The sequence below is a fragment of the Phragmites australis genome, chromosome 16 (genome assembly GCF_958298935.1).
Source record: "Phragmites australis chromosome 16, lpPhrAust1.1, whole genome shotgun sequence".
In the NCBI taxonomy this organism is placed as follows: domain Eukaryota; kingdom Viridiplantae; phylum Streptophyta; class Magnoliopsida; order Poales; family Poaceae; genus Phragmites; species Phragmites australis.
The window spans coordinates 9179907-9251995 of NC_084936.1; the positions used below are offsets into that span (position 1 = coordinate 9179907).

The window sequence follows — 72089 nt, forward strand, 5'->3', positions numbered from 1 at the left end:
ATATCTTGGGCCACAGGATGTCGTTTTTGATTAAATCAGGAACCACGTGCGGATCACCTCGTTTGCCAGTCCACAATCTGTAGCTGATGGGCACGTGATCCTTAATAGCTATCCTATGGACTAACTTGTATGGCCCTAGAACTCTTTATGGTGCAGTTGGCTCCCCTGCTGGTGAGACCTCCGTGATCACAAATCGCCCCATAGGCATTTTTGAGGGACCTCGGGCATGATGCCGCTCGTGGGATTGCTCATTGTTGTGACCCTTAGGAGCATCAGACATCTGCGCATAAGAAAAAAATATTAAGAACCTATACGATAATATTTTGAATAGATGCATTCTTCTACTTATGAATTACCTCATCGCTTCCATATGCGTCTGTTTGATCCAGATTGAGGTAATGGCTTAGGCTACCTTCTTCAATGTTTGACATCGGCACTGCAACTCCTTCTCGCACCTGGGCCTGATTGGTGGTTGGTGGTGCCATCCCTTTCTGTAAGTTCTGCATACGATGACGATGAGCGATTGAGTATTCTACATATAGAGAGCTGAGGAAGGAGGGAGATAGAGATAAAACCGACGAGGGAGGGAGAGAGGTTGTCGAAAGAGAGATAACCATGAAGGAATCAATAGATAGAATGCATACGCATACAATCAGTAATTGAGTACATTATAACCATATTTAACAAAAAAAGTCACATCTTACATAGCAAAATAGGCACAAATATGCACAAGAGTACTGACAAGTGACACATTGATCTTACAAGTCACATAATCTTACATAGCAAAATAATGATTACAACAAGAACTAGGATTATGATATCTTTACATGTGAAATCAAATTTCTCCTTATTTTCAAAGGTAGCTAATTTTTAGCTCGGTCTGGATGTCTTGACTGTTGTATGTTGCAACAGCTTCCTGTTTGGACTTGTGTAATGACCATCTTAGTCGAGCTTTGCATTCATATGTATGGTCTCCAATTTCATCATTTGCAAAAAAAAAAACAAATATGAAAACAATGCAATTTTTAATACAACACATAACAGGACCAAAAAAGAAATACGACCTTAGTGTACAACAAGAACTGGATAGTGGGTGTATAAAAGTGCTCTCGGGAAATGAATAACAATTGGCCCCAGGACAATCAAGGTCCTACCTCCTAATTGTTTTATTGAGTACATCAATGACCGGATAATTTACTAAGTATATTTGAACTTGGACAGAATTATCAAAAATCACATAGTATCATCATGGAGAGTGCTGCTGTACCAAATTAGAGAGCACAGGTTCTGAAAAGGACAAGCAATTTCCTGCCGAGACAGAAATAGAGATTGAACAGCAGGATTCAAACAAGTAATGGCAGAACAAAAGGATGAATCAACTTCTTTATCCAGAATATGATATGCTAATCAATCTCTGAACTTATAGTAGCATACCATCCAGTGATCAAATTATAATAGGTAGCCCACTGCAAAGACAACACAAGAAATATATCTTGGTATACAAGTATAGACTAGCAAGAACCATCAACAAGTATCACTAGGGGCTACAACAAATATCAAACAACTAGAGAATCACAGGTCTAAACTATTGTACTCAGTAAATTACCCAATCTTAGTGTATCAATTCATCATCGAGCAAAGGGAATATGTACCAGTTATGTCCAGAACAGAAGAGGGGAAATACTCATAAGCATGATTTGAACACACAAAAGGACCAAGGCAGCATATGTTCTTATCATTTGAACACAAAAAAGGACCGAGGCGGCATATCTGTTCTTATCATTTGAACACACAAAAGGACCACAAGTAACATCTGTTCTTATCATTTGAACACACAAAAGGACCACAAGCAGCATCTGTTCTTATTATTTGAACACACAAAAGGACCGGGGCAGAATAACTGTTCTTATATTTGAACACACAAAAGGACTAGGGCAGCATATCTGTTCTTATCATTTGAACACACAAAAGGACCACAAGCAGCATCTGTTCTTATCATTTGAACACATAAAAGGACCATACGCAAAAGGACCATCACACAAGCATCTGTTCTTATCATTTGAATACACAAGCAGCCAGCTATGAATTAGTATGAACTTGCACTGAAACCGTAGGAATAGGAGGGGAGAAAGAGATGAAGAGGGAGCCGGGAGGCCTACCTCGACGTCAGGGTGGTTGTCCACAGCGATGATGGCAGTGGACGAGGGCGCTGGGTACGGCAGCGCGAGCTCCTCAGCGTTGGGGTGGAGGTGGTGGACTCCTCAATGTTGTCGTGGTGGTCCTCAGCGACGGTGGTGGTAGACGAGGGCACAATGCATGGCAGCACGGGCTCCTCGGCATCGGAGAGGAGGCGACGAGCTCCTCGGCGTCGGGGTGGTGGTCCTCGGTGATGGCGATGGTGGATGATGGTGCAGAGAACAGCAACGCGGGCTCCTCGATGTCAGGAGGCAATTCGGCGAATGGCACAGGCTAGGAAGGGGAAATTTTTCTAAGTGTCAGAGGGTGCAGGCGTCAAGCACTTTTATAGGGGAGAACTTTCATTGCTGACTCAAGATAAAGACCGACAATGAAAGGGGATCTTCACTATCAGCTCAATAGGACAACCGGCAGTGAAACACATTTCATTGCCCGTGAAGGTGCAGGTGTCAAACACTTTTACAGGGGAGGACTTTCACTGCTGACTCAAGATGAAGACCAACAATGAAAGGGGATCTTCACTACCAGCTCAATAGGACAACCGGCAGTGAAACACATTTCACTACCGCCCTAATATGTTCAGGGCAGTGAAACCCCTTTCACTGCATGTCCAGGGTGCAAAAAATTTGTTTTAGCTGAGCGCGTGCCCGTCGAGACTCGAACCAATGACCTGCCCCAAGTAAGACCAAACAATGAACCACAGCACTACTCAAATGTTTTCGAATAAGTTTGTGCTATCTATGTTTATTAATATTCCGTTGACCTAAAATCCTAACACATATTTATTTAAATTTGAACTTGCTATATACGAAAATAAAGTTTTGTATATACTTAAATTTCATGGTTCAATTTTCTAATTCAATAAAAAATTAAAATCAATATGTTCATACCTAAGTTTCTATATTGGTGCTTTGCTATATATCTTAATTTCATCAACAAATATTTTAAATCATTAAAAATTGAAAATAATTATGCTCATAATTATAGCTAATGTCAATCATGTAATATACAAATAGCAATATGCTAGTGTTATTGCTAATTCATTAAAAATAAAAAATAGCAATACATAGCAATAGTGCTTGCGCTATTGCTAATTCATTAAAAATCAAAAATCAATATGCTCAATTATAAAGACATCTTCCACCATAAACTACAAATTAAAGCCCATAACATAAGTGAGGTATAATTGCATCTAAAACAAATTCATACATAGTAATTAATATAATTTAGCTACTTTGTCTTAACGATTCGCCCTTCATTATGATCATGGCGTACATATGGAGGTTCGTCGGTGTCTTCCATGGAACCTAGAACGACGTCCTCTCCGAAAGGAGGTAGCGTATCGAATTAATTATAGTATTCCTCGTCAACGACATTCTCCACTCTGATAATCCTTCTTTTTCCGTGAAAAACCACATGACACTCCTTGTTAGCCGGGTTCGATGAGTTTTTGTTCGTACCATCCCTAGAAATTTTCTTAATTATTCAACCCTTACATGCATGATATATATAGCGACAACTTATCAAAATTAAACAGCACATTCACCCTCGGGATCAACCTCATGATACTCTGCGACGTCGTTCTCTAAAGAGCGATAAAGTGCATCGAAATGAGAATGAATGAAATGTCATAACATGTGATCCAAATGACATGAAATTTGGTAGAGATGTAGTGCATGAGGTTATGAATGCAGTAGAGTAAGAATCACATGAATTGGAGTTCATTTGCCACTTCATTAACCAAATTACATGCTTGCTGTTTTAAATCCAAAATTATACGAGGTAGTTCAAACAAACTCACATGAGGGAAGTACTCAACGTGGCAAAAGGTATTTTTATTGTGTAAGGTATACATAGAGAAGACCTAAAAAATCAGTTTCATATTTTATGATTTTTATTAATTTCTATAGAAATTAATCAAGTTTAAAAGGCTTAATCAAGACTAATAAAGAATTAGTGCTAAACAAGCATTTCATGCTTGCAATGTATTTTTCCTATATATAGCATGACAAAATAAGATTAACAAAGTTGGATTACCAATTTTAGATATTTCAAGATTTAATTATGGATTAACAAGTTACAACATATTTAATGAAATAGAGGTATTTCAGTGGACATTTCATGCATGCATGTATTTTTATCATACTAACAAACTTGGTTTCATATTTTTTTAAGCTCTAGATATTTTTCTACAAATTATAGATTATTTCAGCTGATTTATCAATATAACTAACATTATTTTTGACATTTTCTGGATTTTCTGACTGTGACTGGTTGCCAGCGGTGAACGGCGACGAAGCTTGGCCAGGGAGGGGTACAAAAATGCTCAATGCGCTATGGCAAACTCGTTTGAGGGGTCGACGGTAGCATGTACGGTTTCAATGTACTGTCACAGGGTTTGGCACGATCCGTTTATTTGTACATCTTTCCCCTTGGTATATAAAGGGGTCGAGATCGTGTTTGTAAGGAAAAAAAGGATATTCTATAACAAGTTCACCTATTTCATAAGACAATACACATGACATAGGGCTATTATCCTGCGTGAGGCATGAACCTGGATAAACCTCGATGCTCTTGAGTCTAGGTTGATATACGCGTATAGGAAACATGAATCAACGCACACATCGTCCAGTATACCCCGGATTATTGTCAGGGATCATCCCCCAACATAAGGTCTCTCATTGGATCAGAGAAATTGGAGGGAGATATTTCACTTATGTCGGTCACTGTTCACATGGGGGCCCGCTTGTCATCCCCTTCACCACCCTTGACCTCTCTACTTTGGACAGCCAGCTCTATTGTCGGCCACCGTTTCGGACTAAGGAGGCTGACCACTGAGCTGCTTCATGTCGGCACTGCCTTCGTTGCCCCTAAAGTGAGGCCACTGGCCATATCTCCCCCTTGTTCGACGCTCGCTCTCTCTCTCTCTCTCATTCTCTTGCTTTTCTCGGCCGAGCATAGGTACATATCAGCTGATGCTGCCCAAATCTCGCTCCGCCAAAGATGGATTTTCCCTAGCCGAGCCGCAAGAAGTAAATGGGGAGGTCCTCTAGTCCATTTCCACTAGTTCCCGTGCAAATCCCTTGTTTTTTCCGACAAGATTTGGTGCGCCAGACTGCTCTTCTTTAGTTCTGGCACTAAGCTTAGTGACTCTGCTAGTGACCCTCTACTTTGAGCCATCTTCTTCCCACTCGAGAGCTTCGTGAGCTTCCCCGTACCCTCATGAAGCTTTTTCACACGCGTTTTTAGTTTTGGCCTGTCGCCGGCGCGCCCGTCCGCATGAGTCACCCCACTGCTGCCGTCGCCTCTGTGTTCGCCGCTAGCCATACTCTGGCTCATTTCGCTGGCTCGCACCTACCCAGAGATTTTCCCTTTTGTGTACTGGTTCCATGTGTGTTCTCAGATGGCCGAGTTTTGTCGTCGTTCACTGGTGGTAAGTCGCGTTGCCAGAGCTCCTACGCGCGCCGATAAGGCCATGGCCTCAAGGCCATTTTGACCGGGGTCAGTAGGCCAGCCCCTCTAGCCACCTCTATGGCTATCCGGCTTTGTGTTCAAAAAGTGTTGGAGCCTTTGGTTTTCGGTTAATTTCTAGAAATTGCAAAATGCATTAATCATTGCACTAAAAATCGGCTGAACTCTAGAAAATGCATAGAAATTTGTATATAGCTCCAAAAAACATGGAATCACTTTTTTTAGATTCATACGGTCATACTATATTCATTACAAATTCTAGGAGCCATGAAATATGCACTGAAATTCCTACAATTAATGAAATGTGTTTAATCTTTATTAATTCATAATTAATTGTTTGTGAGACCAAAATTAGTGAACCCAATTTTGTTAATCTTGTTAGTTTATGCTCTGTTTATTAAAAATACCCACCCTCATTTTTTGCAAAATTAATTTTCTATTTAGGATTAAGCTTTTGTTTAAGCTTAATTAATCACGAAAATTGTAAAATAATTAGCAATAACCCAATTTAAGAAATGATCGATGCTGACATGATGCATTGAATCTCCACTATTTTTCATGCATTGTGGAGCATCTCTCATCGCATATCATCCATGCTCATTGTGATGCATCGTTTCGGGGAATCATGTGCTTGAACCTGTAAACTAACGAGTGGAATTCGTAAGTGAAGAACAGGAAGCACCAGGCAAGCATCTATAATATTTCTCTTATATTTTGGTGAATTGTTGGTCAATTTGCTAGATATTGCTATGTGTCGGGTATGCTTGTTCTATTGAGTTGATGTTGGGATTGTGGGTAGATCCTATTTGTTTAATAGTACCTACCTTGACAAAGCTATTAATCCTGATCCTTGTAACCTAGGTATGTTGTGTCATGTTCTAACTTAAAAGTGATGTGGTAATGGCTTAACCCTTGCATAAGTCCTCGGTAGAAGTCGAGCGGTGGATGTCACCGTCGTTTGCGAGCTACCGGGCTTGTTATTGATCACTAAAATAATGAGTTGGGATGATTAATTGGTAAGATTGACGAGATGTGGGTGGTCTTGGTGGCAATTTAGGAGAGGAGACCCGGGTGCAATAGACCATTTGCATCAATTAAGCATCGATTGTTGGTGCCATTAGCTTAAGCATTTTTTCACACTACTACATATCCGAATATGGTAAGGATGAGTTAAGTATCGTATATCACCTTGTTCATTTGACTCATACGCCCAAGGTGTGAGTTGTACTTGTAAGAGACTCCTAGGGATATCCGAGCGTGGACCTAAGTACTCTTCATAGGCTTGGGCATAGGAACAAAGGTTCGGGGTGGGTACGTGAACGGTTGTCATGTGAATCATCACCTACAATCAAAGGGTTGTATGGTCGGTGGTCTCGTGTGTTGTGGGTAAAGAAGTACTCTCCTGTAGTGTGTAAGAACTATTCAAATAACTGCGCTCTAGGTCATGAGCATTCTTAATGTCCATTCGACATCAATCGTAGAATTTCGTTCAATTTGGTGAGATTGAAAGTATGCAGGTTTTTAGGAGATGCATCTGTTGATGCTTATTTGAGTTGAACAAGTTTACATTCTCAGAGGTTTTGATTATTGTCGATCAATATTAGTTATTCATGTTATTACATTGAAGAAAGTGTTTTTCGCTGAATCAACTTAACTTTATGGTCATTCCTTGCTATTCAACTAAATACATTATCCTTAGAGTCAGGAATAGTATATACCTATATTGTATAAGTCTTGCAAGTACCTTCGTACTTAGGGTGCTGCTCTTAAGTTGTTGCAGGTAACGACGAACTCGTGTATGGATATTTCTATCCTACTGATACCGGTGATGGGCAAGAGTAGAAGATGTCTAATCGAGCTAATCTAGGTGGGGCCTTTTGGGCAATGGCACCACTAAAATTTTGTTTGTTAATACTTTAGCTGCATATAAAAACTTTGATCGTAAGTAGAAACTAATAGTTTTACCAAGGCATGTAATATTAAATCTTTGTACTCTGTTCATATATTATGATGAAACTATGTTGTAAACGGTATATGCTATGATCTTGGGTTTTGTTGAGCATATATCAAGACTAACGGAATTGCTCTCATTTTAATCGAATAGTGGCTACGACTGATGTTTTTAGATGAGTGTTAGCACTCGACACGCCAAATGAAGGGTGTGTGCTAGCTCTTATCTTTATAGATAGTCGGCACTGTCGGTTAAGCTGAGTGTGATTTGGACTGTTCTCATGGTAATCTGACATGGTATCTTGGTCAGATGATTCATCGGACTCCATTAAGCGAGGTTTATCCTCCAGAATCTCCTCTATATTGGCTATTAATCAGTAGCAAGAGCAGCCAAAATTTGAGGCCAAAGTCATAGTCGGGTTTTCCGACCTACTAGCCATACAATTTTTGTGAGTGATCATCTTGACCATTGAACCATTGGGCTTGATAGTGAAAATTCACCATCGAAGATCGATATCGGGTATGAAATCATCGTAGAAACCGTCATCAGAGTAGCACCTTGCCAGCGACTTGATACACTTTGTTGATGAAAACATGTCTTGTTGTATCCCCACGGATGACACCAGCTATCAACGATTAGTAAAGTTGATTATGCAAATACTTATTTAAAATAAGAATATCTGGTCATCAACTATGCGTATCTAAGAAAAGGACATAAGATCATGAGATTCTATAAAGGTTCAGACCTTCTTTAGGATAATAGCCGCATGCCCTATTCTGCCTTGATTAATATTAGGAAGCCAATTATAATGAGGATGTGTCTGGATCTAGTCCTAAGAATCTCACCAAGTTCTCTCGTGTTCTAAATCATAAAGCTATTATTAGATGAATCTAATCGTGGCTTGAATCTTCTATAGATCTCAATAGATTATTTCTACTTTTATCCAAATAGCTATAACACCCTAAAATTCAATAACCAGAAAATCAAATAAAAAGAAAAGTTCAAACCTTTCTTTTCTCTCTTGGGCTCGTTTCGGCCCAAAGCCTTTGCTGGCCCATCTCCTTTTCCCTCTTCCTCCGTCACTCTTTTATGTCCAAGGCCGACTCCCTCTCTCTCTGGGCTGATCTCCTCTCCCGCAACCCATATCTCTTCCGGTCCCTTTCCCTCTCTATCGCACTGGCCCTTCTCCCCTCCCTCCGGCCCACCTCCCTCAATCTTTTCACTTGGCCCTGCCTGACCAACGCCTTCGTCTTCCCCCTCATGAACGCACAACACTGCTCCTCCCCCTCCCCTTGTCCTTTTCCTCACAACGGGACACGATGACCGCACCCCAGCCCCTACCTCTCACGCACGAACTTCGAGGGGGCAACGCCGTGCTGCACACCGGCCACTAACAAGCTGCGCCACACACACACGCAAAGCGCTCCAGCGCCTAGCCCCTACTCGAGCTCCTCCCGAACTTGCCGTCCCCCACCTCCACGCCGGTCATCTTTGCCTATAAAAGGGCACCCACCTGAGTCGTGTCACCCCAGCCCGTCGACATCCCAAGCGAGGTAGCCCCCTCCCCCTAACTCACCCTTGTCGCTATCTCTCTCGTTCTCTCTCCCTACCAAGCATCAAGCCTTATCCTCTCCCTCGATCTCCCCTGCCGACCCAAATCCGCCAATACCAAGCCGCCTAGAGACCCCCCTGCCACGTCCTCCACCATCCCCCATGCCTCTCCCCCTTTTCCCTGGCCCCTACCGAGCTCCTCGTGAGCTCGCTGATCCGCATCCATGGCAGCATGCTGCCAGCCTTCCCCTTCCCCTCGCCACTCTGTTCCTCCATGAAACAGAACCCCCACATCACCAGCTCTCTCCCCGTGCCCTCGCCGTCAAAAATGGCGGCCAGACGGTCATTCCGGCAAGCCTCCGGTGAGTCCTTCATCGTGGGCCGTGTCTCAACAAGCGACGCCACCCGATGATGTTTCGAGGACACACTGTCTGCTACCACCGTCCCCCCTCTCTCTTCGTGTAAACCCGTCAAGTGGGCTCAACTGCCGATACCGTCTAGCGCGCCGTCATCCCCTAGGTCGAACTTCGTCGAATCGGCTCACAGGCCAACCCAGCAGCATAGTCGCAGCCCAGCTCCCTAAAGCCAGCCCAAATGCACAGTACCAACCCATAAGCATAGTTCCAAGGCCAACAAAAATTCCAGAAAAAGAAAAAAAAATTCCTTTTCCTTTTTCCAGATTTAATTTTTGGAAGCTCATTTCTCCTCTGTTTCGGCTCCAATTTCAATAATTCTTTCACCAATATTCATCTAAATTCAAGCACTATCCATTCTCATCAGTTTCATATTTTTTTAAGTTTATGTATTTTTGTTTGTTGTGTGCCACACATTTGAGGAGGAGCCGGGAACGCAAGACTTAGAGCAAGACCCTCTCGAGTACTTTAGCGGAGGCAAGTCCTGATCCATTTTCCCTTATTGATCACATTGAATCTGTAGTTTATCACTATAACTCGTAACAACCGTTTTTCACCATATAATTGCATAAAGTATTACTTATCAGCATAATTTAAATTGTTGATCTAGTTATGTGATATTTAGATTAGCTAGTCTGATTGCTTTTGACCTGAATATAACATTGGTAACTCTAGAATTATCGTCTCAGTAATATTGATTACACTAACATGAACCCCTTGCTACAGCATGTTTAGGACTATGTATTACACTGTTATTTCATGATTTACCATAATTAGTTTTGCAAACTGTGTGTAAAATGTGGTGCTTTGTTGATGTGTGGGTTATCAGGATGGGAAGACTTAATGAATAAATAATAACAAAAGAGAACATATTAGAGCTAGGGCAAATCAAGGTTCCCAACAGGAATGTCTTAGGAGTTTAAGTGCTACCTGTGTGGCCGACTTAATGCGGAGATGTTTACCTTAGCTCGATTATGAATTGAGTTGGTGTGACATCTTACCTAGTCTTCACTAGGGGTGAAAAAAGTAACGGAAATTTCCGATTTACCAGGAGCCATTTTCGAAAACTGTCGACTGTATATTTCGAAATCGGTAATTTTTGGAATCGGTATCGGTATCGGTAAAATGTCCCAGAAACAGTAGCGGAATCGGTTTGAGCCACTTCCGACCATTTAGTCAGTTTTCCGATTTTTACCGGAAATTACCAGTATGGGCTTTTGGTATTTACCAAAATATATCAGCCCGTCTGCAGCCCACTTCACATCAGTATTTGGGCCTTTGGTTATTGGATCCGGGCGTCACCTACTCACCCAAACGGTCTGAATCGAATTCACAGGCTCACAGACTCACGGCCAAGGCCCACGGGCGCTCAAGCACTCACCCAGACCGGCCAGACGGCCAGATCCAGACATAGAGACACCCTCTCGGCCTCACATGGACACGCCCAGCTCTGGATCCAGCTTGTGCCGCACCACCGCCAGCCGCCAACTCTCGCCGCTAGCAACGCTACCTCCTCCGCCCGATGCAGCTTCCAGCCGGCGTCTCCTCCGCCCGGCACAACTTCTAGCTAGTATCTCCTCCGCCCGGCGCATCTTCTCCGCCCGTCGCCCGGCTCCTGGATCTAGATTGTGTCGCGCTGCCGCCCGCAGCCAATGGCCGCCACCGCCCGCAGCCAATGGCCGCCACCGCCAATGCTGCCTCAGGCCGGCGCTTGCAGCGACGTCTTCTCCTCCCAGCGTCGCTTCCACCCGCCTCCGACAAGCGCGCAGACCGATGCTCTAACCAGTGAAGCAGATCGGCGCTCCGACCGGCGCAGCAGACCGGCACCTGCACCCTCGACCGGCTTCTCCACCTCAGGCCGCCGCGACTCCCCCTCAGGCCGGTGTCTCTGCAGAATGCAGCCCAGCACGACCCCCCCTTAGGCTGGCGTCTCCGTAGACCGCAGCCCAGCACGCCTCCTCCTCCATGTCTGCGATGAAACCGCCTACGACTTTCAAAGTGTAAGGGAGAGATAAAAATAAGACATTGCCTAGTCCGCTGGCTGGGTCGCCAGGAGAAGTGACTTGCCGACACTACACGGTCATGGATCCACCCCCATCTCGTGATGCTACCTCCACTTCCTCTCAGAACTCGCTTGTAGGTAATAATCAATTACAAGCTCAATTGCAGTTTCATTTTCTAGTTCTGGTGTGATGAGAACAAGCTAAATTACAAAGGGTATTTGACAAATTGTGAAACTAGGCTGATAATAGGTATTTGACAAATTGTGAAATAATTTCATTGAAATACAAAAGTATGAACAACATTACCTATCTCCCATAGCACCAAATGTGATAGCTGTGTGATCACATTCAACGTGTAAAATTTTGTTTTATCAACTCAAATGTTTGATTGTGGTAGGAAAACAACATAGTGCATTTTATAGTTCATTTTCTTTGCTGATTTTCATTTGTCTATCAATGGATGATAGGAACTCTGAACAAAGTGGTGTCAGCTACAAGTGCAAGTGCGAGTACAAGTGCAGTGGGTGCAAGTGCTGATGATATCATTGATGTGGACCATGAGGATGATGGACAACCTCCTTTGAAACAGCAAAAGAAGAGCACATCAGATGTATGGCAGTATTTCACCAAGTACACAATGACAGTGGAGGAGAATGGCAAGCAGGTTGATCAGTTATGGGCACAATGTAAGTTCAAAGGGTGTAATAACAAAACCAGAAAAGGTAGAGCTAAGAGTAATCGAGGAACCACAGGGTTTTGGAGTCATCTAAAGCATTATCGCAATATTGTTAAAGGCCAGCAACAACTCAAATCAGAAACTGATCATGAGAAAGGTATGACAGTTATTGAACCATATAAGTATGATCAAGAAGTTAGTTTGAGGAAGTTATACATTGCAATAATCATGCATGAGTATCCTTTTAACATAGTTGGACATGAATATTTTGTTGAGTTTATAAAATCCCTGCGTCCTAACTTTCCTATCAAGTCTCATATCACTGTTAGAAAGGATATAATGGACCTCTATTTGCAAGAAAAGGATAAGATGTATTCTTATTTTAAAAACCTTCAATGCCGCTTGAGTGCAACTATGGATATGTGGACATCAAATCAGAATAAGGGGTATATGTGTGTGACTGTCCATTGGGTAGATGATGATTGGCGTATTCAGAAGAGGATTATCAATTTCTTCCATGTGTCAGGACGACATACTGGTGAGAATATGTCACATACCTTAAGTTCATGTATGTTGAAATGGAACATCGAGAAGAAAATATTTTCTTTGACTCTAGACAATGCTGCTACAAATGAAGTTGCTATTAAGGATGTCATCTTAGGACTCAAGAACCATTGTCCATTAATCCGTGATCGTCTATTTTTTCATGTGAGATGTGCTAATCACATTCTTAATTTGGTTGCTAAAGATGGTATGAGTGCGATTGCATCTTCAATTCAGAATATTAGAGCATTTGTGGTGGCTTTGAAGGGTTCTCCATTGTAGTGGGAGGAGTTCCTAAGGTGTGCTACTGAGTGTGGATTGGACACAAAGTTGGGCCTCTCACTTGATGTTTCTACTAGGTGGAATTCAACGTATACCATGTTGAGGGATGCTTTATATTACATGGCTGCTTTTGAGAGGCTCATGTCCTGCGAACGTGGCAAGTATGAGAAAATTGCTCCTTCTTCTGCAGAATGGGAAAAGGCAAAATCTCTTTTACCATGCTTGAAAAAATTCTTTGATCTCACTGAGTTATTTTCTGGTACATTATATCGAACTGCAAACTTATTTTTCAAAGGCTTCTGTGAGATTAAGTTCTTGCTAACTGATTGGTGTCATAGTGATGATCCTACTATTAGTAGCATGGTAACTTCTATGAGTTCTAAGTTTGAGAAGTATTGGAAGAAGTCCAGTGTTGCTCTTGCTATTGCAAGTGTTCTTGACCCTAGGTTCAAGAGAAAAATTGTAGAATTTTACTTAAGGAGGGTATACAAAAATTCCTATCAAGATGAACTTAACAAATTTAATTGTGTTATGAGGAACATGTATGAATGCTATGCTGCTAGTAATCATTCATCTTTAAAGAGTAAAGCACCTGCACCTTCATCAAAGGCAGATTTGTTTATGGACACTGTAGATGAGGAACTTGATAGCTACCTATATGACACACATGACCTGGATGATGATGCAAACGACTTGGATAAGTACTTGGCAGAACCACCATTAAAGGTTACCAAAATCAATTATCATACATTTGATATTTTAGCATGGTGGAAGGGTCAGAGGGATGAGTATCTTATTCTATGGCTGCTTGCTCGTGATGTGCTTACCATGCAAGTGTCAACGGTAGCTTCTAAACCGACTTTTAGTGCTGGTGGCCGTGTCGTTGATCCATATCGTTCTCGTCTTGATCCTGAGATGGTACAAGCACTGATTTGCACTAAAGATTGGATAGCTGCAGCCAAAAAAGGTGACAATTTAAACTTCTACTCATGTAAAGTCTTTACATTTTTACTAATGTACATGCCTTGACATTTCAGGTTCTAAGAATGTTCCGTCATTGGTCGTTGATCTTGACGTTCTTGAGGTTGTTGATAATAATCTAATGTTTGAGGTATAAAATATAAATTGTACAACTACTTCTATTTTTTATTCTCATTTGTGCAAAAAGACTTGCTAGAGATTAATTGAATAATTTTCCTACAAAACAACAGGACAAAGACTTGGCAAGTGATGATGATGAGCTGAGGTTGAGCTGTAGGCCGCCAAAAAAGTGAAGAAAGAGAAAATTCAAAAGTGATGAGTTTGTGTTGTGCTTGGTCAAATAATATTTGTATGGACAAAACTTGTATGGAGACTTAGTGCTGTGCTTGTATAGAGACTTTAATCCTTATGACGAGGTTGTGTTGTGCTTGACTGCTTATATGGAAACTTAAATTCTTGTGCTAAACATTTGCACTTGTATGGAGATTTTTATCCTTTTTCTTGTCAATTAACAATTCTCTTATCATATAAGATATATCGATATATCATATACTCATGTCGATTATAGTCATGTCATGTATGACTTCATTAAACTTGTCGTATGTATAACTTGTGAGCTACGTTTTGGTGTTTCCGTTCAGAATTATTGATCCTTGATCGAAATCGACATATTATCGATCCGATAATACCGTTTTTGATTTTCCGATACAACCGATACCGTATTTGTTTTCGGCATTACTGCTCCTGATTCCGTTTCTGAGAAAACAATACAGAAACAAAAACGGTTTTAGCGTATTCCGACCGTTTTCATCCCTAGTCTTCACAGTATAACCACTCAACCCTGTGTGTGGTAGGGCTTAGTCTAAACCCCATTAGTTAGTCTACTAGTCGTCCGGAGGCAGGAGTACAACGGGAGATCAAGGAGCAGGTGCAGGCTTGTCGACCCGGTTGGAGGCCTAGTTGTAGGTCAAGAACCCCTAGATAGCTCCCGTAGGCGACTAGTGGGATTATCCTAAGGTGGGTAATGGCTTTGTTGAGATGCACTGCAACGATAGTGGTATGTTACCAAACTCAGCTTGTGGGTAAAGTGTACAACTCTATAGAGGTAGAATTATTCGAATAGCCATATCCACGATCACAGATGAACTATAGTTCGGTCACAACAACTAGCGTGGGTTGTGTGCATTTCTCTTGGAGTGTGAGTGGGCAAGATGTGCCCGTTTTGGAAATAGATCTGGCAGTATGCCATAGGTTGCTATGGACGGAGTATCCGGTAACATTAAAACTTAGGCCCTGGTGACCTTCCACTACGGCCGAACCCTTACTTCATTTAATAATGATAATATGTTTTTTATAAAACCCATCTTATGAAAATAAACCATTGCATGTGAAAACTTAGCAGTTCCACAAAATTAAACTTATAGTCATACCCTTGTCAATACTGTATGCATGTATTTATACCTCTTGATGCAGGGCAAGGGTTGGGACTTGCTGAGTACGTTTGTACTCACCCTTGCTTATTATTTCAGAGGAAGAGTCGTACTTCACCGACGCTGACGGTGAGGCTGATTAATAAATCTTGGTCAAGTCCGCACCCGAGTTGCTTGAGGAGTGGTATGTCCCCATGCTAATCATGTTATGCCCTCTAGTGATTTGGACTATGTTGCTCGCGAGCCTTTTAGGAAGCAATTTATGTATTATTAGTTTGATGGATTTATTTCACCACTTTATTTATTGTATGACTGTGATATCACATTTTGTAAGACTTGTATTTACCAGCGACTGATTCAGGGACTGGTATAATAAAATTTTAAGCACCGAGGATGACCCGGGGCGCTTCACTAGCCTTGCTTTGTATTGCTTGTCTGGCTTCTGGCTTGTCTTCCTCTTTTGGCCCAATCCATCTCTCCCTCTAGATGTACCCCTTTCCTCCTTATATAGTCGGGTTGAGAAGACATACTATACTAGAAGTCTCTGAGTGTAGTATTTCTGGATTGTATTTCTTTTGAATATCTAGAGGATTCCTTTCTAATTCAAGGATTGCTTTCGTGTAGAACATGATGAACCTCTTGTAATATCGATACATATCTTATTTACCTCATAACGGTTATGAAACATACCCTATCAGACTAAGGACATATGTATAATGGATATCCGTTTATAAATCCTTAAATTATTAATTATCAATCCTCAAAGAAATCCATGCCACCTCAGTCAAAACCATCCTCACCTGATTTTAGCAGGATGTATTGAAAGTATGGGTTAAAAATAACCAGTTTTGATGTAAGGGGCTAAATTGAAACCAATTCGACCCTAGTAGCTCTATTGTTGACTTAGATAGTATTTGGTTAGTTATATAAAGTTAAATAGGATGAGATTATTTTAGATGGATGGGATGATCTTATATAAGATGGTACAAGTAACATGTTTAGTTGGAGGTATGAAATGGTATATGGGAGTGTTTGGTTGAATGTATGAGATGCACATATAAATGCGTTTAGTTTCTAAATAGATAATCATTATATCTATTTATAATTTAATTTCTTTATAATATGGTAATTTTATAATTATAATTATCAATAAATTATTCTAATTAGAAGTAATATGTACTAATTATAGTTAATTATAACTTACCATGTCACTATTTATTGTTAATTACTCATATTAATACTTAATTATGACTAATAATATCTAATTATAATTAATTCATATCTAATTGTTTTTAATTCTCACTAATACTCACTGATCATCATTAAGTACATTTAATTATAGAAGCTGACAGAGCCTATACGAGATCGTTAAGCCAAATTTCCCATATAAAATGGTTCAATATCTTAATAGAATATTCCTAAAATCTATATCAGATTATCTCAATGAGATACTATTTATCCAACAAAACATATCCATACCAACATATCATCACCCACATGTACCATGCTGTATGGACGGGCACTACCTAGTGTGGAGCCTGGGTGGGCCTGATGGGATCTAGATCTCTGACTTCAGGGGATGAAGTCACGAGAAAACAGTAAATTGTGAGTAGATAAACAGTAACAGTGCATCTGATCTATCCATCCATGATCCAATGGTCCACGAAGGTTTGAAGTCACTGACTTCACCTAGGATCCGATTCCGGGCCTGATGCTCGACGGCACCATCGTCGAGTAGCCAAGATGGAGATCGTATAGAATCTAATAAACAACATTAACTAGGATTATTAGGAGCCACGTCATATCGTATCGTGCATTGAGCTGAGATAGCTAGGAACAATCTAGTTAACATGGCCCCAGCTGCACTAGCGACAGGTCGAAAGATCTTCATGTGCATACTAAGCAATATCTTCAACAATCCACGCCGTAATTTGTTTTCACGATGTTGCCAACAATCGTTTTCTCTAAAGATCGATACGTATATGCAAATCGAGCGTAGCTCGGCTGGTTACGACTTCCGGCAAGGAGTCAGACCTATCCGGGCTCAAACTCGGGCATGTAGCACATGCTGGAGCGTGGTCCATATGCGGCACGTCTAGACCGCCACAGTGACATTTGTGGGTCCTTTTTGGCCTCTCCATTGTGAAAAAAAAGATAGATATATATGTACCGAAGAAAACAAGCTGGAGTGGCTTTTTCCAAATAATAAATTATGTATATTGACCATCATATCCCTCTTTAATTCATATACATACACGTCTTTTTCTCTGTCGTGTTTTTTTTCCTTTCTTCCAGCGAGAAATGGTCGTTGTTATGAATGTGATAGACAGCTCAGTCCTCAAAGGCAGTGGGCCTTGCTGTATACATCTGTACATATGTTACACCGATTTAATTTTATTATTAAAAATATTCCTCGTGTTCATGTAGTTTATGCACTCGTCAAACCACAACTTGCATTGTGAGATAAAGATATACTCCTACTTCAGCACCTGTGGGTCTGAACGAACATGCATGGCTTGATTCAGCTGATAACACCTGTATGGGCGCTGAACGAACATGCATGGAGATGGAGGAGATATATACAGGAGCATCATGCTTCAACGCTGTCATTCTGAATGAATACAATAAAGTAAACTTGTGAGAGTTATTTTCCCAATGCATGCTCTCTTTTTTCATAGAAGAAAATGCATGCTCTGCTTTTTAAGAACAAATAAATCTCTATTATATAACACACGAGTCCATTATCACGTCACATTTTTCTCTACTCTCATTTTATCTAATAAAAACCTCTAAAAATTAAATAATTTGTTCACTTTTATCGTCCACCCTCGTCCTCCAGACTCCCCGTCTTTTTACCGGCTACAGATATAAGACTCATTTTACTAATATAAATAAATAAAAAATTAGGAGAGAAATTAGCGGATAGTCTCCTCTCTTTTTTTTTTATCTCATCTGAAATCGAACTATTGTATCGCTCCTGGTGTATTTGTTTGATAGCGCTCCAGTGGCACATCAATATCTCCATACCTTCAGTTTGTAATCGATATTATCGTGTTTAATATTTATATTTTTATTACAATGCATGAACACTTGCTAGTTGATAAATTAGGAGTCAATCATACTTGGTGCCTTTCCAGTCAAGTCATGGAAAGCAAACAACATATCCATGAATTTGCGAGACAAAGATAAGTTTTATGGTATCTTATAGTTTTTTTAACCAAGTTTATATTATTATGTTATCTTTTGGGTAAAAAAATGGAAGATTCTACTGATTACCACTGAATAAGTTGCCTGTTCTACAATATGTTATCAATATGTCAATAACATGTGGATTCAGATCCTATATATCCAATGGATAGCATATCGTAGAACAGTCACTTATTCAGTGGTAAATCATAAATTGTTAAAAAAATTGTATATATCGTGTGTAAATGGCCAAGCCCAAACTCCCAAGTAGGGTTAAGACAGCAGAATCACAGGTGGACCAAAACCAAACTGAACTGGTCCTGTACTTGCAATCCAACCTCCTCTCCTCCAGCTCCAGCAGCTGCCCAAGTCAGTCAATTGATATGTGCACCTGAGTGCGAGGCAATTCACTGCCATTGTTATTAGTGTTGTGTTCTAAAAACCATTCTTTCCAAATTTTTTGAGGAATTACCACTAGGATCCACTGCAAACTTCATAGTTTATCATTTGCGTGACCAAGAACCGACACGTGTCTCACCGGTCCCACAACCGACGTGGTGAGCAATGCAAAATGATCCTCCTACCCCTATGATCGGACCAAGACTGACCCCATGGAGGAGAGAGGGTGGAGGCCATGTCACCCTCACTGCCACCTGAAGTATAGGAGGAGAGAAGATTAGCCAGAGGCGCGTCGCTGCCCATGGTGGAGATCGATTTTGCAGGTTCATCGACGTCCAAGTGTGGCCAGATGTTTGGCCACCGGTGTGCAAAGGAATAGAGCGGCGACGCCCTGCTATTGCCTGCGCCACCACCCGTTAGAGGGCCAGAGAAGAAAAAGACGGGTGAAGCTGCTACTGTTGCCACCTGTGCTTGGTCGGAGGTTCGATCGACGGGGAAGCCTTTGCTTCCGCCCATGGAGATTGGTTGGCCGTCGAGGTATGGTGACCCTTATGTTTCGTCGATCTGTGTTACGAGCTTCGTCGTGGGTGCATGATCCTTTGCCACACTGGTGTTGAGATCGTTTTTGCAGGTGTGTCCATTGTGGGTGCATAGCTGGAGTTGTCGTGCCGGCGTTGAGATTGTTTTTACAGGTGTGAGCTCCGGTCGTGATGCCGTTGTAGCGTCATCCTCTGCATCGCTGTTCAGATGCAGCGGTTCTCTGGTGAACTCCGGCCGGCGCTTGCGCTATGGCCGTCAAGACAAACGTGTACTCTGGCAAGATGGAGACAAACAGTCGAACCGAGCCGACCTTAGCTAAGCATAGGGGCAGAAGGGTCATTTCAAATCCTCGCCACATTGGCTGTGGGCCAGCGACACGTGTCGACTGCTGGTCACACGAGCGACAAACTATGAAATTTGCAGTGGGCTTTAGTGACAATTTCTCAATTTTTTTGGAAAGAATGATATTTAAGAACACACCACCTCGAACGGTGACAAATAGTTAATGTCCCTCCTGAGTGCTCACCCACCCCTCCCTCCCTCCCCTCAGCTGCGAGTGCAACAGCGAAGCCACCTTCCTCCTCGAGCCCTCTCCCTCCCTCGGCTTTGACAACATCCATCGAGTTATTTTCTGCAATACATTAAGGCAGCCACCACCCACGTCATAACCAAGCAATCCCCTCCCTTCCTTCCTCAGCGCCTGCTTGTTGGAGTATAAAGACCATGTCCTGAATGGAACTCATCCATCTTCTCGCCCTCGGGAGCAGAGAGGCCTTGCTAAGATAAAAGAGAGTTGACAGTCTCCGGTCCGGAGATGATGGAGGTGGAGAAGCCGTGGTTCATGGAGGAAGTGGAGATCTTGGAGGCGGAGCAGGAAGACAACGCCGCCGCCGCCGGGGGCCTGCAGACAAGGGAGAGGAAGAAGAAGCCTATGGACCTTGGCCTATCTCAATCTGGGCATGCCAGTAATGGAGATGAGGAGGAGGAGGAGCACAAGAGTGTCTTCTTCGATCCAACCAAAGGTGAGCGACTCCTTCCTTGCATTTCCGTTGTTTTTTCGTGGGGACATCAATTTGCAATGCTTCTTGACTTCCTGTAGCGTGAATGGATTAGAGGGTACCTTTGATAACAAGATGGTCCTTGAATTGTTAGTTTCATTTATTTTCTTTCTTTCGGAGAGAAGAGAACTCCTGTTGCATGATTGCTCTACTCTCTGCTTCTTTTGTCCACTTCCTGGTAGGCAAAGTAGACCTGAGCTGTGCTTTGGATGAAAAATGCGGGAATTCTACCACTCCTGTTAGTTCTTGTTCCCCCTCAATTTCACCTTGGCTCTGATTCTTGTCTTGTGGATACTGGAGCTCTTCTCTATTTTCCATTTTTGTAAAAAAAAAAGAAAAAAAAGGACAAGGAAAAAGGCGAAAAGGAACAAGCAACACGGGAAGCACATGCATGCGACATACGGAAGAGGGCGGGAAAAACATGTCAGAAACAAACATCCGGTCCCCTACCGGTCCCTTTCTTCTCCTCTGGGCCTCACCCAGAATTAAGTGGCCGGGATAGTTTCCTGACCACGAGGATGATGACTCACTCACTCGCTTGGTTTGTTTGCAAAGGATGATACTGGATACTGGGGTGGGCTCCCTGATTTTTTTGCAAAGTTATTCCGCACATAACTCTCTCCCTCAACCTATTGAGTTCTCCCATCTCCCAAGAAAAGAAAAAACTATTGACTTCTTTCTCGGCCATGGACTTACTTATTTCTACACTCTGGAGAATTCCTACAAGCACTAGTTGTAAACAATTACACTTCTGGTTTAAGCCACTACAGGAGCTTGTGGGGGCTTAATGTTAAAGTTTTTTTAGCCCATTCCATACTGACATTCAAAGGTTTGGTATGAGATTTTTGCTTATTTGATATCTTGCTTTTTCATTGTGTGTGGTTTAGTAACTATGGGTTAACATGCTGGAGATGACCATTAATATGACACTTAATCTAATATGTGTCTCTCTACTTTTTCCTCTTCTAACATGAAGTGCTTGTTGACGTGCAAACGTGGCACACCAACACACTGAGTACCTCGTGTGCAATATCTAGCGAGTAGCACTCAGGATGTCTTGGTCGTGGCGCTATGTCGTTGGATCTTCGTCGTCACTCATGCTTGGGAGGGATCCCGTTGGAGTGCAGGTGACCGACAACTTGTTCTTGGTTGTCGAAATCAAGAACATGAAGCAATATAGATGGGAAAAAAGAATGGAACTACATGAGCTAGGTAAAAGAGAAAGATAATATAAATTGTGTTTGATCGATTGGTTGATATCCTTAATCGGTCATAACCTTAAATATTTAAAGGGCAGCAGGTCTTAGCCGTAAGAGATCAGAACTTCTAATTCAAACCGAATAAGACTTACAGATATGATTCGGCTATGCCTACCTAATCTCTAAACTTTCTATAACAAACATATATTTCCTCTTTAAACACATAAAACTTTCATATATCTATCTGAATACGTTTTAATGTAGTTCGGTCTTCTTAGATTCGACCAACTGCAGGAACAAATCATGATCATTGGTTGCCTCGTCATTAGTCATAACCACTGATCGTGTTCACTGGTTTGAAATCACTAATCACTAGTCTGAAATCACTGTTCACTAGGCGGAGGTTACTGTTTACTGATCGAATGTTACTGTTTACTGGTCTTAAATCACTGTTTTTGTCAGAATCACTGTTCATCTGGTCTATTTGCCTAGTCGGCATTGTTCATCTGGTTATGTTACTGTTCATCTAGTCAGGTTACTATTTATCTGGTCGTGGTACTGTTCATCTTGTCATGGTACTATGCATCTAGTCGCCCATTAAATTAATCGTCGCTACAATAGCCACTATAAATGCGAATTCTTATCATTAACATATGCCCCCCTATTTTTTGGTGAAACTTGCTCACTGAAAAACATATCATCTTCCTTCTACCTTTCTTAGGACGATGAAAAGACATTGGCCATAAATATCCCTTAGGATGATGGTAATCAATACATCGGCCATATTTCTTGTAAGTATCTTGCCATATACTAGGATAAATTTTTTCAAGTATTGTCCATTTATAGTTTTAGGTAATTTCTCTTCTTGCAAACTTTCTAATAGATAAGAATTTCCAGGAACGACACCTACAATTCTATATGGACCTTCCCAACTCGCAGACCATTTGCCAAATTTGTTATCCTTCGATCCTACAGGTGAAATAGTCTTCCACACAAGATCACTAATATGAAATGACTTTGCTTTTACCTTCCTGTTGTAGGCTTTGGCTACCCTCAACTTGTCTTTCTCGATCTCTCTCAAAGCCTTTAACCTTTCATCCATTACTTCATCAATCATGTTCATCATTAGATCATAATAATCCACAACCGACAGATTATTCTGCTCAGACAATCTCAAAGCATTAAGATTCACTTCAACAGATAAAACGGCTTCTTGTCCATAAATAAGTTTATACGGCGTTACTTTAGTGTCACCATGTTACCTTGATCCGTTGTTAAAGTCTGCGGAATGCTGAATCTATGAACAATATGCTCCAAAAAAAAGTCAATTACCTCCTTATATGTCATATTCTTGAGAGGAACAGTTCCAGTCAACTTAGTAAAATAATCGGTAGCCACCAAAATAAAGCGATGACCTTTAGATGACGAAGGATGTATTTGGCCGATGAAATCCAAACCTAACCACGGAACGGCCATGGGTTGATAGTAGGATGCATTATAGCAGCAGGAACTAATTAGATATCACCAAACTTTTGACATACCTAGCATCCTTTAAAATACCCGAAGCAATCATTAAGCACAGTAGGTCAATAAAAACCAGCTCTCTTCAATAACTACTTCATCTTGCACGCTAATTGACGTGTGCCACATATGCCTTCATGCAATTCTCCCATAGCAATTCTAGCTTCATCAGAATCTAAGCATTTGAGAAGCACACCATTCACAGTTCGGCGATTTAAATCATCATTCAATAATGTATATTTGAAAACATGCTGCTGAGTCTTTCTATCAACACTCTTTCTTGGATCTTTCAAGTAATCAATGAGATGCTTTCTCCAATATTCAATTTCAGCAACTTCAACATTCTCTCCCAATGAAGAAGATACAACCAAACACAAAAATTCATGTTCGGCTATACAAAGATTAACACTTTCAAGCATCGGTTTTTCAATCACAAAGAATTTACCTCTACCAACTTGATAACCGGATGCTTGTTGTGCTAAATTATTAGCTCTGAAATTATTATCTCTAGACACATGATTGATAGTAAAATCATCCAAAACAACAATAGTATCTGAATACTTAGTAAGATAACTATTTAGTGATCTGTCGAAACATTGATAATTACTGGAAACTTGCTGCACAACTAGCAACGAATCACCAAAAACCTCTATATTCTTCACACCCATGGAGCTCAAAATTTCTGATCCTAACAAGAGAGCTTCATATTCGGCTTGATTATTGGTTAAAAAATATTCTAGACGACAAGATGTTTCAAAAATAGTACATCTAGATGACACAAAAATAATACCAACACCTTGTCCAACCCCGCAAGCTGAACAATCAAAATAAAGGTTCCATGGTTTAATAGATATAAAATTGACATCTAAATCATGCTTATCATTAATCCGGTGATCAACAATAAAATTAGCTACAATTTGACCTTTCATAGATTTCAAAGATTCATAAGCCAAATCATATTCTATAAGCGCATAAGCCCATATACCAATTCTACCACTCAAAATTGGCTTTTGCAACATATCCTTAATCACATCAGTTTGACATGCTACTACACAAGTACTGGATAGCAAATAATACCTTAACTTTGTGCAAGCATAATATAGTGATAAGCATTATTTTTCAATAAATACATACATTGGCTCCACTTTCAAAAGACGTCGGCTCAAATAAGCGATTGCATGCTCTTTACCATCAACTTCTTGTACCAAAATAGCACCAATCACATTATCTCCTGTAGCAATATATAACCGAAAAGGTAATCCGACTTTAGGCGCCCGAAGCACCGGAGGAGTAGACAAATATTTCTTAATCTTATCAAATGCACACTATTGTTGTGCCCTCTAAGTAAATTCGGTCTTATTTTTCAACTAAAGTATAGGTGAAAAAGCACTAATTTTTCCGGATAAGTTTGATATAAATCTTCTCAGGTAATTCACCTTGCCCAGAAATTTTTGCATATCCCTTTTACAAGTATACGTCTGAACCTTTTGTATAGCTTCTATTTTATTAGGATCTATCTCTATGCCTTTCTCATATATAATAAAGCCTAAAAACTTCTCAGCAGACATACCAAAAGCACATTTGAGTGGATTCATTTTCAGACCATACCGATGCATCCTTTCAAAAGCTAAATGCAAATTGGCTAAATGAGATTTATTACCATCCGATTTAACAACTATGTCATCAATATATACTTCTAATATGACACCAAGCAAATCATGAAAAAATAAATTTATAGCCCTTTGATAAGTAGCATCGGTATTTTTCAACCCAAATATCATAACCACCCACTCAAATAAATCAACAAAACTAGGACAACGAAAAGCTGTTTTAGACATATCTTCCTCAGTCATAAAAAATTGATTATAACCAGCATTACCATCAAGAAAACTAATTATTCTATATCCTAAAGCATCATTGATTAACATGTCGGCTATTGGTATAGGATATTCATCTTTAGGAGTAGCTTTATTTAAATCTCTAAAATCAATGTAAACTCGTAACTTATCGCTTCTCTTCTTCTCCACCGGGACGATGTTTGAAATCCAATCAGCACATCTGCATGGCCTAATAAATCCTGCTTTCAACAACCGGTCTATTTCTTCCTTGATCCAATCATACATATTAGGATTAAACCTTCTAAGGGGTTGTTTATGCAGCCTAAATCCTGCTTTGATAGGCAACCGATGTTCTACTAACTCTCGGTCAAGTCCCAGCATCTCATGATATTCCCAAGTAAAACAATCAATGTGCTCTTTAAGCAACTTGATTACTTTAGCCTTATAATCGGCTTTCATATTCTTGTTTACAAACGTCGGCCTTGGAATACTACCATCACCTATATCAACTTCTTCTAATGGATCGGTCAATGAAAAACCTTGACCTAACTTATTTAACTCATCTAAATCTTCAATGACCTCACAAATATCGTTCTTATCTGACCGATATTGCTTCATACGCTTGTGCAACCATTCTAAATTTCTATATCTACACATTGATACATCATGTCATTGAGCTGATTATCACAAGTCGACTTTACAACCACGGGTACAAATCCATCCTTGGAGACATTAAGAAAATCATAATTTGAAAAATCATGACTTGACAAGCACTCAGAATTGCCGTATCTCCAATCGGCTAAAGCATCGGCCAAAGCAACATAGGCCAAAGTATCCGCATGAATTATCTCTACCTCATCATCCACCCATTGAATTAAACATTGATGCAAGGTAGAAGGCACACAACCATTTGCATGAATCCAATCACGTTTAATAATAACACTATAGTTATCTTGCACCTCGATGACGAAGAAGGCGGTGGATAATGTCTTGCTTCCAATAGTGAGCTCCATAGAGATAACCCCTTGGGCCTCATTATAATCACCCGTAAATCCATTGAGCATCAAATTAGTTTTCATTAATTCGCTGTCATCTCTACCAAACTTCTTGAAAATTGAGTATGACATCAAATTTACAGTAGCTTCACCATCAACAAGCATCCTAGAAACCGGCTTCCCATTAATATGACTCTTCACATGCAAGGGCTTCAAATGCCGATTTGTCTCTCTTAGCTTCTCAAAAACAACTTCTTTTGGCCCCAAATTCAATTGAGTCACTTCACCTTCATCCATAGCACGAAATTCTGAAGATAACATAAAAATCATATTGACATTCATACCTTCGGTTGGCGAAGCATCATTAGTATACATCAGCGAATCACCAAAATCAATTAATTCCTCATCTTCCTTATTACGCACCGGTGTTGCTATTGGTGAAGGAGCTATCGCAGGAGCCATCGTTGCATCTAATTTTGGTCTCCACACTTGCTTCATAGGTTGCATAGGCTTAACTTCATTGAAAGTATCATCCCGTAACTTTTCAGCTTGCTGCTCCATTAATTCTTGCTTGCGTAGCCGCTGTAATCTTGTCTTTTTTGTATGAGATAAACCGGAGGGACACCACCTCGGCTGTAGATACTTAGAAGATGGCCCGCTGTTACTTGCCTCATGATTATCATCCTTTGGGACAGCGTGAACAACAGTAGGTATACTTTCAGATTTGACTAATTTATTACTAATAACAATCAGTCCTTTACCAAGCTCTTCGGCGACCACTTTCATTGACCATATTTCTATAATATCAGCAGCAGTGGTCCTTATTTCAGCAGTACTAGAATCTGAATTTCGAATAGAAACAACACTTTCCTTGACCCGGTATACCTTCTTCACATTTCCATCATGTCGAACATCACTAGACTGCCATAATCGGTCGTGGATAGGACGTGATATTCTATCAAACACCGACCTACGTGGTGCTGTCCATTCCAGATGAAAATAATTTAATTGTGCAGGAGGAGGAGGCATCCACATACCATTATATCCCCATGTTGGGCAAGGAGGAAAAGGCACTAGAGGAGGCATCCATGACCATGGCACCTCAAGTGGGGGGGGGGGTGAATAGCAACAACACAGTCCTTCTTTGGTTGATGATGATCATGCACTTCTTGCTTAAAAGGTGATCTTGGCCGCTTGAAATTATTTGGACGATTCACATGAGTTTGGACGGCCTTAGCTTTTTCATACCTGGACAAAAGTTGCTTGAAAGTGGGTTTAAATTTCACAACCTTGTCATGTCTATTTGCTTCATTAATCTTCCACTTACCAACCTCTAGATTTTTGGGTTTGATCATCTTCGGTTTAGCATTGCCATGCCCCTCGGGGGTTGAAGTGTTCACCATAACTTTGATTAATTTCTTGCCTTCGGGAGTCTTCTTAAGTAGCACTTCTCTTAGCAAATTCTTGTTCTCTCCCAAAGGTTTTGGCCTATCTTTACCAACGATCACATTTTTTCCTTTAGTTGATTCGGCTTGAGTTGACCGAATTAGAACACTCTTGTCCTAGAGATCAATTACGTTAACCGGGAACGGTTGCTTGTCAACTTGCATCTTCGAGAATTTCAATCGTCCTTCGTTAATAGCCAATTGAATCTGTCGATGAAAAACATTACAATCGTTAGTAGCATGAGAGTAAGAATTATGCTATTTACAATAAACAGGCCTCTTCAATTCTTCTAATGGTGGAATTACATGACCATGAGGATGCTTAATTTATTTTTCTTGTAGCAAATAATAAAAAATCATATCACACTTGGCTACATCAAAAGTAAATTTAATTTCTTCTTGCCGATTTTTGGGAGGAATCGGCTTAAAGAGCGGAGCAAACAAACAGTTTAGACTTAGAAGACCAAGCCCATTCAGGTACACACATCAGCATCATCATCGTCCGAATTCTCAGACTCATACTCAAGCATATAAACATTAGGATGATCAACTTTAAATTTATCATTTGATTTCTGAAAATTTATAGACTCTTTACCCCGGCTTTCTAATGCCAGATCTCTTTACAAAACTTGGCTAACATCCTGAAATTCATAACCTTCTAGCTTTTCTTTAAGATGAGACAACAAACACGAATAAGCTAATTCGTCTAAGTCTTTTTTAGAAAGTGTCAAGTTAAAGCATCGGTTTTTTTTTATATTTCTAAACCTTCTAATAATATTAGCAACAGGTTCATTGTATTTTTGTTTAACCGATGTCAAATGTGAAAGCCTCAATTCACTATCAGCACTATAAAAATATTCATAGAATTTCTCTTCTACTTGAGACAACACATGAACGGAATTAGGAGTAAGGGATGTAAACCAAGTAAAAGCTGTTCTGGACAATGACAAAGAAAATAATCTAATTTTCAGCACATCATTGGAACTAGCTTCACCTAATTGTGCAAGAAACTGGCCTACATGCTCCCTAGTTGTTCCATTGTCCTCCCTAGTAAATTTCACAAAATCAGGAATCTTGAAACCACAGGAGTATGGGATTGTATCATAGTGCTCGGGATACAGCTTGTGGTATGCAGGAGCTTTCCTTCTAACCTCCAAGCCGAATTGCTCTCTAAGCACAGTAGCTACTTATTCTCGCATGATTTCAGTATAATCGGCTACAAGCGATTAGGGTCAGCTATTAGCTTGAGCCGTGGTGTAGACAAATTTGGTTCATGAGAAGTAAGAGGAGGTGGCGTAGCAAAGTTTTGTTCAGGAATCCGCCCATAAGGGATTCCTGATCCTTGCGGCGGTATAGGTGGAACACTATACGCTATGGTTTGGTAATATGGTGTTTGCACGTTGGGATAATTTTTGGCTATATAAGCTTTAGCCGAAGTTGAAGCATTGTGCGTGGCATATGGTGTTTGGTACGGATTTTGTGTTACATCAGTTTTAATAGCATGAGAAGTGACATAATTAGGTGCAACACTAATAATATTTCGGCCATCATGAAAATTATATGCATAAGAAACACTAAGTAATGTATTAACAACAGTAGGTAAAATTGGAGCACTAACATTACTAGTGGTAGGTTTTTTCAGATTTTGCTCCTCGTGAATTTGTAGAACTAAAGGCCGAAGCTTATCAACCAATGTATCCTCGACCAATTTCTGAACACTATTAGCCATGGTTGCACCAACGGATTGATCGATCATAACAACAACCTCTTGATGAGAATGAGAGGGTTGAGCACTTACATTGGTTGTTACCTTAGGGCTTTGGTTGGCGGGTGGTGGAGAATCTTCTCTCTTGAACAAATTTTGTCGAGTCTTCACATAGCGCGATAGCAACTGTTGCCGATGTTACTCCAAGTCGACTTCGATTGCCAAACACGCATCTTCTGGCAACTCGTAGTACGATGCCATAATGATGTTGTCTTTGTCAATCTCCGAAGTAGACATGACTAGGGTTTAGAATTTGGCTAAAAGAAAGCTGAAAAACTTCTTCCCTAGCGGAGTCGCCAAAAAGTGTGTTGACGCGAAAACATGGTACGCCAACACACTAAGCACCTCATGTGCAATATCCGGTGAGCAGCACTCAGGATGCTCTGGTCGTAGCGATGCGTCATCACCCATGCTCGGGAGGGACCCTGCCGGAGTATGGGTGACCGGTGGCTTGTCCTTGGTTGTCGAAATCAAGAACATGAAGCAATATAGATGGGAAAAAAAAGGGGACTACATGAGCTAGGTAAAAGACGAAAGATAATGTAAATTATGTTTGATTGATTGGTTGATGTCCTTAATCAACTATGACCCTCTCATATTTAAAGGGTAGCAGGTCTTAGCCGTAAGAGATCAAAACTCCTAATTCAAACCGAATAAGACTTACAGATATGATTCGACTATGCCTATTTGATCTCCAAACTTTCTATAGCAAATATATATTTTCTACTTAAACACGTAAAACTCCCATATATCTACCAGAATACGTCTTAATGTAGTTCGGCTTTCTTAGATTCGACCAACTCTTCTATTTGTCTGAAGACCAACTACAGGAACAAACTATAATCACTGGTTGCCTATTCATTGGTCATGACCACTAATTGTGTTCACTGGTCTAAAATCACAGTTCATCCGGTCATATTACTGTTCATTCAATCGTGGTACTATTCATCTGGTCGTGGTACTGTTCATCTGGCGCAGTACTGTGCCTCCGGTCGCCTATTAAACCCGTCGTCGCTGTAATGACCACTGTAAATCCCAAATCTTGTCATCAACAGAGTTCAATCATAAAATGTACTACTCTATGGTTAACAACAGAAACAGTTCAGTATGTGATCATTAATTTGGCACCTGCTCAAACATCATATATTCTGAGTTGCTCCTGGAACCTAATCCTAAATCAATTAAATATGTCGTCACATTGTTACCTTGTAGATTTCAGGACAGTAATATTATAGTTTGGATCTATCTTTTCAGTGAAGGACAAGCTTTCCTCTTCTGTTGGAATGGAGACCCAATAAAAAATGATTTGCTAGTGTACCGAATACATACATAGATTCTTGCAGTTGGAAGACAGGATTAGAATTTAGAACACCCCTTTTTTGTAATTTGATCGTAAAATTAGCTTTCTATTTCTTGACTGAAGGTCTATGGAAGTGCCGGCACTGTGATTGGACATACCGTTTGAGTAGTCCATGCACAGATGATATCCTGAGCCATCAAGGCCAAATTGCGAGGAATCTGGAATTGTTAATTCAGAACGAACCATTTTATAATTCGTCAGACAAAGGTTAGTTCAGAAACGTAGGATAATGATGAATAGCTTCTAAAGAATTTTTTGACTGCGCAAAACAATAAGAAGAAAGCCAGGTCAACATTCAATAAGTACTAAACAAAAGAGGCTTCCGTTTTGTGTTCTACTTGCATTCAGTTACTTCTGCTTCCGTTCATCTAACAAACCTGTGACTGTGAGTCTTGCTTGATTTCTTTGCACGTCTTGTCATCATTTGCTAAGGTCTCCCCGCACAAAATATACTCCTATGGCAAAAAGTAGCTTCAGAATCAGAATATTCGAACTAGTAGTGAAATCACTTTACTTTCCTTTTCAGTTTCTGATAATGTCACTGAAGTAAGTGCTGAAAAAGAAGTCACAGAAGCAGCACAATTCGGGGGTAAAAAGGAAAATGAAAATGAAACTTCAAGTGCAGAAGGCAAAGAGCTTGAGAAACAGGAAAAATCCAATGTTCAAGAAACGAATCACAAGTCAAGTAATGGTAAGTTGGAAAATGGGTCACGCTCAAATGGTGTGAATGAAGCCTCCAGCAGCCGAGAAACTGTGACTATTGAAGATGGAGAAGCAGGGCTCAAACCGATTGCAGCCATTGGCGATAGCGCAAGCAGCTTGGCAAACTTGAGTGTTGCTGTTGACATTTCCAGTGGCTGCATGAATAGAACTGAAGTTCATGAAATTGAAGTTGAGAAGGATGAACATGTCACAAAGGGCAAATTGAGCATCGAAGAGTACGATCTTGAGAAAATCCTGGATGAACAAGAAACTCATGACCTGTACTGTCCCAACTGCAACTCGTGCATAACTCGAAGGGTGATTCTGCGGAAGAGAAAGAGGACAGTAAGACAAGCAATACGCGATGAACCACCCAAAAAACCACAGCTTGCAGAGCCTTCTGCTAACGTTTCAAAGCAAAGTGCAGCTGAAAGACATGATCAAGAGTCACCGGACGTATTCAGATGTTTGTCATGCTTCACCTTCTTCATTCCAACAGGTATCGACTGGCTTCTGCGCATTATATGTATTCATCCGCTGAACTAACAATCTGAATTTTAATATACACCAGAACGTCTAGACTTTCTAGTCATTTTTCTCCAGACAAGCACGATTTGAATAATACTTGATCAGCATCAGTATACTTGTACGAAACTTGTAGATCTACAAGTAGCAGATCTGAAACTATTTCTTCTGTTGTTTGAGATATGTAAAGATCATAGTTAGACGAACTTGGGTTCCTTTCACTGTACATGAAGCAAAACTGAAAGTCTCGCGTGATTCAGACATATTTAACATCCAGTTAGAGGTATTCATTGTATTACACTTCTGTTTTGATGATAACTTCCTGGTTCATTAGGAAAAAGTAATCATAATTTCATTTACCTGTGATTCTACTGTTGTTACTTGAAGATTTCATTTCCAATGGACCAGCTTAACTTGTTTGTTGTCACCAGGCTGTGGTTTTAACATATTCCGTATATTTGAAAGGAGGGACGTGAACCAACAAGTTCAGGTTCAGCAATCGTCTGCTTCACGTGAGATGTCTGACAATTGTGGAAGCTGGCTTGTTTCTTGTTTCCAGACAGTAGATAGTCCAAAGAAACCAGCTGATGCAGGTATGTAATGAATGTTCTACTTCTGGGGGTTTTCTAGGCCAAAATCCAGGCTGATTAGATCTGTTTTTGTTAGTTAGATTTCAGTAATTGCACTATAGCTTACTCTACTATGCTTTATAAATGCTCAGATTTTCCCAGAATAACAAATGTTCCTGTTTATAATTGTGTTTTTCTGCTCTTTACTATCAGAAGCTCATGAATGAATTATAACATTGGTAGGTTATTTATTTGGTGCTATGACAGTTCCTCGACTAACAACATTGTTACATACTGAACCAACTTAGTAAGTTACTGTTAATGTTCTAAACTATTAAGCACGTTGCAGATCCAGCAAAGCAGCCACTATTAAGTGGCTCACAGAGCACCATTGATAATATTTCATCAGTTGAAGACATCACATCATCTGCGCATAGTCATGCCACAACTGGAAATACAGAACAATCGAAGAAACCACTACCAGCTGGATCATCTTCCATAGTCGAAACCACCACCGCAAAGAATGAAGAAATTAAACAATCATTTGGTGAATTCCATGCAACCACATCTTCTTCAGTAACAGTCCACACATCATCGTCTACTACCAGACAAATCAGCTCTTGGCAGAGCGAAACAGGTTTGTTTCTCTATAGAATATGCCATCACAGGCTCATAGCTATGCAACAATAATCTTTTTGGATTCACATAGAATAATTTTGTTGGCAAGCATTGGCAATGACTATACTTTCATCTGAAGGTAATCCTTACCAGGCTAGAGGCTGTGCCAGTAAAGTTACCATATTGTTTTTTCACCTTAAATTTTTACTTGCAAACTTTGAGTATTTCTAAATACCCAAAGTATTTCCCTTGACAAATAACAATTGTGCTGTACTGTGGCGACAAAAGTAGAAACATAAGATAGCCAATGAAGAATGACAATGTTACACAGAGCTTAAAAACTTACAATCTTTTAGTTTTCATTAGGAAACAACCAGATCAGTAAGTTAGATTCATTAGTTTATCCATGTCAGTTGCAGCACCACAGTTTGTTTAGAACTAGTTTAATCGACTAGCATCTCAACCATGAAAAAGAGTAACAAAAAAGTAGAAACCTCTTATGCAGGATTCATGCAGACGGAGGGAAGACATATGGTAATTGTGCAGCAAGACGGAGCACACCAAGAACATATTCCCCTCTCAAAGCCTGCTGTTAATCCTGTGACTGATTCCATTCACATGGATCTCAAAGAAGGTGGGTCTGGTCAATTTGTATGAACTGTTGCTATGAAATATGCATACTGACTAGCAGTTTTATTTGTTTTCTTACAGATATTCAAGAAAACACAACAGCAGCCTCTGAGAGCAACTCATTTTTCAGCCAAGAATTTTTTGACTCTGAAGTTAAAGTCCCAACTGCAATCCCGACAAAAGTTTCAACAGGTGTGGTGTGTTTGCTAGTCAGATCTCTTATTCGCACTATTTCGAGGCTCGTTCACAAGTACTGCTCATATGCACAAAATTAATTAAGCTACGTTTGACACCTATATATATGCACTGAACTTTTCTCTGTTTCAAATATTATTGGTCTGTAAATCCTAAAGTAACATAGAACAGAACCTTGAATAGCAGTAAATCCTGAAGTAGTAATATAAAAAAAAACACGACTAGGGGGAGAGTCGTCCACCCTAGTATTAATATGTAGGAGGTAAGAATCTAACTCTGGTTGACTAGGCGACTACCACCCTCACTAGCCAATATATCTCAGGGAGATTCTCAATCCTGAAGTAGTAATAGTCCAGTTATATTGGTTCCCTATGTTTATGTGTCATTTGATTTGATTCTGTTTATATGGTAAATGATGCTGACATGCCGCCCTGCAGAAGTTGACAATCTGACGGGTGCAAAACCAACTTCAGTTATTCCTCAACCAGTTCAGCCTGAAGTTCCACCTCATATAGCATTTTCGGTCCCTTATGCTGATGTACCGGTGACACCAGTTCCAGTATCAGCTCAAAGGGATCAATGGGATATACTGAAAGCCATAGTGTATGGCGGCCTAGTTGAATCAATCATGAGCCTCTCTGTCGTATCAGCGGCAGCAGCAAGTGGCACCAAGACATGTAAGTTTCTTTCTTAACTCTTGCATCAAGATGTCTACTCAATGAATTGTATTGCTGGACTGTTCTCAGCTTGGTTCCCCTAGTGCTTATGAAATCATGTTCCTCACTTGCAGTGGACATATTCATTTTGGGCATAGCAAACCTTCTCGGTGGACTTCCTATCATTTTCCACAATGTAACACACTTTCACGAAAATTTCTTTAGAGAAATCCCAATGTAATTTACGAAACAGCTTCTTGTGCTCACAAAAATTTCTTGTCATGAACAGATTGCTGATCTGAGAAATCTGGGAGATGTGAATGAAAACAATGAGCAACTCGGACAGTACTGGTTGCAACTTGGAAGGCGATCAAAGTATCAGCTCCACATGTTCATAGCCATACTGTCATATATCATGTTCGGCCTGCTACCACCGGTCATCTACGGGTTATCATTCAGGGAGAGCGACAACAGGGAGAACAAGATGATGGTGGTTGCCGCTGCAACTCTTGCGTGCGTTGCGCTGCTAGCAATCGGGAAGGCACATGTGAAGAGACCCAGGACATACATCACAACGCTCCTCTACTACCTGTCCACCGGTTTGAGCGCTTCTGGGCTGTCGTACGTCGCAGGCGTGCTGATCACAAGGCTTCTGGCACATTTTGGTCTGATTGATCAAGGTGGATCGGCTCCTCCAAGTCTGTTGTTCCCTAACGCAGTGGGCGCAGGGCCATCCGCCTGGGCTTCATACTGAGCCTGCAGTTTGTTTTGATGGCCCAAGAGATTATCCCAGCGCAGACATCTGGATGGAGACGCTATGTTTAATTCTGTTGTTGTTTGGCAAATTGAGTTCACTGTGTTGATGCTTTTCGTAGCACCCGGGCCACTCACTTTCTGTACCGTAGCAACCTTGTTATATTTTTTGAAGGGAACATATTATCAGTTACTTTTAAGCACGAGAATCCTCTCTTTTTTGCTTACTAGATCGCAATAGCACATCAAAATGTGAGTAAACATCATCTTATACACCATTGCAATTGTCACAAACATGCAATATGGCTACTGAGTTCAGACCTCAAGATGTTTGACACCTATCCCAACTACATACTTCACATTACCTCCTATATACAGACGTCCTGAAACCAGGAGAAAATTGGCAATGAAGACTGAGCAGAAAGGCTGAAAGATTTTTGCAGATGAAAAACAGTACCAAGGCAATAGCTATTGCTTTTGAGAGGGCTCTCCCGTCCAGTATGTCTTGACAGCCACGAGGATCTTCTCAGGGTTGAATGGACTGGACTCGTGATCCATGATTTGGCTCTTCCACGGTGTCCCTCATGATCACCGTCCCTTCAGGCCTTAAAATCCGGTCTACCTCCAAGAGAATGTACGTTATGGCACACCTGCAACCGCTCCATCATTAGTTTCTACTTGCTTAACCTGGACCTTTTATAACCCAAATGCTAGCAAACAAGTGTACCAGAAATGAAACACATCTTTGGTTAAGCGAATGCATGAAAGAAAATGTCTACAGTGAAAATTGAACAACAAAGTTATTTCATTACCTATCGTGATAACTGCTGAAAACTTTATCAGCATGGATGAGGTTATATGTTCTTGGGTAAGAAAGCCTCATACAAGTCCTGGTATGTTCCACTGAACCCTCGTTCATAAATAACACCGAGGGTGTCATGAGTAGAGCCTGCAGGCACTACGTTCATCACCCAAAGAGGATACTTCATCAGAGCAGCTGCAGAACTCCCCATCCATGCATTCATGTCCATCACGTTCCTGTATCGCCCTTTGGCCAGTGGCAGAATCAATTTCTTGTAGTAACCGACTGTCTCTGACCACAGTTTGTTATCCTCTTGGAATTTCTCATGGGTGAGGCCTGGAACTGAACCTCGAGTTATTCTAGGGGGAATAGCTAATGCTCTTTTGCCATCTCTTAAGAGCTCCAGCAGCAACTTCATCTTCACTCTTCATATCTGGAAGAGGAGATATGCATGTGTCCATCTTCTTGTACCTAAATGTTTACATCTGGATGAGCTGCTGCAATCAATAGAGTACACACTTAACTCAACTAGAGTAAAACAGCAGAGATCTTACCAAGCAAAATCCACATAATTGCTCTTGCAAATCTGTGGAGTCTAATAGACCTTTCTACTGTTGGAATTGATCTCGGCCTTATCCCCAACGTGACCGAGATAAAAGGAGATCCGTTTTTCCCTCCGTGTGCTCTGATCGAGAGCCCCAACCAACAAATGGTGGTGGTCCCACCTTGTGCTGCGCTATATAAATCAAGGGGGGAGTCCCGTAGGACGTGTGACCATAATTCACACGTTAGGCTAATCTTCCCCCACCCCCTCCCACAAACTCTAATCCGATCCTAAGAGAACGCAGTAAACAAGGTGAAGGCTACTGCCGGCGTCACCATTGACAATATTTGCATCTACGACGACGCTTCCAGACCTCGCCGTCAACTCCTTATGGCATCACCGAACGCAGGTACACATATATGCGCTTCCGTTTTAAGTTGGTGTTTGATTTAGGGTTAATGATTTACTTGATTAAGGCTTGCTTATGTTCAACAATGGTACCAGAGCCACCTTTAGCCCTAATCAGACCCATTTAGACCTTCATTAGACTAGATTATGTTCGGTTGATGTCACTTTATGATCAAACTGGCCTAATTGTTTTCGGTTTACATCAATTAGCTTTAAATTATTATTTTTTTAAGATGAATTAGGTTCGGCTAATGTTAATTAGGCCCAATTTGATCAAGTTTTAGTACTGTTTTTGTCCATTAAGCATATTTAGTCCATAATTGCTTATGTTTAAGGCTTAATTGACGCGTATTAGCCCCAATTAGCATCGGATTAGACCTACATATTCATGTATTAGTTTCGGATGAGATGTTTTTTTGCGCACATTTGTGTTCTTGTGTGCTAATTGTTTCGGATTAAGGACCTTAGGCCCTTTTGGACCTTGGGTAGCATTAAGAAGGAGGGGAATTTGGGGAAACCCGAAGAACCCTAAAGCAAACCCTAAATTTTTTCCCCCAAATTCCCTAATCCGAACCCTAATCCCCCATTTCAGAACCCTAGAGTCACGGAGAAGGGGTACTCACTTGTTTATGTCGTCACGGATCACTCCATGTACCACGCGCGCGGATCCTCCTCTTACGCTGGCCACCATGCCATCGCCGCTCCCTCCCGTGTGCGTCGGCTCCCCGGTGTGCTTCCCTATCGCCACGCGCGTGAGACCCTTGCGGGCACCACCGCAAATCTAACCGACGGAGCCGCGCGCAACCATCGTCGCATGCGTGCTTCGGCGTAGGCCTACGGCTGCGCCTCTCTCTCTCTCTCTCTCTCTCAGTCGCGTTGCCCCTTCTGTCCTCTTCCCTCTTCTTCGACCGTGGTTCTCCATCATCAGAGCTCTCGCCACCGCTCATCTCTCGCGCGGAGGTTTCGGGGAGGGAGAGGAAAAATGAATTAGGGTTAGGGTTTTGGGCGACGGCCTTTTTATCTCGTGCGTTTTCGTCGGGCAGCCGTCGGATCACGATGGACGGCTAAAAAGCTCTGGGCCGGCGCGCGCACGAAAAAGAATTGGGCCGTGCACTGGTTTCTGGGCCGCAAGGCAAGTTTTTGGGCTTTTTTTTCTTTTTCCCGGAATTTCAGTGATTTATTAATGTTTTATCTTTTATGCACTGAAATTTCCATTGAAAATAGCCCAAAATTAATAATGCTTTATGCACAAAAATTATGATTAATTCTCTGGTTGAATTGGATCCAACGGGAAGATTTTTCCGGAGAATTTTACGATCAATTTATATAGGTTCATAATTACTTTCTGACCAAAGTTGACTGTAATTATGAGCTATTTTATGTGTTTATTTAAATTCTTTTCCGTTTTCTGCCCAACGGTGATGCGGATTGGAGTTTTATTTTTTCATGATTTTAATCAGATCAACGTAAGGTTATTTTCGTGTAAATTATTTCTTTATGATAAACCTCTAATCTGGCTCAATTTTTACTCTCCAGCTCTTAACGCTTCCTCTGTTGCCACCACCATTGACGGCATAGAGAAACTTAAGGGCAATAATTTTCCCGCTTGGAAAGCTAAAGTGACTGTTGTACTTGGTGTTTTGGACCTGGACTATGCACTCAGGGTTGACGCTCCCACTACTCCTGCCATTGGCATGGAAAATTATGATGAATTAAAGAAAACTTATGATGCACTTTCTGAGAAGTGGGAGCGGTCCAACCGCATATCTCTTATGATAATGAGGAACTCAATATCAGATGCTATAAGGGGAGCGATCCCAAACTCAGAAAAGGCTAAGACCTACTTGGCATCTGTGGAGGAGCAATTCAAGGGCACCTCCAAAGTTTATGTTAGCACACTAATTCAGAAGCTCCTCAACACTAAGTATAATTATGGGTCCGGTGGCATAAGAGAACACATCATGATGATAACAGACATGGCTGCCAAACTCAAGGGCATGGATATGGAAATCTCTGAGGGTTTCCTTGTCCACTTCATTATGACCTCTCTCCCTCCCGAGTTTACTCCTTTTAAGATAAATTACAACACTTAGAAAGAGAAGTGGAGCATGAGCGACTTGATCGCGATGTGCGTCCAAGAGGAAGAGAGGGTAAGGGCTGAAAATAAAGACTTTGTGAATCAAGTTAGCAGCCCCAAGAATAAAAGAAAATTCCAAGGGGATTTCAAGTCTAAGAAGAAGTTGCATTTTATCGCTAAACACGACAATGCAGCACAGAGGGCGCCCAAGGCATCTGCTCCTTCTGCTCCTGCCTCTCAAGAATCTAAAGATGATGGATGCCACTTCTGCCACAAGAAGGACCACTACCAAAAGGACTGTGTTGGTTTCCTGAAGTGACTTGCAAAGAAGGGTAATGATTTCATAACATTCATTGATGAATCACTTTATGCTGATTTTCCCCTTAATTCATGGTGGATTGACTCAGGTGCCACTGTGCACGTTACCAACTCCTTACAGGGATTCCTTACCGTGAGAACATTAAGAAAGGGGAAGCGAAGTCTTAGAGTGGCCAATGGGAAGGAAGCTCAAGTTGAAGCTATCGGATCCCTTCCATTAGTTCTTGATAGTGGCTTCACTCTTAGACTGAATAATGTAGTTTATGTTCCTTCCATGAGGAGGAATCTCATTTCTGTTTCGATGTTAGATGATGATGGTTTTCATTGTAATTTCGGAGACAATAAATGCATTCTTAAATTTAATTCAGATGTTATTGGTCTTGCCATCCGACAAGACAAACTTTATATGCTTCCTCTTAATGAATCCCCTGTGACGATGAATGTCTATGATGTAAGCCATAAGAGAAAGAGAAGTACAATTAATGAGACTTCTTCGAAACTGTGGCATTGTCGCTAGGCCACATTTTGAGGGGGAGAATGGAGCGTCTCATTAAGGAAGAGATCCTCCAACCCTTAGACTTCTCCGACTCTGACCACTGCATAGATTGCATTAAAGGAAAGTACGTTAAGCAAATAAAGAAAGGGGCCACTCGGAGCACAGGATTATTAGAATTAATTCACACGGACATATGTGGTCCTTTTCCTGTGACATCAGTTGACGGTTTTGATTCTTTCATTACCTTCACTGATGATTTCTCCCGTTAAAGCTATATCTACCCCATTAAAGATCGATCTAAGTCTCTCGACAAATTTAAGATATTTAAGGCTGAAGTAGAAAATCAGTACAACCTGAAGATTAAAGTAGTGAGATCGGATCGCGGGGGAGAATATTATGGGAGGCATGCCACATATGGGCAAATCCTTGGTCCTTTTGCCAGATTCCTTCAGGAAAATAGCATAGTAGCCTAATATTCTACACCTGGTGAACCTCAGCAAAACGTGGTAGCTGAGCGACGCAACCGCACGCTTATGGACATGGTACGAAGTATGCTCAGCTATTCTAGTTTACCAGTTGGACTGTGGATGGAGGCACTTAAGATAGCCACACACATTCTTAATCGGGTTCCCAGTAAATCAGCTCCAAAAACACCTTATGAATTATGGACTGGAAGAAAATCCTCTTTAAAGTATTTACACGTGTGGGGCTGTGCAGCTGAAGCTAAAGTCTTTAATCCACATATTAGAAAATTAGATCCTAAGACAGTTAGTTGTCACTTTATCGGGTATCCAGAAAGATCAAAGGGGTATCGTTTTTACTGTCCAGATAGGATCACTAAGTTCGTAGAAACAAGACACGCTGTGTTTCTTGAGAACGGGGATATGGAGCCGAGGGAAGTTGATCTTGAAGAAAAACAGGTTTATGTTCCTACTCCGCTAATCCAAGAGTCATACATCCCTGTGCCTCAGGTGGTTGCACCTTCAGTAGAAACTAACGTCAGTACACCCCCTGTTGAGGTCTCTGAAATTTCTAACGTTATACCTAACGATGAGCCTCAGCAGTCCCCTGCACTATCCAGTCCTTGTCCTGCAGTGCATAATGAACCGATCAGGAGATCACAGCGTGACAGGAGACCTGCTATCTCGAACGATTATGTTGTTTATATGAATGAGGATGTTAATGACATAGGGAAGACAGAAGATCCCAACTCATATAAAGAGGCCATGATGAGTGAGCATTCGTCTGAGTGGCTTAATGCCATGAATGACGAATTAAAATCCATGAGCGATAATGATGTGTGGGACCTAGTAGAAATTCTTGACGGAGCCAAAACAGTAGGCTGTAAATGGGTCTACAAAACTAAACATGACTCTAATGGGAACATCGAAAGGTTCAAAGCAAGGCTCATAGCTAAAGGCTTTTCGCAAAGAGAAGGAATCGATTATAATGAAACTTTCTCTCCTGTATCAAGTAAAGATTCTTTCAGAATAATTATGGCGCTTACAGCGCATTATGATTTAGAGCTGCATCAGATGGATGTAAAAACAGCATTCCTTAATGGTGACTTGGAAGAAAATGTTTACATGGCTCAGCCAGAAGGTTTTGTCATGAAAGGCAACGAACAGTTGGGATGCCGCCTTAAGAAATCAATTTATGGTCTAAAACAAGCGTCTAGGCAGTGGTATCTCAAGTTTGACAAAGTCATCATAAATTTTGGCTTTAAAGAAAATGAAGTTGATAACTGCATTTATATAAAGTTTAAAGGGGGAAAATTCACCATCTTAGTTCTTTATGTGGATGATATCTTATTGGCCAGCAGTGATAAGGATATGCTGTTTGAGACCAAGAGATTTCTTTCCTCTAATTTCGATATGAAGGATCTCGGTGAAGCCTCTTATGTTCTTGGCATTGAAATTCACCGAGATCGGTCCAAAGGAGTATTAGGTTTGTCTCAAAAGGCATACATTGACAGAGTACTAAAGAAATACAATATGCATAAGTGCTCTGCCACGCCTGCTCCTATTGTTAAGGGCGATAAGTTTGGGACATATCAATGTCCAAGGAATCAATATGAAATTGATCAAATGAAGATGGTTCCTTATGCTTCAACTGTCGGAAGCATCATGTATGCTCAAGTATGTACGCGCCCTGACTTAGCTTTCATGACCGGGATGCTTGGCAGATATCAGTCAAATCCAGGACCGGACCACTGGAAAGCCGTTAAGAAAGTCCTTCGCTATTTGCAAGGCACTAAAAACTACATGCTCATATTAAGATAATCCGATAACCTTGAAGTCGTTGGTTATTCGGATGCAGACTTTGCGGGGTGTGTAGACACTAAGAAATCCACGTCAGGTTATATCTTCACCCTCGCTGGAGGAGCTATCTCGTGGAAAAGCTCCAAACAGACACTTACAGCATCTTCAACGATGCAAGCTGAGTTTGTGGCATGTTATGAGGCTACCGGGCAGGTTGTATGGCTAAAGAACTTTATCCCGGGGTTAAGAGTGGTCGACAGTATTTCAAAACCACTTACATTATACTGCGACAATCAACCCGCAGTTTTCTATACGAGTAACAACAAGTCGAGTGGTGCTGCCAAACACATCGACATTAAGTATCATGTTGTGAAAGATAGAATCCAGGATCAAACAATAAGTGTCAAGCATATAAGCACTAAGTCAATGCTTGCGGATACGCTCACTAAAGGCTTACCACCTCATATTTTTCGTGATCATGTTGCCAGCATGGGGTTATTGGAAAGCCTATGATTCTGGATAAGAGGACCATAATGCAAACCAACTCCCATTAGGAATAACGAATTTCTATTTCGAGATGAAATAGTGTACTATGGGTTCTGGGTTTCAGTGGCATTTTATGAGCCGTTGTAATCTTTTGGCTTGGTGTGCTGTTTCATTAAGAATGGGCTTATGATGTTAGCCTTTCGATCAAGGGGGGCAATGTTGGAATTGATCTTGGCCTTATCCCTAACGTGACCGAGATAAAAGGAGGTCCGTTTTTCCCTCCGTGCCCTCTGATCGAGAGCCCCAACCAACAAATGGTGGTGGTCCCACCTTGTGTTGCGCTATATAAACCAAGGGGGGAGTCCCGTAGGACGTGTGACCATAATTCGCACGTTAGGCTAATCTTCCCCCACCCCCTCCCACAAACTCTAATCCGATCCTAAGATAACGCAGTAAACAAGGTGAAGGCTACTGCCGGTGTCACCATTGACAATATTTGCATCTACGATGACGCTTCCAGACCTCGCCGTCAACTCGTTATGGCATCACCGAACGCAGGTACACATATATGCGCTTCCGTTTTAAGTTGGTGTTTGATTTAGGGTTAATGATTTACTTGATTAAGGCTTGCTTATGTTCAACATCTACTATCAACACATTCTATGTGGTTGATAAGTTTCTACCATATAGCAAGATCGTCTTTCTCTACAACCTTCTACCAGTAGAGACGCTTTGCTAAGTCCTTGATCTCATCTTGCTCTTGCTTTAAGTCTTCTTCTGTCCTCTCCCGCCCCTTAAAGTGCCTCTTCCAATGGATTGGAAGCCCGGAGAGGATCCAGTAGCCCCCGGTCTAAGAACTCTGTCTACTTCAATTAGGTAGACACCATCTATTCAAAAAATCATGAGAGATTGTCTCATTCAATTTGTGATCAATGTAATGCACCTGAAAAGCCATAAGAAACAATGCCGTGACAAAACTTTACCTAGCTTGTTCCACGGGATCAAACATCTAGATCAATGTGCCATGTCAAATGCTCTAGCAGAATATGGAATTCTTTCGGTCGCCATCACTCCAATCATAGTTGGCACCCCCTCTCCAACACAAACTGCATCTACGCCTCATGTGAATCCCTGGGTGCAAACAACATGGTGATGATGTTCTCTTCATAAGATAAGCATCCCAACTTGCTACCTGAACAACAGCGAAGAAAAAATAATATCACCCCAAAATACTGAAACCTTTAAAGAACACATAATATCTAAGAAATTGCTCTTTGCTCACCCCACATCCAGTATCAAGTGTAGTTCAGATGTTGCCATCAGTTAATGGTACAAGAGCATTGATGTCATCAATATAAGCATCCGCACCATGTGGGAACATTGTGCCACCACCAGGGAATCTAAACTGGTCTCCCTCAACTTGAATCCAGTTCTGAACGTTCTTCTCAATACTCTACGTGAACAGGCACATATATGCCTTTGTCTTCCGCACATGGCGTACTCCAGACGTATCACATGATCTCAGGAGCGGCCTCCCGCTTCTCCAGGAGCCAGGATTGATACAGCAACAACCTAGGATTATTCCCATACTTATCCTTTCTATGTTTAGCTTGCATGCATGCGTATCGCATGGATTGCTCCAAGTTTGTTGCCTTCCCTTTCTCTCATGTAATCTATTTATGTACCAATCTCTGGCTAATGGAAATCAATCGTGTGAGTATTCTATTCTTGCACGCTCTCATGGTATCACGAGACGGTTCGCATCCGCGGCCTCTCTGCTTTCGCAAACCCTAGCCGTTGTCTAGCACCGCGGCCGTCGTTGCCGGCCTCTCCTTGCCGCACGCCTGTCTTGCCTGTGCTCGCCTGTCCGGCTTCCCCCCACACCCCACACCCCGCCATGGCTCCTGAAGATGACGCACGCCTCCAGCGTGAGGAAGAAGAACGCGCTGCACGCGCGGCTACCGAGACTGAGCGCGCCAGCCTGGACGCGCAGTGCGCCGCGGACATGCGCGCTCTCGCCGTCGCCAACGCGCGTAGTGGCCTCCATGCTCAGGTTGTTGCTGTGCAATCTATCAAGGCCTTGGTGCCCGTCGTCCTCAATGTCGACTCTGTCAACTACAGCAAGTGGTCGAACCTCCTCCTCAACACGCTCGACAAGTACACCCTCGATGACCACGTCCTCTCCGATGATGGCGACCCCGACGACCACACGTGGTCCCAACTTGACTGTACGGTGAAGTTGTGGCTCTACAGCACGATTTCATCGGACCTCCAGGAGCTCATCATGCATCGCGAAGCCACGACGCGCTCCGTCTGGCTCGGCCTCGAGCAACAACTCCTTGGCAACAAGGAAACTCGTGCACTCTACCTCGACGCCAAGTTCCAAAACTTTGTCCAAGGCGCTCTGTCCATCACGGACTATTGTCGCCAACTGAAGGGCATGGCGGACGCCCTCGGAGATCTTGGTGAGCCCGTGCCGGACCGGACCCTCGTCCTCAACGTCTTTTGTGGCGTCAACAAAAGATTCTCCTACATGACGGCGCTCCTCAAGTGACAGAATCCCTTCCCGTCATTCATTGAGGTTCGTTCTGATCTGCTATTGGAGGAGCTAACCATGGCCAACAAATCGTCTGCACCTTCTGCCTTCCTAGCGGGCATGTCCACTAGTGGTTCCTCCAGCTGTGGAGGCCAGGCTTCTGGTGGCTCTACGTCCAACCATAACTCGGGTGGTTTGCGAGGGAACAACAGCAAAAATTGTCGTTGCGGCCGTCGCGGTGAGTCCAACAACGGCGGCAACCCCTCGGTCGGCAGCAACTTCACCAGCGCCAACTCCTCTGGCGGGCCGGTCGTCTGCCCAGGTTGGCCGACGGTGTACAATCCGTGGACCGGATCCATTCAACTATGGTCCGGACCATCCGCTCCTCGCTCGGCCTCTGGTCTGCTAGGCCCCTGACCAGCTTCACAACCTCACGGGCACGTCCAGCAGGCACTTGTCACGGAAGGACACGGCGGCATGCAGCCACCCGCACCTGCTGGCATGCAACTGCTCGCGCCTGGGAGCTATAGCGCCATGCATTCCATGCAACCGCATGCCAGAGGCATGCAGCCGCACTTTGGTGGCTGGCCTGCTGCGCAGTTGCCACTCGGCGTCCCCGGAACTCCGTTCCTCGGCTGGGACCAGAACATGTTGGCTCAATCGTTTAACACGATGACCCTAAATCCACCCGCCAGCACGGAATGGTACCTCGACTCTGGTGCGACCTCCCATATGACTTCGGACGCCAGTAATCTGTCCGTAACCCACCCATCCTCTTCTTTTACTCCCTCCAATATTATCGTTGGCAACGGTTCCTTCCTCCCTATCACTTCCACCGGTGCCACTTTTTTTCCCACTCGCAGCGGCTCTTTTCACCTACGTGATGTTCTTGTTTCTCCCGATCTTATTAAGAATTTAATTTCCGTCCGCCAATTTACTACTGACAATCTTTGCTCAGTCGAGTTTGACCCATTTGGCGTTTCTGTAAAGGATCTTCTCTCCAAGAACGTGATCGCCAGATGCAATAGCTCTGGGCCGCTCTACTCCTTGTGTCCGAAGGCGTTCCTTCCCCACGCCCTCGCTACTGGCACCTCCTCCGTCCTTTGGCACCGTCGTCTTGGTCACCTTGGCCATGAGGCTTTCTCCAAACTTGCGAATAATGGTGACATTCATTGTAATAAAGTTGAGCTAGACTCCTTATGTCATGTCTGCCAGTTAGGCTGCCATACACGCCTACCTTTTGCTAGCTCATCATCACATGCATCTAAACCCTTATTGTGATCTCTGGACATCTCCTGTTCTCAGTGTCTCAGGTTACAAGTATTATCTTGTTATTTTAGATGATTGCACGCATTTTTTATGGACGTTTCCCCTACATCTTAAATCTGACACCTTCACCACGTTGTCACATTTCTTTTCCTATGTCACCACACAGTTTGGTGCCTCCATTAAGAGCGTCCAATGCGACAATGGTCACGAGTTTGATAACTCTAGCTCCCGCACGCTCTTTCTCACCCACGGAGTTGACCTCCGCATGTCTTGTCCCTACACATCGCCCCAAAATGGTAGAGTCGAGCGCATCATTCGCACTACCAATAATATTATTCACTCTTTGCTAGTCCAAGCCTCTCTCCCGCCCTCATATTGGGTCGAAGCCTTGCACACCGCTACACACCTATTAAACCGTCATCCCACAAAAACTCTAGCCTTCTTCACCCCATACTTTGCTCTATATGGCGTCCCCCCCCCCTCCTATTCCCATCTCCGTGTCTTCGGTTGCAAGTGCTACCCCAACCTATCCTCCACCGTTCCTCACAAACTCTCTCCTTGCTCGACCCTTTGTGTCTTCCTTGGCTATTCCGCCGACCACAAGGGCTATTGATGCCTTGACCTATCCTCCAATAGAATCATCATTTCTCGACATGTCACTTTTGACGAGTCTTCTTTTCCCTTCGCCGAGTCAAGCTCCACACCTTCTTCCTCGGATTTTGATTTCCACTTGGAGCTTGACACGACCCCTCTAGCACCTGTTGGATCTAACCCTCTTGCATGTTTTCTTCCTAGTTTCAGCCCTGCTGCCCCTATTGGTCACACACCTCAGGATGCTGCCAGCAGAGCCGGTGCTACACCGACACACTCTGGTGCCGCGTCCGTGGGTGCCACTGCACCTCTGGCCTTCCGTCGGGCTGCCCCTGCCGACTACCAGTCGCAGGCTGTTGCCAGCCCGGCCTCCTCTCCTGCATGGGCTGTGGCCCTACCGCCACCCCCTGTGCAGGTTGCCCCATCAGCTGACGCTCGGCTTGCGGGGGCGCCTTCCCCGCTCACGCGTCTGGAGCCTACGGGGCCGCCTTCCCCGCCCACGAGTCTGGGGCCTCAGCGTGGAGTCGCTGGGCCTCAGCCTTCTCCCGAGGCTGCACCTTCACATCGGCCTGTTGCGGTCACCGGTCAACCAGCGCCACCAGCAGCCGTGCCTGCCTCTGCTGTTCCAGTAACGCCTGTGGCTAATGACCATGTCATGATCACACGAGGCAAGGCTGTATTCCGTAAGCCGCTAACACGCATGAATCTTCACGCTGATGTTCTGTTTCCTCTACTGAAATCTTACAGAGGTGCTTTGGCTGATCCTAACTGGCGCGATGCGATGATCGAGAAATTCTCAGCTTTACAGGCCAACAATACCTGGGATTTTGTCCCTCGTCCATCCGTGGCAAACATTGTAACAGGCAAAGGGGTATTTCATCACAAACTCTCTCCTACTGGTGATCTTGAGCGCTACAAGGCGCGTTGGGTTCTTCGCGGTTTCGCCCAACGGCCTGGTATTGACTTCGATGAAACTTTCAGTCCAGTGGTTAAGCCTGCTACAATCATGACAGTTCTTACTGTTGCTCTCTCTCAGGATTGGCCTGTTCATCAGTTGGACATGAAGAATGCTTTCTTACATGGCACCCTCAGTGAGACAGTTTATTGTGCTCAACCGTCTGGCTTCGTGGATCCAACTAAACCTGACCATGTCTGTCGACTGAATAAGTCTTTATATGGCCTCAAGCAGGCTCCTCGTGCATGGTTCAGTCAGTTTGCATCCTTCATTCTCTCTATTGGATTCACCGGTGCTAAGTCAGATTCTTCCCTATTTATTTTTCACCGCGACAGTGACACAGTCTATTTGCTCTTATATGTGGATGACATTGTTCTTACTACTTCCTCTGAGAGTCTACTTCGTTGGATTATCAGTGCTCTTCAGCATGAGTTCTCCATGAAGGATTTGGGACCTCTACATCACTTTCTTGGCCTATCTGTCAGTCGCCATGATGGAGGTTTATTTCTCAGTCAGAGGCAATATATTCTGGATATTCTTGATAGAGCAAATATGAGTGACTGCAAGCCTTGTTCAACGCTAGTTGATACAAATGCTAAACTTGCTTCTAATGCTGGTCCTCCTGTGGCTAATCCAACACACTTTTGTGGCCAAGCTGGTGCCCTGCAGCATCTCACTTTCACCAGACCTGACATTGCTTATGCTGTGCAGCAAGTCTGTCTTCATATGCATGACCCTCGGGAGCCCCATTATGCTTTGGTGAAACGCATTCTTCGAAACCTGAAGGGCACACTTGAGTTCGGCTTGCAGCTTCACCGAACCTCCATCTCAGCACTTGTAGCTTATTCCGATGCAGACTGGGCAGGTTGTCCAGATACTCGCCGCTCCACTTTAGGCTACGGCGTCTTCCTCAGGGACAACCTCATCTCTTGGTCCTCCAAGCGGCAGCATACCGTCTCTCGCTCCAGTGCCGAGGCTGAGTATCAGGCCGTCGCTAATGCTGTGGCTGAGACCTCTTGTCTGCGACAGTTACTCACTAAGCTTCATTGCCCACCCCAGCGTGCTACAATTGTCTACTGCGACAATATCAGTGCAGTCTATCTCTCAACCAACCCAGTGCAGCATCAGCGCACCAAGCACATTGAGATCGACTTGCATATTTTTCGGGAACGAGTAGCTGCCGGGGCCGTACGTGTTCTCCATGTGCCTACCTCCTCCCAGTACACGGATATATTCACCAAGGGTCTGCCATCTTCCCTGTTCACAGAGTTCAGGTCCAGTCTGAACATCCGCTCCGCTCCGGCTCCGACTGCGGGGGCGTGTTAGCTTGTATACGTGAGCAGGCACATATATGCCTTTGTCTTCCGCTCATGGCGTACTCCAGGCGTATCGCATGATCTCAGGAGCGGCCTCCCGCTTCTCCAGGAGCCAGGATTGATACGGCAACAACCTAGGATTATTCCCATATTTATCCTTTCTATGTTTAGCTTGCATGCATGCGTATCTCATGGATTGCTCCAAGTCTGTTGCCTTCCCTTTATCTCATGTAATCTATTTATGTACCAATCTCTGGCTAATGGAAATCAATCGTGTGAGTATTCTATTCTTGCACGCTCTCAGATGTCATCCATATAAGCATCAGCACCATGTGGGAACATTGTGCCACCACCAGGGAATCTAAACTGGTCTCCCTCAACTTGAATCCAGTTCTGAACGTTCTTCTCAATACTCAGCTCTCGATGAGGAATGTTATCATACCAAGCATAGTCCCGACTTTGCGGCCACATGAAGGGGTTCTTATAGCTTGGAGGAGCAGGAATCAAGCACCTGAACAGCTCCTCTTTCTTAGGGCAGTGTCTCTCCCTGTACTGCGTCATTTTCTTCAGAAATCCCTTTCCCCTCCTTGGATCTTGGCAAGGGGTATATGCACTGTACTTGAGCTGGCAAGGTTGCAATTTCTCCACCTGATTCATTGAAGCCCACCTGGTGGTGGACTTGGAAATCAAGGCCAGCACCAGAAGATCACACTAATGTGCTGCTAGAGGCGCGTGAAACGGCATCATCGTAGCGGACTTTGCTGTTTATAAAGGACGATTTTATACAAGTTTTTTTATATTTTTATCATTAATATTTAAATAAATAGACCTCTAATAACAATATTTGTACAAATAGACTTCTACCGCCATCTGAAAAGGCTACAGCCTTTTCATAAGGCAGTAAGGATGGCAATATGGCACCGGAGGTCCTTACCACTTTCTGAGAGGACGGTTAGTCTTTACCACCCTTTCAGTAAGTGGGTAGGCCCCACCCCCGAGCACCCGCCGTGCAGCGTCTCTTACCGCCCTCTGAGAGGGCGGTTAGCCCTTGCCACCCTCCTAGGGGCGGTTAGCCCCACCGCTTGGAATTTTCTTTTAATTTAACTTTTGTATACATCAATTTGAAAAATAGTGTATATTCATTCGGTGAAAAATGTTAGTTGTGCAAAAATGGTCAAAACGGTATCGCGGAGTAGTTATTTTTTGGAAATTTTGGATCGATGTAAATTTGTCAATATTTGTTTATTTATTTGATTTAAAATTGCCTGAGTAATTTTTTAGTGACGTAATGTTGGGAGGATACAAAATATAATTTTTTGAACAATTGTAGTTGTGAAGCACTATTAGCATAAAACTCGGCACGAAGGTTACATACGCTAACAAATATTACATAGGACATGATGTTTATCGTTGCTACGCGAATGAACTCTAATCATAAAGACATATCGACAACAAATGTTGGCATATACGGTACGTCTAAAGACTAACCTAATAGCGTGTTGCTGCTAATCTTAACATGCCTTAGTGAATGAAAATATGCTGAGTTACTATCTACTGAGTGCACTTAGGATATTTACCCTTTCTCAGAGCATCGGGGCCACCTGCCTTAGCGTGACGAGCCCTCTCTCGCTTCCTTGCCCTCTCTGCTTCGCGTTCTTGAGGCCCGGCGAGCTCCTTTGCTGCCTTCCTCATGTGCTCCTCCTCCCATCGCTTCAGTCGTAGTTCCTCTTGTTGTTGCTCGTAGTCCCGACGTTCATACGCTTCTCTCCTTCACCGCATGCTCATGTCCACCCACCGCTTTTTGTCTTCATTTTGCTCTATGTTGAGCCATTCCATAAAGTCACAGATAGGTGGAGGAGACTAGACAAATAAAATAAGATGTGAGATTAGTAAAACAGTGCATGAAATCATATGAAAAGTGCCACATGAGTTATCTATGCCACTATACCGTGGGTACTCATACGGTTCATGTTGAGGCTTGTCGTATTAGTAGTTGGAATACATGAAGAAGCATAGGCCATAAGTGTAGGAGATGTCATGGGACTTGCGAAGCTTACAAGGATCACCACAGAAGCACATCGGCAGTTCAACCCCCTGGGGGATGAAAATCCGTAATATTTCTTGGGTGAACTTGGTGGAGCTCAGAAAGACATTACAGTTGAGAGAGCTAAGGAGGAGTGGTCTATCCATGGATGAGGGTGTGGTTATTTATGGTGGCTAGGGCTGGTGCATAGACTGAGTGCATGAGCTTGGCTGGGCTAGAGCATAGGATTCCCTGTGAAAGATGAAAAATTTGTGGCTTTGATGCTAGAAAAAGATTCCCTGTGTCAGGATAGAGGTGTTGTCATTTAATTTATGATTAAAGCTATGTCATATGGTCACTTCATGTCTACAGCCTGCGTTAGGATAGAGGTATTGTCATTTCATGGTTAAAGCTGAGTCGTGTGTCACTTCATGTCTAAAGCTAGACTCATGACATATGTGTTGTCAGTTCATGCTTAAAGCTCTGTTGTGCTTGGATAGTACATCAAATAATAAACTTACCATCACATTGATTAGGTATAAAGTTCACAAATAGTTCATAACATATTACATTAATATAAGACAGTAACCATATACCCATCGAACTGAACTAATGAAATGGAAATGTAAACAAAAGAAATAGTTGTGGCTGGCATTTGCATAGTTCTTAGTGGATAAATGTTGAATACCTAGATCATCTCAAGATGGCGGAGGAAAGTGGTGACGCAAATTAGCAGATTGTATGCGAAATGAAGGTATCCTATGAGCTCAAAAACTATGGGAGGAGATTCTTTCGGTGCTCAAACATTGATCCTTCGTCTGTGTTTCATGGGGTATTTAATTATGTCATATTTCACATGATTTATCAACTTTTGTTCCGGATAGTAACTAAATCATGCGTATAGTCGTCCATTAGGCTTTGTGACTTCATGATATGGATCGACTTCGACATCAAAGCTGAGGACGAGGAATGGGTCAACCTATTGAAGAAATGTAACTAGCATGTGGTCACATGGGATTAAGAAATGCAGTAATAACATGGTAAGCAGTACATAGAAAGTACATACATCCGAATATATAAGACTAGTTCGCGAATTGAAGATGCATCATGAAACAAACATGTAAGTTACAAAAGCAATGGTGAAATCCTACTGTTGTCTCCCCCGCTACCGTTGACCGTTCCTACCATCATAGTCCCGTAGATGCTGCCGCTGGTTTGCCCTCACATGGCCCCTAGAGTAGGTCAGGGCGTGTGGTGGACCAACCTGCCTGGTAGGCCTCATAGCGATCATAGGTGTCGAGGCCTCCTCCTGGGTCTGCTGTGTCGGTAGTAGAGTACTGGGCAACTGGGACCGCGTGACAATGTCATAGTACGGTGTGGTCCCGATGAAGTCCCTCACGAGGTCGAACGGGGGATTTGGCCTAGGCTCAACCTCCTGACTCAGTTATGACTACTGCGATGGTGCCGCCATCGTCCATGTATAATCACTCGAGGGGCCTGCGAACAGATGAATTTATTAGATACGATAAATGTGGAAATGAATGTATTAGTATAAAATACAATGTTGTACATGTATGGTATGCAGGTGCAGCAGTAGACAGTCAGGCGTGAGTGCTGAAGTAGGGTGCAAATGGTGGAGGTTCAAATGGTGGACGTGCGAACGATAGAGGTGCAGATGAAGACATCCCAGCGTCATCACTGTAGTAACCTGCAATCGAGGTGGATATATGCAAGCTTGAAGTAATGCAAATGATGATGAGTAAAATATCTTTGAAACTGTAAAGTAAATGGGAAGGTAAATTGCAAGGTACCTGGAACTGGAGGATCCACTACTTTGTGGGCTCTCGTAGATTTGATAAGAACTCAGGCACGTAGGCGGGTGCGCCGTCCATCCGCTGAAGAGGGGTGAACCGCTGGAGCATAATGTTCATCGAGTCTGCATCCACGTTGATATCTCCAACGGTGACTCCGGTGCAAGGTAAGCCTAACATGTAGGCTACGTCCTGCAATGTCGGAGCCATCTCGCTGTAGGGGAGGTGGAAAGTGTGGGTCTCAGGCCTCCACCGGTCGACCAGTGCAGCGATCAGTGAGCAGTTAAAATAGAATCGCCTCGTGGCTGCCTCAGGGTTCTGTATCGCTCGGGCCTCCACCAAATGACACAGCGGTAGGAGTCCTAATATGAACAAGGGTTCCCGATCTTCCGAAAGGTTCTGGTAACTCTCGATTTGGTGGAAACGAGACACAAGTCGATCCGGCTTCCGAACAACACGATCCGAAACCCCGCAATCGCAGCACCACGTCTCCTCTGGTTATCAACCGGCGTTGCACGGTTGACCTCGCCAAGAAGGCTAAAATCCTTGCCTGCGAATCGAAGAACACAAGCAAGAACAAGGAAGAATGCAACCAAATTGCAGATGAATGATTAATCTCACGAGTTGGGGTCTCACAAACCGACGAAACGGTGAAACTGTTCTTGACAGAATAATCTAAGCAAAACCCAATCCTAATTAGGGCGGCGGCTACTGTATATAAAGGATTAGGGTCGGCCAAGGACCCCTAGACGCGTCCCTAATGGACTCCAACACGATACATGGCCCAACGGACCAAAAACGGTGACGCAGAACCGGGACAGATTCTGGACGCTGACTTGTTTCGACGTTTCCTGTTGACTCAGAAGGAATTTGGACCTCAAACCAACGCCATTGGTTTCCTTATGAAATTATCTTTCCAACCATATGTGAATCGTCGAAAACGGAGTCCGGATGCGTCCTGGGCGTCCGTTTTATTGCTCGCTGGTCCTGGAGGCCGAGGCTGATTCGGACTCGAGTTGGACTGGACCTCCTGCTGTTGTTGGACGTCCTAGCTGCTCCTCCACGCCTCCAAGCCTTCCTCTATGTGTTTCCTTGTCCTCTCCATGATTCCTAAACAACACATAATCATTAGGTAGTAATCTATTCTCAAAATTATATAAAGAGTTGCTTAGGAACGAGCTCACCTCTAAATTTAATTGTCGTGCGCGAGCTCTTGTGATTGGACCTTGAAAGTTCAATGGAGGATCATTGTATGTATTCGAGAGAGTGATGTCCTCATCATCCTCCCCCTCTTGAATTAGAGTCGTCCTCGACTCAAGCTCATCATCGGCTCCCAAGTAAGGTTTCAAATCTGCAATGTTAAAAGAAGGACTAACCCCGAACTCGGGTGGCAACTCAAGTTTATATGCATTATCATTTATTTTCTCAATTATCTTATAAGGACCAGCAGCTCTTGGCATTAATTTAGACTTACGCAGCTCTGAAAACCTATCTTTTCTTAAATGTAACCACACTAAATCACCCGGTTCAAGTTTGACTTCTTTCCTACCTTCACTACCAGCAATTCTATACTTTTCATTCATCTTTTCGATATTTATTTTAGTTGTTTCATGCAACTTACGAATAAAATCAGCACGTGCACTAGCATCACTATGTGTTCTTTCAGTGGTAGGTAAAGGCAAAAGATCAATAGGAGCGCGAGGGGTAAAACCATACACTACCTGAAAAGGACTTACCTTGGTGGTAGAATGTGTTGCCCGATTATAAGCAAACTCCACGTGGGGCAAACATTCTTCCCACATCTTCAAATTTTTCTTCAAAATAGCTCTCAACATGGTACCCAAAGTGCGGTTCACTACCTCCGTTTGGCCATCAGTTTGTGGGTGGCAAGTAGTAGAAAACAATAGTTTTGTACCCAACTTATTCCATAGAGTGCGCCAAAAGTGACTCAAAAATTTAGCGTCGCGATCTGAAACAATAGTAGAAGGCATACCATGCAAGCGAACAATCTCTTTGAAAAAGAGGTCAGCAATATAAACGGCATCATCACTTTTATGACAAGGTATAAAATGTTCCATCTTAGAAAAACGATCCACAACAACAAAAATGCTATCCCTCCCTCTCTTAGTCCTAGGCAATCCCAAAACAAAGTCCATCGAAATATCTGCCCAAGGAATAGAAGGAACAGGAAGAGGCATATACAAACCATGTGGATTCAAGCGAGACTTAGCCTTTTGACATGTGGTACAGCGTGCCACGAACCGCTCAACATCTCTCCTCATCTTTGGCCAAAAAAAATGTGTGGCCAACATAGCCTCCGTCTTCTTAGCACCAAAATGTCCCATCAATCCTCCTCCATGTGCTTCCTGCAACAACAAAAGACGAACGGAACCAACTGGAATGCATAGACGGTTAGCTCTAAACACAAATCCATCATTGATCACAAACTTGTTCCATGTACGTCCCTCTTTACAGTTCAGCAATACATCTTTAAAATCAGGATCAAGCACATATTGTTCTTTTATTGAGTCAAGTCCAAAAATTCTATAATCAAGTTGGGACAACAAAGCATATCGTCTAGACAAAGCATCAGCAATTATATTATCCTTCCCTTTCTTGTGTTTGATAACATAAGGAAAAGATTCAATAAATTCAACCCACTTAGCATGTCTACGATTCAGATTATTTTGAGAACGAAGATACTTAAGCGATTCATGATCTGAATGTATAACAAATTCTTTAGGCCACAAATAATGACGCCACGTCTCTAAAGAACGTACAAGTGCATACAATTCCTTATCATACGTAGAGTAATTAAGAACAGGGCCATGCAATTTTTCGCTAAAGTATGCAACGGGCTTACCTTCTTGCATCAAAACACCTCCAATGCCAACTCCACTAGCATCACATTCTAGCTCAAAGGTCTTACCAAAATTTGGAAGTTGCAGCAATGGCGCGTGCGTAAGCTTGTCCTTCAAAGTGTCAAAGGATTCCTCTTGTGCCTTACCCCAATGGAACACCACACCTTTCTTTGTCAACTCGTGTAAGGGGGCAGCAATGGCGCTGAAATCCTTCACGAAACGACGATAAAAACCTGCAAGTCCAAGAAAACTTCTCACCTGTTTGATGTTTTGGGGCACCGGCCAACTCTTTATGGCTTCAATTTTCATCTCATCCACCTCAATTCCCTGTGGAGTAATAACATAGCCAAGAAAAGAGACTCGATCCGTGCAAAAGATGCACTTCTCAAGGTTACCAAATAAACCTGCATCACGTAAAGCATTAAAAACAGCACGTAAGTGATCCATATGTTCATCCAAAGACTTGCTATAAATCAATATGTCATCAAAGTAAACCACCACAAATCGTCCAATAAAAGTTCTTAAAACCTCATTCATCAAACGCATGAAAGTGCTAGGTGCATTAGTTAAACCAAAAGGCATTACTAACCACTCATATAATCCGAATTTAGTTTTGAAAGCTGTTTTCCATTCATCTCCAAGTTTCATTCTAATTTGGTGGTAACCACTACGCAAGTCGATCTTTGTAAAAATTACAGAGCCACACAACTCATCAAGCATATCATCAAGTCTAGGAATAGGATGGCGATATCGAATAGTAATGTTATTGATGGCTCTACAATCAACACACATACGCCAAGTACCATCTTTCTTAGGAACCAAAATCACAGGAACAGCACAAGGACTAAGGCTCTCACGTACATACCCGCGGTCCAAAAGCTCTTGGACTTGCCGCTGAATTTCCTTAGTCTCCTCGGGATTGGCTCGATACGCAGCACGATTTGGCAATGTTGCTCCCGGGATCAAATCGATTTGATGCTCTATCCCTCTCATAGGTGGCAGTCCCGGGGGTATCTCAGTTGGGAAAACATCCTCATACTCCTGCAAAAGGTTAGTGACAGCAGGAGGTATCGAACTAATAACATCATCAAGCGAATACAAAACTCGTTTGCAAACCAAGGTGTAGCAAATATCATTATTAGAAATTTCAGCAAGGTCACTTTTTAGTGCAAGCATAACACCACCCTTCAATTTTATGCCCTCTACCTTAGAACTAGGTGCAGACTTATCCTTTTTAGGTGGGTAAAGAGAATTAGCAACTTGCTGATTTTCAGATTTAGTATCACGCAAATTAACAGCTCGTTCTTTATCAGCTTGTACAATTTCAGCAGGGGTCATAGGAACCAAAGTAATTTTCTTTCCTTTATGCATAAAAGTATATGTATTACTTCTACCATGGTGTATAGCATCATTATCAAATTCCCAAGGTCGACCCAATAAAAGTGAGCAAGCTTCCATAGGTACCACATCACAGTCAACATAATCAGCATAGGAACCAATGGAAAAAGAAACTCTGCAAGTTTGTGTTACCTTAGCTTTTCCAGCATCATTAAACCACTGAAGATTATATGGATGGGGGTGTTGGCGTGTGGTCAAGCGAAGCTTCTTGACCAAATCTGAACTCACCAAATTATTACAACTACCTCCATCGATGATGACACGTGCTCGCCGATTTTGGATGACGAAGAAAATCTGGAACACGTTATGGCGTTGCAGCTTCTCTGGTTGTTGTACCTTTGTGCTGAGCGCCCGCTGCACAATGATGCTCCTATAGGTCGCTGTGTCATCACTGCCCAAGATTTCGTTGCTCTCCTCAACAACTGGTTCTTCTTCTTCTTCAATGTCAGAGGCGCTGATGTACCCATCTTCCGTTGCAATGTATGCCCGCTGACTTGGGCAATCCTTCTGCACATGACCGAATCCATGGCAGCGACGGCATTGAATGACAGAGGTGCGTCCCGTTGATGCAACAGAGGAAGCACTCTTGGAAGGTCCCTGCAAAACAGAATTTTTACCTGAGCCCGAAGGTCGTGTAGTGACAGGATTTGGTGCCGTAGCTGCTTGTTGCTTGCTCGCTGGTGAGGGAGCCCTGTAAGTGGATGGTTTGGACAGCCCAAATGATGGTCCTGTGCGCGGCGTGTATGTGGTGCTGGCCTTGTACTTGTCCTGCTGCTCACGCCCCTGCAACTCCTTCTCTGCAAGCATAGCAAACTGAAACAACTGGTTGACATTGTTAAATTCTTTATAATCAATAATATCCTGGATTTCACGTCTCAAACCCGAATAAAATCGACAAATAGAATCTTCGTTTCCCTCTACTATGCCACAACGCATCAAGCCCTTTTGAAGCTCACCATAATAATCCTGCACAGATTTATCTCCCTGTTCTAAGCGCATCAATTTCTTACGCAAGTCTCTATGATAAGATGGGGGAACAAATCTATCACGCATAGCAACCTTAAGCTCTTCCCATGTACGAGGTGTGGCACCATCTGCAGCTAAACCAGTCCACCAAATAATAGCAAAATCTTTAAACTCACTAGTGGCTTGTCTAACTCTATGTTGGTCAGGTACTTGATGGGCACTAAATTTTTGCTCTACTGTCATCTCCCAATCAAGATATCCCTCAGCATCATAATGTCCCGAAAAAGAAGGTATAGTAAATTTAACCTTAGCATAAGGATCTTCAGGAGCTCGATTATACATACCTCGATGGTGGTGGTGATGTGGAACGCCACCCATACCTGTGGTGTTAGTGCGAAGACGACGCCGTAATCTGTTTTGCAATGTCGCCGCTGGATCAACATTAACATCGTCATCATACAACTCATCACCGGTGTTGCTTCCATTCACATCTTCGTTGTGCACAGGACGGTTTTCCAAAGCATTTACTCTGTCGGTGAGCTCGGATAACCGTTTGTCCACCCGCTCAACCGCGTTTGCGAGTTTCATCTCAATTATCGCTTCAGTGATAGCCTTGATGACTGTCTCCCTCATCTCCTTCTGAGCATTGTCTACAACAGCTTGTAGCTGCTCTTGGCTGACACACTCCTTGAAGTCCTTTGGCGTTTTATCTCCTTCAACTGACATTGTGGAAACAAACACAACAACAAACAGTGAAGGTTATCCCTAATAATCGTACTACAAAGGTGGAGTGGTGCCTCTCAATCAAGATCAGCAAAGGTAGACACCTTACCAAGCTCTTACCAGGGTTCTTACCAGCAAAGCAAAGGATACCTGGAAGGCGTGCGAGCGATTGCAGGGATGCAAACCAGTGCTGTCCAGAAGAATCTGTGGGGCTTGGAAGGCACACAAAGAGAACAAATATGTATATATGGAACACAAATCAGAAACAGATAGTAATGCTGAATTATAGTCCCAAGTACTTGTTCTCGTTGCTGGCCTAAAGTGTTGCAAGTACCAAGTATGTGTGTGAAACAAGGTGGAGAAACAAGTATGATGGATATCAAGAGCAACAGAAACAAAGAACTAAACAGCACACGCTAACACAGCTCACTTTGCCCTTCTCTATGTGCTCCTCTAGATATTGTTCCTCTTTTGCCCCTCTCTTTTTTCTATTTTTTTGGGCTGTCGTTGTTTTTTTGGGAAAATTCGACTTTTTCTTTTTATTTTTTTGATATTTTTTTTATACTTAGGAGCACACAAGAGGGAACCACAGAAAATTTGAGCTTAAACAAGTGAAAGACGTGGCCTGTAGAATTTTCTGAAGTTCAGCCGTAAAATGAGAAAAATATTTGGAAATTGAAAACTCAAACTTCGGAGGCGAATTTGGGAATTCTGATTTCGCCGAACCCGACAAAGCGGGGGACGAACGGATCCGAAACGCTGTTTCGATGCGAAAAACTCTATGACTTTTCTGAAAACGGAGTTCGTATGCGAAAGTTATGCCCGATTTGAGAAACGACTCCGAATTAGAGGACAAAACGGGAAGAAAGTGGGGAAAATATGCGACGGAGGCTAGGGTTTGATGGAAACGGTGGGGGAAAACACACGAACTGGACTCTAACACGACCTAACCAGCAACAAGATCTTGACCAGGACACAAACTCAACACGACGAACTCTGAAACTGAAATATGCAAAAGCTAAAGGCGCGGAAAGGTTGTAGGACAGGAAAAAAAAACGATATGGCAGTGGACTATGGAACGAAGGCGAAAACACTCGAAACTAAGGGTAGATATGAACCTGACGGTATACCTGAAGCTCTGAATACCACTTAATATGAACAAGGGTTCCCGATCTTCCGAAAGGTTCTGGTAACTCTCGATTTGGTGGAAACGAGACACAAGTCGATCCGGCTTCCGAACAACACGATCCGAAACCCCGCAATCGCAGCACCACGTCTCCTCTGGTTATCAACCGGCGTTGCACGGTTGACCTCGCCAAGAAGGCTAAAATCCTTGCCTGCGAATCGAAGAACACAAGCAAGAACAAGGAAGAATGCAACCAAATTGCAGATGAATGATTAATCTCACGAGTTGGGGTCTCACAAACCGACGAAACGGCGAAACTGTTCTTGACCGAATAATCTAAGCAAAACCCAACCCTAATTAGGGCGGCGGCTACTGTATATAAAGGATTAGGGTCGGCCAAGGACCCCTAGACGCGTCCCTAATGGACTCCAACACGATACATGGCCCAACGGACCAAAAACGGTGACGCAGAACCGGGACAGATTCTGGACGCTGACTTGTTTCAACGTTTCCTGTTGACTCAGAAGGAATTTGGACCTCAAACCAACGTCATTGGTTTCCTTATGAAATTATCTTTCCAACCATATGTGAATCGTCGAAAACGGAGTCCGGATGCGTCCTGGGCGTCCGTTTTATTGCTCGCTGGTCCTGGAGGCCGAGGCTGATTCGGACTCGAGTTGGACTGGACCTCCTGCTGTTGTTGGACGTCCTAGCTGCTCCTCCACGCCTCCAAGCCTTCCTCTATGTGTTTCCTTGTCCTCTACATGATTCCTAAACAACACATAATCATTAGGTAGTAATCTATTCTCAAAATTATATAAAGAGTTGCTTAGGAACGAGCTCACCTCTAAATTTAATTGTCGTGCGCGAGCTCTTGTGATTGGACCTTGAAAGTTCAATGGAGGATCATTGTATGTATCCGAGGGAGTGATGTCCTCATCAAGTCCAGATGCTGCAAACTTGTAACATTCACACTTGACCGTTGTCATGACCCTATCTACACACCAGGTGCATTTTTTGGACAGTACTTGTATGTGTGACCTATTTCATCGCACTTGTTGCATCGCTTCACCCTTATGACCACCTTGGATTCATCCATATCTTTTCGAATCCGCCAAGTTTGTCGATGTCCCGTTGTGTACTCATCCTCTCAAAGTCTGGAACATAAATTCGTGAGGGACTTGAATTATTTGTAAATGTATCAACAATTATGTAGTTATAAAGCTCATGATTCCATATGTTTAGCATCTGATCCTTCATAAAGTAGTGGGAACATATTGTCTGGGTAGCATAATGTGCTCCCCACATGCAGCTATGATGTGTGTACACAGCCTGTGTAGCAATTATGGCTTCTGGCACGTATAGATGCATGTTCCAGTTCTAGCTTTACCCCAATTCACCAAGGAATTTCAAATAGAAATAGATGCTCGTGACAATGGAGTGGGTGTTGTCTTGCTACAAGAGGGTCATCCTTTGGCTTTTATTAGCAAAGCTTTGGGCCCTAAAACAAGTGGTTGTCTACTTATGAAAAAGAATATTTGGCAATATTGGGTGGTAGTTGAACAATGGAGATCCTACCTTCAGTTGGGTGAATTCATCATCTTCACTGATAAAAAAAGCTTGACACATTTGTCTGACCAACGCTTGCATACTCATTTGCAACATAAGGTGTTTACTAAGCTCATTGGCCTTCAATACAAAATTGTGTACAAGAAAGGCTCAGAAAATAGGGTGGCGAATGCTCTCTCTCGGCACCCTCATCCTTCTGCTCAGCTATTATCTGTTATTGCAGCTAGCCCAATGTGGCTTGATACAGTCAGTTCGGGTTATCAGCAAGACCCCAAGTCCAAGCAATTGCTTGCTGCTCTAGCTATCAATCCTCATTCTGTGCCAAACTTTTCTTTGCAGAATGGTATTCTCAGGTACAAAACCAGGATATGGATTGGGCATAATCCTTCCTTGCAAACTCAAATTCTGTCATCTTTACATAACTCGGCAGTAGGGGGTCATTTGGGGTTTCTAGTTACATACCGACAAATGAATAGTTGTTTGCTTGGAAGGGCCTAAAAATCGATACTCATGAGTTTGTCAAGTCTTGCCAGGTATGTCAACAAGCCAAACTTGACCAAGCTCGATATCCTGGTTTGCTCGAGCCTTTTCCTATACCTGAGGGAGCTTGGCAAGTCATTTCAATGAACTTTATAGAGGGTCTTCCCAGATCAAGTTCTGCCACTTGTATCCTGGTAGTGGTGGACAAGTTTTCAAGATATGCACATTTTCTCCCTCTGTTGCATCCTTTTACTACTGTCTAAGTGGCTTGGGCCTTTGTCAATCACATTAAATTGCATGGCATGCCTGAGTCTATAATTTCAGATCGAGACCCCATTTTCACTAGCAATTTCTGGAAAGAATTATTCAAAGTGGCTAGTGTGCAACTCAAAAAGAGTTCAGCTTATCATCCTCAGTCGGATGGGCAAACTGAGCGAGTAAACCAATGCCTAGAGACATTTCTGAGATGTTTTGTCCACACTTGTCCTAAGCAATGGAGTACATGGTTAGCCCTAGCGGAATATTGGTATAACACAAGTTATCATTCTGCACTACAACATACATCTTTTGAAGTTTTATATGGACACCAGCCTAGGCATTTTGGCTTACATCCTCACACTGCTTTTTCGGTCCCTGAATTGGAGTCTTGGTTGAAAGAAAGAGACCTCATGACCAGAGTCATTCGACAGTACTTGATTCGCGCTCAACTCCGCATGAAACAACAAGCGGATAAAAAGAGATTAGAACGCAGTTTTGAGATCAATGATATGGTTTTTCTCAAGCTTCAACCATATATCCAATCGTCAATGGCCGACAGAGCTAACCACAAGCTTGCCTTCAAGTTTTATGGCCCTTATCATGTGATGGAAAGGATTGGCAAGGTCGCTTACAGACTGGAACTTCTAGTAGGCAGCCGCATTCACCCAGTGTTTCATGTCTCTCATCTCAAGCTAGCTATCAGGCCCAAGATGAAGGTAATGACTACTTTACCTGATGAAACTGACATGTTTCAGGTTCCTGAAGTTGTCTTGCAGTACAGGGTGATTCACCGCAGCGTCAATGCTATGGCCCAAGCCCCGATCAAGTGGTCAAAGCAATCTGAAGAATGTGCCACTTGGGAGGACATCAAAGATCTTCGTCACCATTTCCCTTTTGCTCCTGCTTGGGGACAAGCAGGATTTCATCAGGAGGGGGATGTCAGCACCTCTCCTGACGATACTACTACGGCGCAAAGGGAGCACGGCGCGAGGAGAAGCAAGTGAGCCCACAAGATGAACACCAGGGTGACTAGGCCGGAATGGCTTTGTAATGTGTGAGTGGGCATGGTCCGTGGCGAGTGAGAGGCTTCAGACCCGTTGTGAGTGTCTGGCTTTAAAGCCGTTGAGCATGTGGGGATAACCATGGATGTTTAAGACAAAATACTTTCTTCCTACCCAATCCAATTTGAAATCTCGCAGAGGAACTATCCATGCCTATCCTTCGCCCAATTCTTCTACCTTATCCTTCTATCCTACCTATATTCCAATTCCTCAAGCCGATGCTAACAAGGGTCTTACGTAGGACCGGGTCCTATAGAATTTGCTTCCCGCTTGTTGGAACCGAAGTTTCAGACAAGGTGGACCTTCGCTTACGGAAAATGTCGAAGGGTTCTTGGGGTGACACGTGCTTGGGGTAAAACTATTTTGATTCATCTCTCGGATACAGTATGGCCCTATTTATAGCCCGTACTCAACCACTCCCCACGGGGTTTACAGTTTCTACCCCCTTACCTGCTACATTCTTGGAATATTCGGGGGCATTATAGTACAATCAAGCATATTTACATAATTACAACTCTGCCCCAAGCAGAGTAAACGGGCCCTGCCATCCAATCGTAGTCTTCGGTCCCCGGGAATCCGCCGGAGGCCTCTCCCATTCAGCGCCACGAGCTGGTCTTCGGCTCCAGGTCGAAGACCCACTGCTACCTTCGCCCATTCTGGTCGATAAAATCGGCGGTGTAGCCTTTGGTTCTCGGCCGAAGGCCTGCTACCGCCTTCACCGATGTGGGAAGCCGGGGCTGCGGGCACGCCTTCAGCCTTCGACCAAGAGTACTTTGCGACCTTCGCTTGCACTTCCTGAAACAAATCTACAGTGACAAGAATGCGAAGCCTCCGGCAGACTTCGAGCTATCCTACGAAGAGGGAGGGCGGGAGATCATCCCCAACACCGCTGCCACTACCTGTTGTTGCCTACACCGAGCTCCAGGGATCATAGGCTCAGGAGGAGTGCTATGTTTTTTTAAGAAAAGGTGGATTTATATTATGCTACCTCTGTTTCCTTTTACTTATCACCACATTTTACTGTAGCAAATTTGATCATCCGTTTTTTCTAAAAAAAAGATTTATAGATATTTAAAACTTTTATTAGTATTACATATTTTCAAATATCTATAAATCTTTTGGCTAGAGTAAAAGGTGGTGACAGGAACGTGAAGAAACATGGCAACAAGATCAGAGACCTCCCAGCTACACATGTCGCGTACACCACTCGACCCGACACCTATTGAAATAGAAATCGACCTGAGGCACACGTGACCACACGTAGCAGAGTCAGGATGCAAACGCCAAGGATGGTAGATGACACACCGGTGATGAATGATGTGAAACACGTCAGGGTGGAAAGGCCTCCGAGGCTTCTTCCATGGAGGTTTGCTTGGCGCGAGCTCGCCGTCGATGTCGATCTCCTTCACCAGATTGATGTAGCTAATGATGGCACCGATGAAGTGTATTGGGCCGACGAAGCTAGCCCCAAAGGTGGATGGCGTGCTGCCAGATGACCGGCAGCAATGGCATCGTCATTGTAGAGCCTCCTGTGCTGATGGATCTCGGTCCACTGCTCGGAGAGAGGGGTAAAAAGGTGTGTTCCGAGGCTCAAACTAATGAACCAAAGTGAGCAATGGCAGCAACGCAGGATGGGAGGCCAAATCCAGGGCGGAGGAGAGGGGGGACGGATCCGTACCTAGGGGAAGGGAGGATTTATTTGGAGCCACACCTTGATAACACTGGTGGTGGCGGCGACGACCACGACGACGGCAGCAAAGAACGCCCATCCGGGATGGAAACTTAGGAAGCTACTCTAGATCTACTTTGTACAACACTACAGGGAATTGGGGCCAGCCCACCTCCCCCTCGTCATCAGCGAGGACGTCGGTGATGGAGAGAGATAGGGCCGGAGGCTGGAAGAACGGTGGATTTAGGAGGTGGTTGTGCAATCGCCTCGAGATCTTCGGAGAGTCCCCTAGTGATTCTTGAATCTTGCCCCTAACTTCAAGAGGAGTGCTATGTTGAATGGTGGCTGGGCTGAGTCCATGGACCATGGGTCCCACGTGTAAGATGGTCAAGGATATTATTTATGTCTATGTGATTTGTCAAGTATTTGTCTTTTTTATATCTAGTAAAAAATTGAATTTGGTCAATTGCTCACTGAAATACCCACTAAAAAATAAAAAAGCAAATCAATACAAGGGTAAATTATTCAATCGGGCCACCATCATCTCCTTCCAGAAACTAAATCCAATCAGCTACCAAACAATTTAAATTCCCCAGAGAAACATTTACAAAGAGAATCTAGAACCGAACATTTTCGAGTGTATCTGGATCCCTACCAAACGGGCCCTTATAGTACTAATAACATTAACTACACATTTTGTTCTTCGACATGGTATGTTCAAAGATATTTATTGTAGCATAATAACCATTATAGAAAATTAGAATGTGCAAGATATAAAATTAAAATAAGTAATATGTGCTAGTTAATACTAATTTTAGAATCGTAAGTAGATAGGAAAAATGTACTCATTTTCTTGTATATCCATTGGATTATTTTTAGGTTGTATCTGTGATTGAACAAATAAAAGAAAACAAGTAGGAAGAATTAGATAGTTCGAAAAAGCACTAAAAAGATATTGATTATTTGAAAATGGTACAAAAATAATAATTATCTGTGGGATGATTGAAACAAACCTGATTTTCATTAAGCTTGAATTTGATTGGAGTCAATGGAGTTAAATTTTTTGTAACAGCTGATGAAGAAGTAGAAGTAGTGCTACTTTCATTTTTTTCCGAAGATTGGTACATTTGCATGTTTTCCAAATTGATGCTTGATGTAGATAACATCAAATGATGGGTCTTCGCTGCTGATACTTTTTTGGTAAAATTTTCACAATAAAAGTATGCTTCTGGACAACTAATGCAGATATTTCTAGAGGAATATCATCTTTGTCATAAGCAGTTTGAAATTTCCTGATGGCCTTGACTAAAACAATTGCCTGTGGATCAAGTGAAAGTGTCACAGGCTATTCTTTTTTAAGCCTGTGTCATCATGTGTCTAATTGGCCAAAGAAAAACCAGAATCAAACCCAAATATAAAATTGCATCTACAAAGTGGCGCCCCAAAATGTTTGTTTATCTTACTTTTAAAAGAAATACACTACTACAGAAAGATACATCAGTGCCAGTTCAAAAACTCCATCAGTACTGATTTTTGAACTGACACTCATTACTCGGCACTGATAGTCCATACTATGATTCGTGTGTGGAACGGCACTGCCGAGTATGGAACGGCACTAAAAATTTCTTTTTCACTGTTGATTCGTGGCTCCAACCGGCAGTAAAAAGGTTCCCAAAGCTAAAAAATCAACGAGCCAGCTCGAGATTCTCGAGCCGGCTCAGTTGCCACTCTTGTCGCCGGCGGTGCTCCAGCCGCCACCGTTGCCGCATGCTCAAATTGAACACATCTCATCTATACAATAGATCTCACAATCAAATTCAATACAACAACGCCAGAATCGACTTATCTTGTTCATACAACACATCTCACAATCAAATTCAATATAACAACCCAAAGAACCACGCATGCACGTGCATAAAAATGCAATCATGAAAGCAAAGCTACCTAGCTAGCTGCAACTCCTCCATGCCCACCACTCCTCCGGATCTTCTTGGCTGCAACTCGGCTACCTAGCTACCAAGAAAGCAAAGCTACCTCGACCGCCGCATAAAACGTATGATGTACAGATCCTCTGCGTCGTGGATGAGCCCGCCATGGTGAACGCCCGCACCATGGACGACCTTGCCGTGGTGGACGCTCGTGCCATGGACGAGCTCGCCATGGTGGATGCTCGCTCCGTGGATGAGCTTGCCGTGGTGGATGCCCGTGCCGTGGACGAGCGGATCGAGAGCTGCAATCGAGAGCAAAGACGTGATGCTTGAGAGGACAGAGACTTAGAGAAGAAAGATGAGTGGATGAGAGAAGAGTAGAGTGGACAAGAGACGAGCAGACGAGAGATGCTAGAAAATATCAGCCGATCGATGGACGTGAGCCAAAAGTGAATTGAAACAAAAATTTGGGTCCGTTCGTATCAGTAACGGTTGTGGTTCGAATCGGCACTAATACCTGATTATCATTACCGGTTCATAGCGATTCTACCATAGTTCACACGCGAGAGTTAAAGAACTAGCACTGATACATTTTCAGTCGCGGTTACTACTGAACCGTATTGATGGGACGCTACTTTCAGACTGGTGATAGAGTATCAGTAGCACTACGATATTTTTGGTAGTGTTAGCAATTAGCGTTTTCTCTGGTTCCCTCCACCAGCATCGATGCAAATCTAACTGGATGTTCTACGCTAGTCAAATATTTGTTTCAGCCGGTAATAACGAACAACAATAACTTATTGCCTTAACTCACATACACTTGTTATGGTCATCAGAATATAAATTTTTACCACAGATCACTCAGGAGTACTAGAGTAACTACCCATGATACATTCTTCAACAAGCCCCTAGATGCCTCTCACTGAATTTAGATATATCATTAGAGTTTTGCATCTACAGATTCCGAGGACACTTGGGTGGAACATGTTTGGGTTGCCTGCTAGTCGTAGTATTTTAGTTGCCGATTGTCTATACTTGGTTGAGTTCTATTATACAGACTTCTACTTCACTGTGGAGGACTGGTGCAGCACTATACTAAAGATCAACATGTCACAATAAGCAACCATTGAGAAACAAATGACTATGAGATTGTACCTTAGATCTTTTAACATGACAATTCTTTTGGTTTGGATCTGTCATATCCTATTATCCTGCATGTACTTTTGTCTCATTGGATACTACAGTTATCTGCCCAATAACATCTGTAGAAGCAGAAAGACAAAGTTATGTTTACAATATTGTATGTGATCAATGTTGTTATAATTTAAACAATGTAAAATTATTTTATAGTACCTAGGAACCGATCAGTTTTGTTTGTATGTTCTTTTAGATCAGAAAACGGTGTTAACGTGTAGGCATATCTTGGAAAAGATGTTGGTTATGGATTCTGTTAAAACTAAAACTTAATCTTAGGCAGAAATGAGAAGGAACTAAAATTATTTGATTCGCGCACGGCCCATAAAACGCTCGGTCTGGCCCAAAAGTACTCATATCGCGAAGAAAACGCAAAGCCCTAACAGTCTGCACGCCAACAACGTGGAAAAAAACGCGAGCTCTAACCGTCGTACGTCTCCGGCGAGGACGGTGGCGGCGGCGGGCGCGCGGGCTTAGCGGCAGAGGCTCGCGGAATGTACAATACAAGATTATTATATGTAACTTCATTAATCTGAAAATGGGATGTACAATAATACAACCACACTATTCCATCCAAACAATGGATGAAGCCCCCACAATTTTCCTTCTTATTTATCACCAAACATGCACCCCAATTCCCAAGTGGCAAAATAATCATGGGTTACATGCTTAAGAATCGCACAGCAGATGCCATGCCGTTTCAAATGAACAATATCTTAAATTGGTGTGGCGTCATAAGATCAAGTATACCCCCTCCATCTTTAAGAAGTTATTTTGCGTATTCCAACAACTTCTTTGATGATAGTATCCAATTCATCTGAATCCCATGTGATAAATTAAGTGAATGACTAAAAGTTGGGGCGCCTTCATTGTCATCTGTCTAGAAGCTGGCCTCCTCTGTTGTCGGCCTTCTCAAGAAATAGCGCAAGCTATTAACAAGAACCTGCAGAAATAGGATAAATCAAAACTAAGGTACAAAACGCCATACTGTCAGGATAAATCAGAACTAACGCAGCCAGAGAATGGATATTGTAAGCTTTACCTGTTGCAAACCCTTGATCAGGGGTTTACCCCTATAACTTACATGGAATTTTGCTTTAGCCAGTAGCCCCTACAAGATACGAAATGTAAGGAGAGGAATGATTCCTAATTATATACAAGACACCTGGAATAACTAGTTTCACCTCAGTGTCAAACTCTCCAGATTGGACAGTGATGTTGATGTCGGAGATGATCTTAACAAGATCCACCAGTAACCCTGGACGGTCAGCTGTTTCCACCACAAGTAAGCTGAAAGGAACAATATAGGAGATCAAATCAAAGTGATATTAAATTTAAAATAGTCCAGCATTTCCATTTATGGCCTAACTGTGGTGGGTCAACAACCAAAGCACGACACATCTGTAATGGATAAATATAGACAATGTATTTTTTATTCAAATTCTTCAGACAAAAATCAGGCCATACAAAAATCAGGCCATAGTCATTCCAGATGGAAACTAGATTAATGAAAGCTACATCTTGGGTGACAGGTCTCTAGGATGCAAGCCTAATCCATACAAGAACATGCCCTTAGTTGATTCTAGTCCAATAACATGTATTAATTTGGATGACGACAAAAGAACGTAATTTTCCTTACAATTTGAAGAACATTGCACCAGGCAGGATAGACTATACCTTCTTTCAGGTCCATCGTCATAGATATCTATGTGGGTTGCTATGTCCACATCAACCTGCCAATTTACAAGTGAACAATATTTATATAGAGAAGGTTTTACAAAGTCTCCAGCACATCAATGAAGAGACGTAATTCTCATGCTGTATTAGGCAGCAATTTCATGGTCATTGCAGCATGCGGAGTTTCAAGTCTGTTGTAATGAAAAATATGGACAAATCTAGGTACAAGGTGATGCCAAGTTCATGTTTAGCATAAGAACTTTTTACACGATTAGGTTTAGCAATCAAACAGATATAAAATCGACAGCCAACTAAGACAATCATATCTTTCTCTCTCATCATAGATATAGATAAATAAGATGTTTTTGGGGACCCATAGAGATGCCTGAGATATTTCCTTTTTTAAAAGGCCAACATCGAGATGTTTCTAGTACAGTAGTACTTAAACATTTAGCACTACAAAGGGGTGAGCCACTGAGTTATAAATGAATTTAGGAAATACCTGCTCAGTAGGAGGTTCTGGCCCAAAAGTTGCACCCATAGCCAATTGACTGCTAGCTTCCTGGTACCAAATAAACAACACAAAAAAAATTTCCTCAGTGAAATTCCATATTTAGAAAAGCAAAAAAAATAATAATAAAGAAGGGCTGAAGGTGAATGCAATTACCGGGTGATACTGTATCATATTATTAATAATCGTCAGCCGTACCGCTTCTAACAACTCTGGGTCATCAATTTTGCGGCCAGTGGACCTGTAGAGTATTCTTGTCACTCATTCTAGACAAGAACTGATACGTGCAGAAAAGTACAATTAAGAAAAATGTCACATTCTGTTATAAGTAGGGGATTAAACTTAGATGAGAGATTCATGTCAAGTTTTACATATCTGATGAAATAGCAAAGCAAAGAAGATTCACTTACGATTTTGTTATAGAAAACTTGTTATGCTTGCCGGCAGCATCGAGGCAGACACTAGCTTTAACGACATTTAGCCCTAAGCCCTTCAGGGCATTCATCTACACATTAAACAAAGCAATCGAATATTACCATAAATCTAAGATGTGGGAAATATTAATGAGATCGTCTGGTCAATGGTGAAAGTATACTGAGATAGTGAACAACATACCGTATCTAGAAGATCGCCAAGACGGTCACCCAAGGTTACTTCTACAATGGTTGCATCCGGATCCGAGTCTTGATCTATTATAACTTTTGGGATAGGGACTGTATCAATGTTGCTCCCATCCTGCTAACCAAAGTATATGTGGTTGAACATACAAGTTCATCCAATGTTTCTCGGTAACCTATGCTATGTACCTCAACAGAAGCAGGGGAAGCAGCCCTGGGAACCCTCACAGCTGAAGAGGACAATCTAGAGAGAGGAAAAGATCAGTTGTAAACACTGCAGAATTAAAGAGAAACACATACTGGAAGATTTCTATATAGAAAGATTACGACTTCGTAAAGATAGAATAAAAAGAGTGACCATAGGTAGTATCAAGTAACAACATCACTGCACTACATAGGAAGTAGACTACGAACATCCAAAAGTAAATTCATGCAATCATTTTCACAGATCACAGGAGTGTCCCCTTACTGTGGCTTTTCATTATAATAAAGGCTAATAATCAGTATTCCCCTGAAATCCCAAGACACCCAGAATTTCTATCAGATACCTACTTGTCACTATGAATTGACTCAGCACACCATATAATCTTTAAAATTACTACATGAGATTCGTAGAATTTATCAAAATCCATGATATTTAGCAGGTGAATGCTGAAAAATCACCACATGTGAACAGCAAAATATATTGTCAAATCCTTTACGCAAAA

The 72089-nt window shown here is 42.6% G+C and overlaps 2 protein-coding genes and 1 pseudogene across 4 annotated transcripts in view; 1 reads left to right on the forward strand and 2 right to left on the reverse strand.

Moving 5' to 3' along the window:
• Nucleotides 1–20142: 20142 nt before the first annotated feature.
• On the forward strand, nt 20143–35729 carry LOC133895469 (membrane protein of ER body-like protein). Of its 2 annotated transcripts, XM_062335801.1 has the most exons (10): nt 20143–20644; nt 30867–31010; nt 31330–32004; nt 32462–32623; nt 32949–33236; nt 33723–33851; nt 33929–34039; nt 34480–34719; nt 34833–34894; nt 34988–35729. In XM_062335801.1, exons 1-10 carry the CDS (start codon nt 20437–20439, stop codon nt 35450–35452), a joined length of 2484 nt encoding a protein of 827 aa, XP_062191785.1. In that variant the 5' UTR covers nt 20143–20436; the 3' UTR covers nt 35453–35729. The 2 variants fall into 2 exon arrangements, with proteins under 2 accessions (XP_062191785.1, XP_062191786.1); XM_062335802.1 differs by lacking the exon at nt 30867–31010 and having other exon boundaries at nt 20144–20644.
• Nucleotides 35730–35919: 190 nt separating this feature from the next.
• Nucleotides 35920–50167, reverse strand: LOC133895041 (probable methyltransferase PMT17; annotated as a pseudogene).
• An 18919-nt stretch (nt 50168–69086) lies between these two features.
• Nucleotides 69087–72089, reverse strand: part of LOC133895336 (ACT domain-containing protein DS12, chloroplastic-like) — a 4349-nt gene continuing 1346 nt past the window's right edge. Inside the window, exons 2-10 of one of the 2 annotated variants that reach the window (XM_062335579.1) lie at nt 71572–71626; nt 71381–71503; nt 71176–71270; nt 70922–71006; nt 70757–70816; nt 70255–70310; nt 69762–69867; nt 69620–69688; nt 69087–69520 (exon numbers count right to left, since the gene is read on the reverse strand). In XM_062335579.1, coding sequence (XP_062191563.1) covers nt 69458–69520; nt 69620–69688; nt 69762–69867; nt 70255–70310; nt 70757–70816; nt 70922–71006; nt 71176–71270; nt 71381–71503; nt 71572–71626 — 712 coding nt within the window. In that variant the 3' untranslated portion in view covers nt 69087–69457. The remainder of the gene's footprint in view (nt 69521–69619; nt 69689–69761; nt 69868–70254; nt 70311–70756; nt 70817–70921; nt 71007–71175; nt 71271–71380; nt 71504–71571; nt 71627–72089) is intronic. The other variant, XM_062335580.1, reaches the window with a different exon arrangement.

Excerpts from the sequence above, each read along its gene's own strand:
- LOC133895469 (XM_062335801.1), top strand. The coding sequence starts at position 20,437 with ATGATGGAGGTGGAGAAGCCGTGGTTCATGGAGGAAGTGGAGATCTTG. Across the intron at positions 32,005-32,461 it reads CACCTTCTTCATTCCAACAG|GCTGTGGTTTTAACATATTC; the intron begins GTATCGACTGGC and ends TGTTGTCACCAG. Across the intron at positions 34,895-34,987 it reads TTCCTATCATTTTCCACAAT|ATTGCTGATCTGAGAAATCT; the intron begins GTAACACACTTT and ends TGTCATGAACAG.